Source organism: Cyprinus carpio, chromosome B11 (assembly GCF_018340385.1).
Source record: "Cyprinus carpio isolate SPL01 chromosome B11, ASM1834038v1, whole genome shotgun sequence".
Lineage (NCBI taxonomy): Eukaryota > Metazoa > Chordata > Actinopteri > Cypriniformes > Cyprinidae > Cyprinus > Cyprinus carpio.
Genome location: NC_056607.1, coordinates 17,264,826 through 17,335,885, shown reverse-complemented (window position 1 = coordinate 17,335,885; position 71,060 = coordinate 17,264,826). Strand labels below are relative to the sequence as shown.

General features: G+C 36.0%; 7 protein-coding genes across 8 annotated transcripts; 4 read left to right on the top strand and 3 right to left on the bottom strand.

Moving 5' to 3' along the window:
- Nucleotides 1-2,653: 2,653 nt before the first annotated feature.
- Nucleotides 2,654-17,450, bottom strand: LOC109069648 (transcription initiation factor TFIID subunit 4-like). 2 transcript variants are annotated; one of them, XM_019086268.2, is made up of 15 exons: nt 15,689-17,450; nt 13,996-14,135; nt 12,069-12,182; nt 11,844-11,939; nt 11,386-11,508; nt 10,555-10,644; nt 10,230-10,409; nt 9,092-9,236; nt 8,888-8,996; nt 6,410-6,579; nt 6,199-6,329; nt 5,839-5,964; nt 4,368-4,424; nt 4,156-4,275; nt 2,654-3,293 (listed from the first exon to the last, which is right to left on the bottom strand). In XM_019086268.2, the coding sequence occupies exons 1-15, from the start codon at nt 16,365-16,367 to the stop codon at nt 3,126-3,128; spliced, it is 2,448 nt and encodes an 815-aa protein (XP_018941813.2). In that variant the 5' UTR covers nt 16,368-17,450; the 3' UTR covers nt 2,654-3,125. The 2 variants fall into 2 exon arrangements, with proteins under 2 accessions (XP_018941813.2, XP_042590209.1); XM_042734275.1 differs by having other exon boundaries at nt 11,844-11,936.
- Nucleotides 17,451-19,133: 1,683 nt separating this feature from the next.
- On the bottom strand, nt 19,134-23,958 carry LOC109069641 (sodium- and chloride-dependent neutral and basic amino acid transporter B(0+)-like). Its single transcript, XM_042734271.1, has 13 exons — nt 23,711-23,958; nt 23,342-23,473; nt 22,815-22,952; nt 22,423-22,498; nt 21,437-21,569; nt 21,184-21,324; nt 20,858-21,086; nt 20,530-20,655; nt 20,333-20,451; nt 20,091-20,190; nt 19,887-19,996; nt 19,626-19,793; nt 19,134-19,468 (listed from the first exon to the last, which is right to left on the bottom strand). Exons 1-13 carry the CDS (start codon nt 23,913-23,915, stop codon nt 19,337-19,339), a joined length of 1,809 nt encoding a protein of 602 aa, XP_042590205.1. The 5' UTR covers nt 23,916-23,958; the 3' UTR covers nt 19,134-19,336.
- A 2,687-nt stretch (nt 23,959-26,645) lies between these two features.
- Nucleotides 26,646-29,739, bottom strand: LOC109069649 (fibromodulin-like). Its single transcript, XM_042734274.1, has 3 exons — nt 29,599-29,739; nt 27,872-28,767; nt 26,646-27,548 (listed from the first exon to the last, which is right to left on the bottom strand). Exons 2-3 carry the CDS (start codon nt 28,749-28,751, stop codon nt 27,397-27,399), a joined length of 1,032 nt encoding a protein of 343 aa, XP_042590208.1. The 5' UTR covers nt 28,752-28,767; nt 29,599-29,739; the 3' UTR covers nt 26,646-27,396.
- A 4,158-nt stretch (nt 29,740-33,897) lies between these two features.
- LOC109069651 (lumican-like) lies at nt 33,898-39,268 on the top strand. The gene is made up of 4 exons (XM_042734272.1): nt 33,898-34,104; nt 34,473-35,106; nt 35,399-35,716; nt 38,670-39,268. Exons 2-4 carry the CDS (start codon nt 34,485-34,487, stop codon nt 38,819-38,821), a joined length of 1,092 nt encoding a protein of 363 aa, XP_042590206.1. The 5' UTR covers nt 33,898-34,104; nt 34,473-34,484; the 3' UTR covers nt 38,822-39,268.
- A 7,156-nt stretch (nt 39,269-46,424) lies between these two features.
- LOC109069650 (prolargin-like) lies at nt 46,425-50,806 on the top strand. Its single transcript, XM_019086274.2, has 3 exons — nt 46,425-46,701; nt 49,014-49,996; nt 50,073-50,806. Exons 2-3 carry the CDS (start codon nt 49,018-49,020, stop codon nt 50,234-50,236), a joined length of 1,143 nt encoding a protein of 380 aa, XP_018941819.1. The 5' UTR covers nt 46,425-46,701; nt 49,014-49,017; the 3' UTR covers nt 50,237-50,806.
- Nucleotides 50,807-52,698: 1,892 nt separating this feature from the next.
- LOC109069643 (interleukin-20-like) lies at nt 52,699-55,886 on the top strand. Its single transcript, XM_042733442.1, has 5 exons — nt 52,699-53,257; nt 53,803-53,865; nt 54,011-54,163; nt 54,623-54,697; nt 55,609-55,886. Exons 1-5 carry the CDS (start codon nt 53,099-53,101, stop codon nt 55,690-55,692), a joined length of 534 nt encoding a protein of 177 aa, XP_042589376.1. The 5' UTR covers nt 52,699-53,098; the 3' UTR covers nt 55,693-55,886.
- Nucleotides 55,887-68,454: 12,568 nt separating this feature from the next.
- LOC109076801 (interleukin-10) lies at nt 68,455-70,616 on the top strand. Its single transcript, XM_042734270.1, has 5 exons — nt 68,455-68,769; nt 68,923-68,979; nt 69,222-69,377; nt 69,832-69,894; nt 70,021-70,616. The coding sequence occupies exons 1-5, from the start codon at nt 68,602-68,604 to the stop codon at nt 70,114-70,116; spliced, it is 540 nt and encodes a 179-aa protein (XP_042590204.1). The 5' UTR covers nt 68,455-68,601; the 3' UTR covers nt 70,117-70,616.
- Nucleotides 70,617-71,060: the final 444 nt, after the last annotated feature.

The following is a 71,060-nucleotide window of genomic DNA, read 5'->3' as shown; positions in this document are numbered from 1 at the left end:
GAAACTGTAGCAGTTGTAGAAGACTCACACCGGCTCACCAGGGTGGAAACATTCTCCGGTCCAGTAAATGTAATTTCTCCTTTGGGTCATTGCCCGACGGCAGGACTGCTGAGGTGGTACCTTCAACGCAATCTCATGCAAAAAAGCAAAAAAAAAAATTTTGATTGATTCCTCTTTATTACAGAAACCCTGTTTCATCTTGCTTTGGAGTGTTTGCTTTGGTTAAAGGGGTCATCGGATGCCCATTTTCCACAAGTTTATAAAAAACACCCTTTTTACCCTGTCAAAATCAGCTCTGTTTTCAGCATGCTGTACGAGTCCAATGCTTTAAATGCAAATGAGCTCTGCTGGCCCAGCCCCTCTCTTCAGTGGAGTGACAAGCAGACTGTTAACTGCGAAACTTGCTAACTAGCATATATTAGGAAAGGTGATTTGCAAAGATTCATAAAAACCCTTAAACTCACTTCTTCTGTAGATGAAGATGGATCACGAATGATTCTCGTGAACTTAAACGCATTTAGGCAGATTTGGGATTGGCACAATTCCTTTCATTATTACATCCAACAACAAAACATCTCAATCGCACAGGAGACATTCTTGTCTTCCCCTGCACCGGAGTCGACAACAATGGCAGACAGCTCACAGCTCACTCAGGGCGGCTCTAAGTTAAGATGGCCCTGTCAATCAACTATCGTGGGCGGGGCCTGTGCAGAACTACGTCATTCTGACAGGAATTTAGAAGAGCCTGAGACTCCCCTGAAAGGCGATTTTAAAATAGGGATTTAAAAAAAAAAAAAAAAACGGGTGGATTTTTATCATTATAGGGTGGTTGTGTACACACTTTCAACACACGTTTATGTTCAAACAACAACAAAAGTGAATTTTGCATCTGATGACCCCTTTAGAGCATTTAAAGCAGCAGAAGACAAAATGGCAACGCGCGCGTTATAATAAACAAAGCGTTAAGGCAACTTTAATATGTTCCGTAAATTATCGTTATTATCCACGTTGTTGACAAAAGTATTAGTCCAGTATCCTCTATATGCCATCACTCATCTCTCTAAAATAATAGGAGCGTTTCCTCCATAATTGAGCAAATACAGGTGAAAGCAAATACAGGCGAGAGAGAGCAGCTGTTGAGGTGGGTCTCATAAATTGAAGTTGACGTAGCTAAAATGAACACATGCACAAAGAGAATGGAACATAATCGCTCTGAGCACGTCTAACAGCGATTCCAATGCAAGCTGCTGACACAAGCAATCTTGCATCACAGCAAGATACATACAAACACAAGGCCGGACCCTGTTGCAATAAAACGATGCGGCGATGACCTCTGCGTACCAATCAATTGACAACTTCAATTTTTATGGCATTGACGAGTGTGTAGTGGCAGGCAGTGCATACTATAATATGTCGGATGAGAAGTCACAACAGGGGGTCTTTGTTACATTAAGATTTAGGCCTCCTAACAGCGCCGGGATAATAGTCGGGTTACAACTGCTCCACCCAATCAAACCCAAAGTCTGTCTGATTTTTCCTCCGCCAGCCGCTGTTTACACAGAACATTCTGTGAGATGTAGCTAGGCAACCAGTCAGCCTCTTTCTTCCTCCTGAGAGGGAGCTTATGTGGGCTTAGCTCTAGAGGTACAGTGGCCCTTTGCAGCGAAGAAGGGAATTACCATGGAAAACACTGGATTGCGCCCGCACACAAAGGCCAAAGGAGGGAGGTTGACATGGCAGAGGTATTCTCCAGTGCGGGATAGACCGACATCATTAGTCATAGTCAATTTTGTCTCGAGTTGCTAAATCTACATGATGAGGTATAAGGCGGTTCGGGATACGTACTGTAAGAGGACACTTTTTGACCTTTGACTGAACATGCAGAACTTTAGATTTCCAGAATGAGCTACTTGTAGCCTAGAAGCATTAACTCGACCCACGCTATCTTGCCTTGCCAACTGTCATGAGTTTAACTCTTAAACCTGCGTGTATCCAGGAGGGATCACTGTTACTGGATAAGTTTCAGAGCCAAAGTCCAGCGATGAAGTGTTTAATCTATCCACACTGCTCGTTTGGACAGGGAGGAAAATCGTAGTTCCACCATAAAGCTGTCAATGAGCAACCAGTAACTGGCTAAAGTCATATAGACGACGTCAGAACATGTCCTTTTAAATGCAGGAACGTCTGAATGGTAATTTATGTGTAATTATGTTTAATTTTCAGCGACAAACTAGCATTTATTTCTAACAGACCCAGAGGCAACGTCACAATGAACGCAGGTCTACAGTGCCATCTAGTGCACAACAAGAGAATAACCATGTGATATCCAATTCACGAACGAATGGTTCTTTTGAACTAGTTATTTGAATCATTCGTTTGAACCAATTCGCAAAGCGTTTGTAAATCACTCGTCTGAGGGAAGTAAAACGTTGAGGTAGAGTGGCCACGGTCATAAAATCGAGTTATAAGTGTTATCTCTAAAAAGAACATTTTCACAGCACTAAATACTGTGGGCAAGGGAACAACTGTGATTCAAACGAATCGAGAGTGATGTATTTGAATCGGTTAAAGTGAACAGTCCTATTTGTTAAAACGAATCGAGCAATTAGGGATTATTATATGCATTACCTGTTATAAAACCACACCACCAAGATTTTTATAGAAACTTTGTCCACTTTTATTTCTTAAAACATCTTTATAAAAACACAAATATAAAATGAATGGGTAGTTCCACTGTGAATTCTTTTTTTTTTACATAGGTAATTTGCACATTACAAAGCCACCTTCTATGAAAAACATGATATATAATTGCAATTTTCTTTTAACAATTTCTGAAGAGAAAAATCCAAAAGGGTCAGAAAGCTAAAAACAAGGCAAAAAAAAAAAAAAAAAAAAAGGCAAAGAAAACCTATAAAAAGTGAAAATGAGGAAAGCACTAGTCAGCTCGAGAAAGGAAAGGAAAATGCACAATGTGTCTGTGTGAGTATGTGAGACAGTGAGAAAGTGTGAAAGTGTGAAAGAGCAATAAAGAAAGACGCAAAAAGGAATGACAAAGAATGATAATAACAGCAAAAAAGAAAGAATGAGGGATAGAGCTGAAATGAGGGAAGGACATGGGCTATCTGCTATTTGAGAAGGGCTCGGTAGAGCAGTTGCGAGTGGCTGGTGCTTTTCTCGTTCTCTAGACAGAAGAGCAGATCCCTGAGGTTTACACGCGTGATGCGCTGGCGAGTGTACTGCCTCGACGCTCCTGCATTTAAGCCCCCGGATGCACTCGCGCACAAACTTGAGCCCTGTCAACACACACACACAAACTTTATTTAATTACTAATGTTGGTAGATTGATAAAATAGGTGTAATGTAATAGTGACCATTCTAAGGGAGAAAAGAAAATGAGTGAGACTTAATTTAAACACACACACACACACACACACATATATATATATATATATATATAAAATTTTCTCTGAAAAAAGTGAATGATGCTATAATGTAATATAATATTAACGTAATATATATAAATTAATATAAAATGAAAATAAATAACATATAGAATTATATTTTTTCAATATTTTCATATTGTGAAGTTCTCTAACATTTGTAAATGATAATATAATATGACAAAAATATTATATAAGAAATAAATTGCATAAAACAGAAATGTTTATTTAAAATGATAAGAATTTGCTGAAAATGCATCACAAAATTATTTCAATAATTTTTTTAATAAATATTAATTGCAATATTTTTTCTGAAAATTGATGATAATGTAATATTAATATAAAAATATGAATAAACTAAAATAAAAACAAAATTATATAGAATTATTTAAATACATTCTTAATTTTGTAAAGTTTTTCTCTGCAAAATTTGAATATAAAAAAATAAATAAATAAAAATTACCAATAAATAGCATGATACATGAATATATTATTAAAATTGTGTAAAGAATTGCTGAACAAAATGGCTGTGTGTGACTATGCCTTTAGGCTGTCCTATCTGCCATTTGTGACAATCTGAGACCACTGAAGCACAACCTGACATCTCAAATCAGCCCAACAGGTGCTAAATTATTTAAAGAGGTCACGAAGAGGGACAGAAGGAGATGAGGACAAGGGCAGCAGACTGCCACGCTGAGGGAGAGATGTTTGGTACCTCTGTGTCAGTCCCAAATGAAGGAGAATCCAGTTTTCTTTTCTTTCTGGGTCCGATAGCCGCCAACGCCGTCAAGTTGGCATCTCTCTGTTGAATCTGAGCCAGTTCCTGCTGCTGCATCTGTAGCCACAGGCGCACATATATCAGCTCTGACCCATAATCAAACACATTAGTCCTCTGACAAGATAAACATCTCAAGTATGCCATCTTACCTCTTTGGCCTTCTGTTTCAGCCGCAGCTGCTCAGGGTCCTCTTGTCGCGAGCGTGACTGCAAAACATAAATAGCAATTAGAGAGGATCGACAGTCAAAACACACAGAGACATCTGCTGGAATCAAATAAATATGAAAAAATGAAGGCTGTCAATCAATGAAAATATTTAATTGTGATTAATTTAGATGTACACTTACAATACCATTTAAAAGTTTGGACACAGTAAGATGTTGTAATGTTTTTGACAGAAGTTTCCAATTTTTCTGATCAAAAATACAGCAAAAACAGTAATGCTGTGAAATATAAGAATTGAACTGTTTCCTATTTTAAAATATTTTAAAATGTAATTTATTCCTGTGATGGGGAAGTTGAATTTTCAACAACCATTACTCCAGTCTTCAGTGTCACATGACCATTCAGAAATTATTCATATGCTGATTTGCTGCTCAAGAAACATTTACTATTTTTATTAATACTGAAGCTTTTGTGTAAACTGTGATACAATAGAAACTACAAAAGAACAGCATTTCTTTGTTTGACTTGTTCTGTAAGAGTGAAGAAGTCTTTGCTGTCCTTTCTTTTTCTTTACTGATCGTTTTAATGCACCCTAGCTGAATAAAATAATTTCAAATTTTTTAACTGTAGTGTACATGTATAAAGATAGACAGAGACAGAGTATAAACAGAGAAAGAGGTACAGAGAGAGAGCAAGAGAGAGAGAGAGGGATTTATTTTAAGTTGGACAAGGCAGGATTAAAAAAAAAAGAATCCCGAAATGTAGCAAACAACAATTAACATCATAAAATAAATCATAATAAAATCATTAAATCATAACAAATTATAAGTAATGCTAGCCTGCATTCCTCCACGCTGATGTTCACATTATTCATATAAATAGTGGCGTTTTGTTTGTACGTTACTTTACTTATGCCTAATGATACTGTGTTGATAGTGTAGCACTTTTATTATTATTTGTGTGTTCATTTACATAATTTCCTACATTTCAGTTCTTGAAAGAGTAGAGTGTCTAAATAAGCACTCAATTTGAAACTCGGTAAACTTAGAGCCATTCCCATGAGCTGTGGTACTGGACAAAAATGAAGTGAAACGAGAGATTGAAACAAATACTGCAGATTCACTCTCTCCCTGACACACTGAGTCTTGTTTTATTTTCAGTATCATATTTGGAATGAATTGTGATGCACTGAATCATAGCGTATCTTGTTTGAAAATAAAATAAAGCCATTAATCATAGTTAATGAATCGCAAGCATCAAATCCATTGTAGTGTGTGAGAGAGAAAAAAATCACTGAGAAAAAAAAAATTACCACTGAGTTTGGAAGTCTGAACCAGTTCTGAACTTAAATCAATGATCAGAACCCCTGGCCAATGGTAGTAATAGAGGTGTGTGTGTGTGTGTGTGTGAGAGAGAGAGAGGGAGAGAGAGTATGGCTGGAGGTGGTTTACTAACCTTAGCTGCCTTCATTAAAATTTCTCTCTCCTGCTCCTCTTTCTTCTGTTTCTCCAACTGGTCAAGTTGCTCAAAGAACTTCAGCTGAGAGCGAACATCCTCCACCTGCTCATACCGACTATCCTCCTGCACACACATCATTAACATTACACACAGCCTTACAGGCTCACAACAAAAGCTGACACTCAAAGGATGGAGAGCTTTTGAGACCGAAACCCACACTAGCCTCCGGATTCATAATTCCGATTCTGACATAAAGGAAGCACATCCAGGATTCAACAAAGTGTGGGAAAGAAATATAAAAATATGTTACTATCAACATACTTTAATGAGCTAGCCCAACTGGGTCACCAGACTTGCCTTGTAAGTCATGTTCTTTTGCTGGGCGATCAATGAGACCTTCTCTAGAAGGTTTTGCAGTCTCTGCTGAGTGGCATGAGAGACGATGTTCACAACCTCGGGACCCAGCTCTGTCACTCCAAATCTTCGGCCTGACCACATACAGGACAACAACTGTTAGCTCTGGTAAAACAGTACATTGTAGTAAAATTTCTGTAACTAGAAGTCTCACCTATCTCTAGTATCTTGTGCTGTAGCATGCTGGCGGAGAGGAAAGCTTCATCCTTACAAGATCGCGTGACTGCGCCAACCAGCTCCGAGTTGGTGGCCAGGATACGTGCGCTCTCCTCCGAAAGATTAACGCCTGCCATTGAGGCCACGTCATTAATGTCATCATCATCCCTGGACAGATTTAGACATACAAGAATATATGTTAGAGAGTTTGTTTTTCTAGTTTTACAAATGCTGCAAAACTATACCTACAATATATACTATAGTTTAACTCTTTTGTATAACTACTCAAATGACAATTTATCTTACTTTCAAGTATATAAAAGTATATGATATGTCTGTGTAATATATCAAATAACATTTTAAATAAATCACATTAATATTAGAACTCTTATAAGCTAATTTTTTTATAATTAATCATTTATGCTCAGTACAGTTTTGTTATTGTCAACTAAAACTAAAATTAGTTTAAATAAAAGAAAATACAAATATTAGATAAAATCTCCACAAATTTCCACTAACTGAAATAAAATCAATTGAAGTTGAATTACTAAACTTACTTAAAACTAAAACTTAAATGAAATAAAGCAGAAATACTTATAAGAAAATAATTAAGCTGACAAAAGCAAAACAAAATTACTTAAACCTAAAATGAAATAAAAACTATCAAATAAAATACAAAAATATAAAAAATAATAGCTAAAAGTATAAATACACTGGCATGGGAAAGTTTGGGAACCCCTTGCAGAATCTGTGAAAATGTAAATAATTTTGACAAAATAAGAGAATTCATACTAAATTTTTTATTTAGTACTGTCCGGAGTAAGATATTTTACATAAAAGATGTTTACATATAGTCCACAAAAAAATTGCTGAAATTATTAAAATAACCCCATTCAGGGGAAGTCGTGGCCTAGTGGTTAGAGAGTTTGACTCCTAACCCTAAGGTGTGGGTTCAAGTCTCGGGCCGGCAATACCAGGACAGAGGTGCCCTTGAGCAAGGCACCGAACCCCCAACTGCTCCCCGGGTTCTGCAGCATAAATGGCTGTACACTGCTCCGGGTGTGTGTTCACGGTGTGTGTGTGTGTGTGTGTGTGAGTGTGTGTGTGTGTGTGTGTGTTCACTGCTGTGTGTGTGCACTTTGGATGGGTTAAATGCAGAGCAGGAATTCTGAGTATGGGTCACCATACTTGGCTGTATGTCACGTCATGTCACTATACAAAAAGTTAATACTGTGTGTGGTTACCTGGATGATCCATGACTGTTTTTTTGTTTTGTGATGGTTGTTCATGAGTCCCTTATTTGTTCTGAACAGTTAAACTGGGCACTGTTCTTCAGAAAATTCCTCCAGGTCCTGCAGATTCTTCAGTTTTCCAGCAACTTTTGCATATTTGAACCCTTTCCAGCAGTGACTGTATGATTTTGAGATCCATCTTTTCACACCAAGGACAACTGAGGGACCAAACACAACTATTAAAAAATTTCAAACATTCACTGATGCTCCAGAAGGAAACACGATGCATTAAGAGCCGGGGGGTGTAAACTTTCGGAATTTGAAGATCAAGATAAATTGTACTTAATTTGTGTTCTGGGCAACATATCTTCTGTTGCTTCCAAAGGGCAGTACTAAATGGAAAAAAATGATATTTCGACAAAATAAGAAAAATTAGAAGAAAATGAATGAAGAATAAAGAAACCATCATCCTGTTCAAAAGTTTTCACCCCCGGCTCTTAATGCCTCGTGTTTCCTTATGGAGCATCAGTGAATGATAGAATGTTTATGTCCCTCAATTGTCCTCAGTGTGAAAAGATGGATCTCAAAATCATACAGTCACTGCTTGAAAGGGTTTAAATACACAAAACTGAAGAATCTGCAGGACCTGGAGGATTTTTCTGAAGAACAGTGCCCAGTTTAACTGTTCAGAACAAAAAAGGCACTCATGAACAACCATCACAAAACAAAAAAACAGTCATGGATCATCCAGGTAACCACACACAGTATTAAGAACCAATGGTTCCCAAACTTTTAAATGGGGTTATTTTAATAATTTGAACAATCTTTGTTGTCTTGTGGACTATATGTAAACATCTTTTATGTAAAACATCTTACTCAGGACAGTACTAAATAAAAAATAACATGCATTTTGTATGATCTCTATTTTGTTAAAATTATTCACATTTTCACAGATTCTGCAAGGGGTTCCCAAACTTTTGCATGTCACTGTAGTTAAATAGTAAAAATTTATATTACACCGTTATGTGACCCATGGTCAATAAAATAACACTAAAATTTATAAAACACACACAAAAAACTACTTACAACATAAAAAAAATTAACCAACCTTAAAATGCTACATATTTTCATCACAATCAGTTTAGCTAAACTTTGTGTACTACTCATGTATGTTGTGCACAATGTCTCCTGGGTAAACGTTGCTGTGCATGGCATCAGAAAAGTGAAATGAACACAACACAAACCTGAAAGTTCCTCCAGCACCATCCTTTGTTTTATTTTTCTGAGCTAACGCTACAGACACAGAGCCCGGAGCCAGTTTAGTGCTACTCACAACACCCTGCTTCACAGCGACTGAAAGAGAGAGAAAGAGAGAGAGAGAGGTTATGTTTTGTGTCATTATGTTATGAAACAAAACAGACAGTGATGGATTTGACAGACACACTAACCTGTCTGGATCTGTTTGAGCTGCACCTGAGGCTGACCCACCACTATGTGGCTGTGGGGTTGACCCCTGAGGGTCACCATGGGAGTGGTTGTCAGGGTAACCTGAGGGGGCTTCACTATTGCCCCCTGCTGTGGAGGCTGCAATACCTGAACAACAACATTGAATGCAGTTCTATAATTACAACCGATGAGAGAATTTTAGGCCAGCTGTTAGAATGGTCATTTGTTTTTAAATATTTGTTTATATATGAATTCGTATTCATTACTATTATAATAGATCATGTTTGATTCATGTTTGTTTATATCATATAATTGCATTAACTATTATTATTATTATTATTGTTATCATATACTACTAATAATATGTGGAATGGGACTCAGAATGAAATTTAACCTTTTATTAACAAAAACTTTCATCAAATATTTCCATGTTATGATAATTGCAATATGACTTATTTCAATAACAACAAAAAAGTTTTGAATCCGTATCTTTAACTACATGTTGACATACAAAGTTAACACTGATTAAAGTCTTGTGATCTTTAAGTACACATAAACCATGAAAAAATTATTCAAAACTAATCTGCTGATCTTCTTTCTGAACGGTTCATACAAAAGAACCAGCAAGAGTCATTTATTTGTGAATCAGACTGACCAGTTGCATTGCAGTGTCTATACCAGTTTGTTGATGCAGTGCAAGAAACAATTATCTGTCCACTTCAGTGAAGAATGCGGATATTCAAGAAACATTAACAAAAATATGTCATAAAAATAATTTTGCTTTATCAGTATTATCAGGCACAAATCTTTACTCTTTGTCACCGACAGTCAATATTCCACACTAATGTGTAAGAAACATCAGTTAGTTATAATTACATGCATATGATGTTTCCTATTGTAATAATTGACACAGCTCAGAGTGATGTTTTACTTTGCCACAAGGCAAATAAAGGCATTACCATTCAACAATTTAAACTATGAACTAAAGCAATTAAGCTCCAATCATTTAGCTCAGTGTAAATTAAGACTAAACACCTCATTTTACCTGCAATGTGCTGTTAGCATTAATAATCCCAACAGTGTCCTTGCACCTCACTAAAGAACACATCAAGTAAATTATGCATGTAGGTCTGTGTTTACCAGAGAGGCAGTCTGGCTGGAGTTGCTGAGGGCAGGCTGGATGAGCGTGCGGTGAGCTGTGGCGGTGGTACCAGCCGTGTTAGAGCTGGTCAGCACCACAGCAGGTGCCTGGAGGCCCTGGCTCTGCTGGATGAAGGCTGTGGAGTCAGGAGTGAGCTGTCGAAGAGCTGGAAGACTCCTCTGAAGAAACACATGGAAAATGATTTTTCTCCAATTAGTAGATACTTACTGTATAGTAATTTATTAAATGTTAATTACTATATAATTGTGTAGTTCCGAATGACATGAATTGAGTTACATTTTCATTAAATTTTAAGATCTTTACCTTAAGGAAAGGCACTAAATAAGGCTGAGGAGAGGAGTTGAGCTCTTTGTAGAGCCTGCTGGTGAACTCCTCTGCTTCAATCTTCCCTTCCTGAGGGGACAAACACCAAAAACAAAACATACATAGGGACATTTTAGCATATTTATAGGTTCATACATTTTTGCTCACAAATCAAATTACACTTTTTAATGAAATTGTTGATATTATAATTTTTTTATTGAAAAAAGGAAGAAAAAAAATGGTTCAATTGTATGAATTAAATGAAAAATCTTAAAATGTATGTAATTATTTTAAGAATAAATTATTACGTATTACACTAAACATTAATACTTTTATTCAGAAAGAACACATTAAACTGAGCAAAATTATCACGTTTGTCACCAAAAAATTAAGCAGCACAACTGTTTTCAACATTGATAATAATAAGAAATATTTCTTGAGCAAATCTATTAAATCTATTAAAATATAAACTGGTCATTTTCAGTAATATTTCATAATAATATTGCATATAGTACAACAATATTACTTTATTTGCTACATATTTAATCAAATAAATGCATCTGTGGTCAGTATGAAAGACTTCTTTAAAAATGTGTAAAAATAATAATAATAATATTTTCAAACATTAATAAAAAAAATAGAAGCATTTTTATGAATGGTCACAGACTTGGACCCCACTGCAGGGGTAGAATATGAAACAAAGTGACAAAGGTAATCTGTTCAATTCAGGTTTTCCACACATCATTTTAAAAAAGAACAACTCGCACAATTATGATAAAATGTCAACATTTTTTCACAGAGTTAGAAACATACTCAACCTCTGAAACTCACCAGCAGGTTCTTGACCAGCTCTTTAACGTTAGCGACAGTCTCTGATGACTGCTTACCACTAGTGGCCAGCTTTATCAGCGTGGACAAGAAGTTCCTACATTTCTTTACATTCTCCATTGTCTCCTATAAAAAAAAAGAAGTGATTGCATTAGCACAATGTAGTTTTACTCTGCAGCAGCTTACGGTTCTCCATACCTTGGATGCATACAAATGTTCAGGTTAAGATTTAATGGCATGAGCCTTGCATCAGTTGGGGATATCGGGGGATTCCCACTCTGAGAACAGACATTTCATTTAGGTTTGCACTTGGAAATCTCTTTAACTCCTTTTTACCATATTTAATCAGGTCAGTTTACAGACCTTTCGAGAAGCCTTTAAGCATGAAGCTAAACGCTCAGGACAGTTTCTTCGGTTGTGAACCAGTGTTGTGTGACTGCTAAGTTAGTGCAGCCTCTCACCGTTGCCGAGGAGATGGTGGTCCCTGTGGCAGCAGTCACAGTCCTCTGGGCGGTTCCTGCCTGCACTGACAACACTGCACCCACAGAGGAGGCCTGCTGACACACCAGAGAGAAGGAGTACAGAGAGAGAAGAAGATAACAGCCACCTCAGAAATACACCTTCCAGGACAAACTGATTCCTGTCCTTTCTAAAGGGACTGTTTCTACATGATCTTTCATAGCTACCTGTACAGGTGGTCTCTGGAGTGTGGTAGTGGCCGTGCTGCTGGCTGTAGGAGAGCCCTGCTTTATGATGGTGGTAGGAGTCACCTGTCGGGCCATCAGAGGAGTTCCAGGTGCCTGCAAATATCAGACAGACATCAATGAGCAAATGCTGACATGGGGAATGAATTAAAAAGAATGGATCCAACTAGTTAATAGTTAACTTGCTCAATAATACACATGGCTTGATGCCCCAGGGCCAGTGTGAGAGATTTTTATTGCTAGTTGACAAAACTTTCATATATCCCATTGGACCCATGCTGTTTCGCTACATTTTATGCTCTAAAACATAGCATTTTTGTGATCTAATGAACAATTTCAAATCAAAATAAAACAAATCAGTAACATTTTACACCATATTCCACTGCTTTCTAACAATAGTGTATTTATGAATTAATACTTGGGGTGTGCGATATTGACAAAAAATAATATCTACAATAACAATAATTAAACAATTTTTACTAAGTGCTTTAACCTTAAGGAACACCAAGGACAACCGACTACAAAAGACTCCTAAAGTTTTTGATATTCTTCATGTTGCCATTTCACACTGACAATAATCACACTGACAGAAATTCATGTTTTCCAATCAGTTTAAACTCATTTTTTGCATTTTGTGGGCATTTTTATCTTTATAAAGCCATTTTTCTAAAAGTGTCCATTATCTTTTGAGTCAAATTCTATAAGACACTTGGGCTGTTACCAAGCAAATGAAATCAGTATCAACAAAATTCATCTTTGCAATGAGAGGAAACACAGAAGTTGCATCTGAAGAGGCATTTAGATGTATTTACACACTGTTTAATGCAAGACATGAATGGTTTTAACTTTTGCAATTACAAATGCATATATTTTTAATATATAATATTATATATATATATATATATATATATTTATATTTTTTAATATATATATATATATATATATATATATAACATTGAATACTTATATTTGAAATTATTTAAATAATAAAAGAAACTTTGAATGTGAATGTATTAATAGACTGAATCATGTAGTGCTGTCAAACGATTAATCGTGATTAATTGCATCCAAAATAAAGGTTTTTGTTAACATATGTATACTGTGTATATTTATTATGTATATATAAATACACACACATGCATGTATATATTTAGGAAAATATGGTTGTTTATATATTAAATATATTTATATATAATATAAAATATAATAATTTAAATATACATGTAAATATTTTCAAAATATATACTGTATGTGTGCATATTTATATATACATAATAAATATACACAGTACACACATATATTATGTAAGCAAAAACTTTTATGTTGGATGCGATCGATCACGATTAATCGTTTGACAGCACTAGAATCATGCAATAAAAGAACACACTCTAATATACGCACACTAGTCTAGACTTCACGTAATGTATATGTGCTCTCTGAAGGGGTGTTTTGAATGGTTTTTGCAAAATACTCGATAACGTCAAATCGCACACTGTTAAAAAATTACGATATTATCGCAGACGATATATATCACACACACCCCTAATTAATACACATTTGGAGTTACACAACTATTTGAAATAACAATAAAACTGTAAAATAGTATTGCAATGCAAAATAAATATAAATAATTTTCATATATTTTTATAAAATTAATCATTTAGTTTAGAATTTTTTCTGCCTTTACAAAATTGTCACTGATCCTACCACATGTATGATAAATAGCTATTCAGCCAAACAGAAAAAATTAAAAAAATCTATTGTTAAAAGCATGCATCAGATACCCCATATTATAACTATATAAGTCTATATAATTATATAATACCATAAATATATTTATTATTCCGCAGTCATTTTGAAATATGTACTGCAAGTGTCAGTTGAGTTTGGGGTGGTCAGAGGGTATTACCTGTGCAGAGGTGATCTGCCCAGGGGTGGTGCTGGTGGGGGCAGCAGGACGGGCGGCCTGAGACTGGGCCTGCATCTGTGCCAACATCTGCTGTGGGATCATCAGTAACTGACCACTATCACTACGCACCAACACCATACCTGCACACACAAACATGACACATATAGAAGGGCTTCCTTCCTGTGTAAATTGTTACTCATTAGTGAGATTTTCCTATTGATCTGACTAGAGTCAAGTCTGGTAACCGTGTCCTGCTTAGAGGCACGAAGAATAATGCGCACAGTTGGTGGCCTATATTTGCACAGCACACTGAGAACCCTACACACTCCGTCTCCGTTACCGTGTGAACCAACGGATGTGTTCTGAACAGAAACTGTTGGTTGGAGAATCCAGATGGCCTCTTGTAGAAAAATCTGTCAAGTATTCTGTCCAGCCAAACAACAGGCTTGTCAGAATGACCAGAGCATACAGTCAAAAGAAAAATCACTAGAAAAAGAATAACTTCATGTGCATTTTCTGAAGCAAATACTAGTGCTTGTGACTGTGAGAAAGTAAGAGAATAGTGTCGAGGTCTTCACTAAAATCACCCAATAAAAGGCCGGTCACACTACACTTTTCATTCCATTGACTTTCATTCATATGTATGTGAATGCTGAAGACTGGAAAGGAAACGCAGGCTTATACAAAGAACTTTCACAGTTTTGTAGTTTGGTGAACTTTATCCTGCAAATTTGTATCTTGCCAAGACATGTGACCAATAGAAGATTATTACATCAAAGCATGACCTCTTAGTGGATTGTGGATTTTTACATTTTGGATTTTTTATAAGTCATTAGCTACAAGATGAATTTATGTTTAAAAAAATAAAAAATGCTGCTGAGTGTGACATCTGAAGACATTTTACACACTCAAAGGGAAGTGTAACTGCCCCTTAAGCAGAAGAGAGGTAGAGGAATGCGAGACAGAGAGAAGTGAAACCAGTATTAGCATTTTAAAGTTCTTATAAAATCACTGGAAGTTACATTTTAAACTTTTTAGCACTGAAATTGAATGGAAGAATCTAAACCTTCAACCTCAAGTTAAAATAATAACTAAGAATTTACAAAAAGTTTGAAAGGAATCATATTTGCAAGAACTATGGCCAAACTTCAACCCAACATTTCCCTTCAATTTCAGCTACTACTGGTAAAACACCTTAAAGTGTTGATTTTAAAATGAAAAAAAAAAAAACTCACTTGGAAGATGATATATTGATATCAACAAGCTTTCTAACTATTTATAACTTGAATGCACAGAAAAAGGTACAAAAAAGCCATAATTTACTCGTTGTGTTGTTCCAAACCTTCACGTTTTTTTAATTCTGAGCACAAAAGGAGATGTTAAGCAAAATGCATCTCCTTTTTTCCCATACAGTGAAAGTGAATGACGCTGTCTGAAGATCTCCTTTTGTGTCGTGCAGAATAAAGAAAGATATGCAGGTATGAAGGATGTACTGTTCTAAGGAAAACTATACTTTATATACATTTCAGGAACTTTAACTGCTCTGCTGTTATTGTATGCACCACTTACAGTGTGCACCACAAACTTCGCACAAGATAACAGATGGCGGTTAAAATCTCCACAACTTCCTCTATTACACAAATTCACATAATTATACACACATGCAAGGGGAGTGCTAGTGTGAGTGAGGTACCTGGAGGTAGCTGAATGTTATGGATGTTCTGGCCCGGAGTGCTCTGAGGGAGTCGGGGTGCTAACACCTGTGGCGCAATGGCCCTGATGGCAGTACTCGATCCCACTGCTGCTGCAACAGTTACCGGAGCCACAGTTCTCGCAACCCCCTGCAAAACAGCCCCCTTGGCCACTCCAGAGCCGAGAGTCATGGTGCCGGCGGGCTGGATGATAGTTTTAGTAGCCTCGGACTTGCTCGCTGAGACAGAAGCAAGAGTCTGGTTCATCAAAAGAGGGGTCGTTGTAGTAGTAGAAACGTTAGTAGTAATGGTAATTCCCGGGGTCGCTACATTGGCTACAGTCGCCGGAACGGTGTTATTGTTATTACTCCCGTTAACAGTTAAACCTGTTCCAGCAGTTTGCATAGATGGCCTGACAACTGTCACTGAGGGACCTGCACTGGATGCTGCCGCTGGAGGATTCCCGTAAGAAGACTGTATCACTGTGTTTGGGCTTGGGGCGACAGTGACACCTTTCGCTACTGCGGGCCCGTTATTAACAACTGGGACAGAAGTTGAAGCCTCGTCTGATGATGATGATGGGCCACTGGACACTGGAGTGCCGCTTTCAGTGTGCGGATCCATTGCATTGCCTCCGTTCAAAGTTTGCACCGTGGACGTCCCGGTCAAAGTAGTTACCATAGCATTAAGAAACACTGGATCGGCTTAGCTGTCTTCCATCTGTGCTTCTGGCACATCAGTTCAGGAAGTTTGGGTTTTCATCCGCTTTTCCCTGCACTTGCTTTTCGAAGGAACACCGTGAGTGAAGGGGAGTCTCGTGTCACAATGTCAATACAGATTTGACAAGCGCCCGTGTAACCTCAAGTCCACTAGCAACAATGCTCTTGGGAGAAATAATCATCTAACACACTTGAAGAGCAGCAGCTTTCATTATGTTCATATTTACAAGAGCTCGCAGAATGTCAACATCAGCTAACGTTAGTTGAATTGCCTCTTTTACCGGAGTCAGCGGGGTGATTTTCCGGCTGCCTGGGCGCTTACCTCAAACTTATTGTGACAAGATGTGGAAACTTCTAATCTAATACAACCTGAAGTATCGGTAAAAAAAAGTTTCTTTCCCACTCTTTTAATACAGAAATCCTTATACAGCAGGTCAAAGCCTGCCGCCATCTTCGATGTGAACAGTGAGGAGCTTTGGACAAAATGACATTGCGCATGCGCGCAGAAGCGGAAACGTCATTACGCTGGATTTTTGCAGCGCCCTCATTGGTTGTCCTCCTGCGTGGAGGCGGGACACAGGGAAACGTCAGTTGATTCTGGCGGAGCGCGGTCAGAGTCTGTCTGTCATCGAGAAAAGGGCCTTGTTAAGTTGATAAACAATCGTTGATTTATTCGCAGATTGCTCTTGGGCATATCTAGAGGCACTCTTAGCTGTTATGTGTTGGTTATACAGCGTGTAGCGGCTATTCGGTGAACTTCACAGCGGGCTGTCTTTCCCCAAGATGGCCCCGTGTTTTGAAGCGTCTGTGTTGAAAGCGTGAAAAGGCGCCACACCTCTGCCAGCGTGACTGGCCATAGAGGGCACGCGTGCAACTGCATCCTTAGTTCACAGGGTTCCTGTTCAACCCCATTTGACTTAACGTCACATTATCCTCACCTCTACTTCGCTCCGTTACATGCTGTATTTTTGCAGTCGCGTTTTATTCTTTGTGTTGCACTGTGTTAACTAAACTTTTAGCTAAACTTTAAAATGTCTTAACTTTGCAAGCACATTAAGCATATAATATGGCAATAAAAGCTATGAAGGGACAATCTTGAATGAACCAATAAAAAGCTTATTTTTTTGGGTGGGGGTGGGGGACACAAAGTTTATCATTTTAATAATGCATTAGCTCATTAGCAGTTAAAGTCTGTAACACATCTTAAGATAAACATTAATATTAAGTGTAGTAAAATCGTTTAACAACCTTGTTCTTTGCGGTTTTAAAATCATGTACAGTGTTGTGAACATTTATATAATATAATGCATGCAATATCTAAAATATTGAATTTGATAAACTAATTGTACAGCTGAAAATAGTTTAAGTCGTTTATGAAAAAAGCAGATATTGAGGTTCAAAAGATGGGGATGCTGATGTTGTGTGGGTTTTTTTTTTTTTCATTTCTGGTTTGAGAAGAGTATATATGTCATGAAATTAAAATAACTAGTGCTTTGGAACAGTCTGTTTTTTTGTTTGTTTGTTTGTTTGTTTTGTTTTGTTTTTTAAGAAAAAAAACAATATATACTTTCCTGCTTGGCATAGATTAAAATACAAAGATGGAGAAAAACAGTAATATGTGGTGCTATAATTGCATCCAATGACTGTGCAAAGTGATTATATTGTTGTGAAAATAAATAGTGTTAAATCTTGGTCTAGGATGATTGTTTTTTCACAATTTACAACTGACTGAAAGTGCCTATAAAAGAGGTCAAAAAAGTAAATGTTAAGTTTAAATGTTATAATATGTTACATAGTATACAATCCTTGATATTGTGCCAAAATATAATAGACTTACAACAGAAAAAGACTCAGATCATAGTTTTTACTTTAATACAAGAACTGGTATAATCACTCTCTAAGTGAATAGATGAGGCAGTTGTGGCACTTGAAAAGCAACATTTTAGACAGCAGAAAAAATTATATTGGCAGAAAAACAATACTGAAAAAAAAAACAATACTTTTATACCTAAAAGTATTTATTATTCTAATTGTTGTTGAAAATGTCTCACAAAATGATTTAATCACACCTTTTCTCTGTGTATAATTGCTCTTGATTTTCCCAACTCATTCATTCACGGTTGTGCTTTGACAAGTTATTTCTGAAAGAAATTTAAATGATTACATTTGCATCACAGGTGTGGCTCTCCTGCAGTGCTGGGTTCCAGATTCAAATTTCACATCTTCATTGTTACACTTTCAGTGCTTTGTAACATACTGGGTTGGCTACAACAACATCAAGAACTTGTAAAGCATTGTTTACCATCATTAATTATCTGTTTGAGTTTTTTTGCTCAGGCTTCTGATTTGGGGGATTCACTAGCAAATTAAGGGTCAGTAAATGTTGCTTTTAACAGTAAAATCTTGGGTACTTGCTTTGTACAAACACATTTGTACAGTAAGTGAGGTTATGGTCCTTAGATCTTTTCTTAGGTAAATCGGTTTTTCTGAAAAAGTTACAGATTCAGTGGCTGACTTTGGAGGTGTAATGGTGTGGTCAGTGGACCTGGATGATTGTCAGGGATAACAGACCTGAGGCTTAAGGACTTTAAAAGGAAAAATATATATATTTTTTTATTTCAATTAAAACAATTTGAATTTCATTCCATATTCAAAGCACCAAGAAAAGATAAGATGTAAACATACAAACCTTTTAAAAGGTTTAAAAAAAAAAAAAAAAAAAAAAAAAAAAAAAAAAAAAAAAAAAGAGTGGACAATTCAACACTCAAAAAAGGAAAAATGCAAATCAAACAAAATGGTTACAATTATACACACACACACCACTAAAATATGAAGTTACCTTCATATTCACTTAACTTACAAGTTCACTTAACTACACAGACTAGTGCTACATATGTACAAATACATTAAAACCCTATCCTTTAACAACTTTTACAACCTAGTTGTGAATTTATTAGAGATCACATTTGGATCAGTCGCTCCTCTTGTACCATAGCGCTCCCCTCTGTGACACTCCAAGTAAGGACCCCAGTCCTCTGTGGGTGAACAGGCTGCTTTGATACGCTGAATGACAAAAGCTAAAGTTTAGAATCAAATAGTGCATGACTAACGCAACACCACTGACATGCTGTGCATGTTAATATACATTAAAAATCCTTTAAAGAGAAAAAAAAAAAAAAAAAAAAAAATTCTCGGATAAAACATGAACATCCTGCTTTACCTGCCAGGGGCCTCCACTGGCTTTGTACACTTTCCAGACTGCAAGAATAGGGATCCAAATGAGGCAAAATGCAGTCATACACCAGCCCAGAGAAATGCCCCAATCTGGATATACAACTGAGCCATATGTGGGGGATGTAAAAGTATACAAGGACCATACAAGAATAATCTGGTAAAAAAAAAAAAAAAAAAAAAAAAAAAAAAAACACATCTTTAGATATAATTTTTTATAATAATTATAGTTTAAAAAGTATGTACATACAGAAAGAACAACGGGGGTGATTAAAAACCAGCAAGCTCTCCACCATAACCAGAAGAGGGCGCTCTTACTCCCAATCATCATCTCGATATCTTTGATGAACCGATTACCACCTGAAAATGTTAATGCATTTTAGAAAAGAACAGAATAATAATTTGAGACAGGCAGCACATATAACTATCACATATTGCCAATATATCCACTCACCATACAAGATGGAAAGACCCAAGACCTCCAGTAATCCAGCGACCAGGAGAATCCATCCAGCACAAAAAGTGTCAATTAAATTCACCCAATATATTCCTGCCTATCAAAACAAAGCATTTTAAATATACTGTACAGTTGGGTTCACTCTGTGCAGAATTGCATTATTCACCTTTCATGCAATGCATTTTTAATCATTGTAGAAGTATCTCAGAGTAAATCTATATTCGTAATGGTTTGCCTACCCCTGTGACACATGGCAAGCCGAGCAAAAAGAGAACAGTGCAGACTGCTGTTGTAACAATTCCTCGCTTGGACTTCAAAAGCTTGGGATAGGCATCTTGAAGGCAGGTGGCGATAACCTCTGTAGACAAATCATGCTTAAGATTAAGACATATGCGAGTACTTTTATTTTACAGGATCTAAATCTGCTTTTCTTTACCTATTCCTGCAAACTGGGAGTCCAAGCCAAGGGTAATAAGCATAACAAAGAACAGTATTGACCACAGGGGTGAAATGGGCAGCTTAGAAAGAGCATCAGGGTACGCAATAAAGGCCAATCCAAAACCTAAAACACAAACTGGGGCTTAGCTTAATAACATTAGGATTAGAGTACATCACGCTAGAATGTTTGTTTAAACTTTGTTTTGTTTTAACATTTTATTGCTTGCTTTGTTTTAAAAGAACTCTTGAACGCTCTACAAATGCACTTGTTTGATTACTGGAAAATGAAAAAAAATACTACATTTACTGTACATTTCAGATCTTACCAGCATCTGCAACTTCTGACACTGGTCTCTGATAGACATGCGCCATGTGTCCAAGGATAGAAAAGATCGCAAAGCCAGCAAAGACACTGGTGCCACAGTTTGTAATGCACACTATAATGGAGTCTTGATAGGAGTTGTTGTAAAACTTATTGTAAGAGGAGAGAGCCATCAAACCACCCCATGCAACGGAGAGAGAAAAGAAGATCTGAGTAGCTGCATCCTTCCAAACCTATGGTAAAAACAGGCTACATTAGCTGACTGATATCAGTGGATTCCTGTGATTATAAACAGGAAGGTTAGACAGTTGTATTTAGTTCTTGACAGACCTCAGAATCAGCCAGTTTGGTGAGGTTAGACTTTGAACCGATGTAGAACTCAATGCCATCTTTTGCTCCCTCCAGAGTCACACCGCGAATCAGCAGGATAAAAAGAACGACGTATGGGAAAGTAGCTGTGAAATACACCACCTAAAACGTACCATTTATTATGTTAAATTGAATGCAAAATGCTTTGTTCTCCTGCTTCCTCAACACGACTTACTGTACAGATGATTTAATGTTACCGAGGTGAAACGCTAACCTTCCCAGAGGACTTTATGCCTTTGAAGAGAGCTGCTCCGACTAGTATCCAGGCAAGCAGCAGGCAAAGGGCAAGGTGCCAAACCACCGGCCCAGTCTCATTCATGCTGCTAGTGCGCTGAAGAGCCACCTCACTGTGGACAATTCAGTCACAAAGTCAAGAGAGAGAAAAAAAAAATAAAAAAATAAAAATATTCAGATATTTAAAATATATTTTCTCTTTTGACTCACTCCCATTGACTCTCGACTAAAGACTAAAGGTTAAAATGTTGAGGTGAAGACCATTTTTAAACTTCATTCAAAACAAAATGTCTTTAGAGAGAGAGAGAGAATTATAAAGCTAACAAAAACAATCCTAGATATTGGAGACAGTTACATTACCGTTTTACAGTCTGGGGATGGAAAGATTTATTATTACTATTATTATTATTATTATTATTATTATTATTATTGTCTTGCACTTACCAGGGTTGCATTCATTTAATTAAATTTGGGGGGGGGGTGGAATGAAAGTAAGATTTAAATAAAAGAACTACGATCCTTTTTTGTGCAAAGTGATGCATTAAGATTCTTTGATTTAAAAATTTTTTTTTTAAAAAGAACTGTTATTTGAATTTTTTTTTTGTTTTGTAACAATGCACTGTAAAACTGTTTTTACTGTCACCTTTGACGACCTTTGTTACGGTCACACTAAACACTTGTGTACATTGTCTAGTTTTTTTTTTATAAATACACATTTTTCATCTTGTGTTTGTGGGTTCCATCTTTAAACCAAAGCCTTGTAAACTTCAAAAGGCAAACATCCCACCCAAGCTTCCCGTTTTAACAGAAAACACTTCAGTAAAGAAACAACGCTCTAAAAATTTGTAATGCTGTGCCGATCATCCCAAAACATAAGTCATGAATAATCCAGAAACAGAGAAAGAAAAGTGTGCCAACAAAGCTCAGTCTCACTGAGAAGCTGTGCAAACACAAATGTCAACTTACTCCCAGTATTTCTCGCTAGGGCTCTGGCCTGCTGTAGATCCATTCTGGCAGGTCTGATTCTCAGTCACATTCAGTGCTGCAGCAGTAATGTTGTAAGCCATAGAAAAACAACATATGGTATAAACATCATTTACTACAGTATTATTCTGTATCTTGATAAATACTTTAAACATATACAGTAAAATAGTTAGATCTATAAAGAAGTTAATTTTAGATAATTTTAAGATAATTAAATAATTTTAGATAATTTTCTCGACAGTATTAAGTGTTAAAGGCAAATTTCCCTTACAAGCCAGTTCATCTAGAAAAACCCAGATACATTCATTATCGGAGCATAAAGTCAAGGTATGTGTGACCATGGGCCTCTTTAGAAAAGAAACAGTCTAACAAACCTGTTGAATTGCAGTCCTTCGCGCTCCAAGGGAGGGGGTATTGAAAAGATGCAAAAAGGTAGTAGATACTATAAGCAATGATCACATTGTAGTAGATTGCCACAAAAGTGCTAACCAGCATCATTGTGATGCCAACACCTACAGAAACACACACACACACACACACACACACACATTAAAAAGATGTTTAAAGTATAAAAGTCAAACATTTGAATTAATTCAAATAAATAAGTGTGCACTTGATTTGCCCATGTTGGATTTTTTTAGTGTCCACAAACCCCCTTAAACATTAATGTAAAGGTCCTGAGGGCAAATGTAATTATGCAATCTGCATGTTAACTGTTGGAGAAGCATTTGTCCTTGTGTCTCAAGGTTGGTTTAATACATTTATGAATTAGCCTTGAGGCATTTACCACATTGGTAGACCTCAAACGGTGGCAAAAGTTCATTTAAATCCACAGTGTATTCTTAAGAAACTCCTCAGCAGCTTTTAGATCTACCAAGTTTAAGATTGAATTCAGAGTTACCTTGCAGTATAGGAACCGCTTTCCACACATTGATGGGGCCTTGGCTGCAAAACTGTCCAAAAGAGCTCTCCATGAAGAACAGAGGAAGGCCAGCAACGGCCAGCATGATAGTGTAGGGGATGAGGAAGGCCCCTAGTTGTTGAAAAGACACCGTATTCAAAATAGCGAGAGAAAAAAAATGAAAGAAAATGTTCTTTAAATATGATTTTGTGCTCATATAAATGCTAGTTTAGATGAGTTACGAAGGTTAAAAAAGTTAAATGTATTGCCCTTTTTCTGGCCTAGTTTTACCTTCATGCTCCTATATTATACAGAATGAATAGGATATTACTTCAACATACATTATATGAGAATATCATCTTACTGTACCTCCCCCATGTTTGTAAGCCAAGTAGGGAAATCTCCACACATTTCCAAGACCAACAGCGTAGCCGATCATAGACAGCATGTACTCTCTTTTGCTGCTCCAGTTTCCCCTGTCAGTGTTTTCATCTTCTTGCCCAACATGAGAATCTTGTTTGTTAGATCCATTATTATCCTGCAAAAAGTAATAATAATAATAATAAATACTCATTATTAAATCTCATCACATCACGCTTTCTTTCTTTTTTTTTGTGATGTTTTATTTACAAGGTTTGGGAAGAGCACGTCAGATACTTAGCCTAATTAACACAGGTGGAGCACACTCAAGTTAATCAACACCATGGTATAAATACAGCTGACATACCTCTAGCCATTGACTGTTTATCAGCATCCCTCCTCCACCCCATCTCCTCACTTTGAGTTCAGACTACACGGAACCCTTTCCCAGATAGCATGCCAAATATGCATTACCATACTTTAGCTAATTATATGTAATCGTGAACTCGTGAATATTATCAATGTCAAAACATGCCAATAAATAAAAATTTATGTAAACAATTGTTTGTTACCTGCTCAGCTGCAACTGAGTTTTTGAATAGTACTCCTGTAATGTTGCTCAAGTTGTATTTCCTCATTCTTCAGCACAGTCTCAAGAGCGACAGGTGAAGTGATGGACACACCTGACAGAGAGTGAACCTGAGGAAAAACTGTACACAGTACTCTTATATAGTTCATATTCACCCCTTCCCACCCCCTTACAACATGACAAAACATCACATTTGTAGTGTTCATACTGTACACCTTACAGTCACTGATCATAATCTCGGTTTACATTTACATTGACTCTGTTGAAAAATCATAAATTATAAATCAATATTTTTATTTTAGCTTGATTTATTAAAATGATGTTTTTATGTCTAATTTTAGTATGCATCTATGGTATTATACAGTGTATACAGTTTTTTTTTTTACAATAGAAAGAACTGGGTTAATTTAGTAATCACTAGTTATCTGTCATCTGATCATTACTACTAATCATTGCAAACAAAGGCCTTGATAAACTACACTATCACTCAAGAGGGGCCTTCACAGTCATTCTGTCCTAACAACATGAAAATCACTTGTTTATGAGTCAAGAAGAAAAAATAAAAATAAAACATGAGGTTCAGATATGTGTATGACTTACATATATTCATCAAGCAAGATCACTTCCGTGACATTTTATCAGTAAACATTAAGGTGAGGCAGAGCTATTTAAGGAATGTCAGACACACGATATCCAGTGAAACAAAACTGGCTTAATTATTATAAAAATGTTTTATATAAAGTTCAAATTATGATGTGGTTTTACAGAATGATAGGTATTATATAGTTCAGTTAATAAAAACACTAGTAAACTCTGGGAATGTTTTATTGTGTGGCAATCATCAAATATATTATAAGAAAATGTAGCAATAATATTTATCAAGACACAAGAAAAGATTCTGGGAATTAAATGACTCCACTTCCCTGTTTTTTGTCTCCCAAAGCATGTTCAAGTGCAGATTCCAAACCATTGTTGACATTCCACAGACCCTCAGTGACTGGACAAGAGCAAACATAAAGTTCTTTTTATCAAGCCTGACAAGAGAGCACAACCTTAAAATAATCAGGCAACTTATTAACTCAAATCAGCTTCAGCTTTTCTACTGGTTTAAAAATCTCACCACCTGCATTTAAGCCTTATAAATCACTATCATCGTGTTAAGTGCCACATTACAGTATGCTTTGCAGATACACATGAACCATTTGTCAGAAACAGGTCATGAGGTGTTAACCCCAGTCCGATGTTGTTGCCCAGAAGTGTTTTGACTGTCATTAAAGTGCTTACCAGGTAATTACAGGTAAAGGAAACAAACAGTAGCCCCTCAAAGTTTTTGTCTGTTTCAGAGGAAAGGGCATGGAACAAAAGTGAGCACCTTTAAAAAAGCTTGACAGATGTGGTATAATTTTAATTGTTCAGGCAGCCATGCGAGTTAAATCTCAGATAAAATGGTTATTTCTTGTAAACTTTTTATTGAGTTTACTATCTCTAACAAGTCATTGGGTGACAAAGTGAAACAGCGCCTTGCTGACGAGTTTCCAATGCGTAATGTCCTTGTGACTTTGGTTTAAAAAAAAAAAAGTAAGCTATGCTCTAAAAATAATCTGCATTCAGGGTGTTTGCATCCAGGGTTTTAAGAAAGTAGAATTATTACAAATGAAGACACTTATAATAGTGAGTCATCTGCATTCACCAATTTCAAACTGTTGCAGGATGAAATACTCCCTGTTACACACTTCCTAAAGTCACATGATGACATAGCCCTATTAAAATAAAAAAATAAATAAAAAAACCCCGGACCATTAAGGTCAAAACATGTTCTAAAATCTGTGTAATGTGAAAATAATTGCCAGAGACTTGCAGACTAATAACACATGACTTGCAAATTGAATTTAATATGTAACTGATTCGTGGCATTAAGCACAAAAGCCACATTTTCCCAACTGTCAGTTTTCTTTGAAGGTTACTTCCTTGATTCAGGCCTCAATCTATCTAAATCTTCTGGTTATAGAAATACTCTATCAACATTTCAAAGACGTATCTACATATAATTAAGATTTAATAGAAATGACTTGATATTAAGTAATGATTAAGAAACATCTGTCAAAATTTGATTGTTGACTTAAAGGTAACTTGAGACATTGTGTTATAATCTATGATATCAGAATCAAACAGAGTAAATTAGCTGCTTGTGTTATGTGATTCCTTTAATAGAAATATGATTTTACATGAACTAATCTCTCTTTATTTTCTACATAGGCATTAGCAAGAGCCAATTTAGATATAAAGATATGAATGTCATCACAGAGGACTAGAGAAACATGATTTGTTTGGATGTTTTAAACTCACGTAAAAGTATTTAATACATCAAAATATTAGCTTTATTGAGTTACACGAAAGGTCTACAGGCATGTTTAAACACCAGAACCTCAGTCATTTTTATAACACATGCAATACATTTGTTCTTAAAACACAACCATTCAAAGTTTTTCTTTCCCCCTTTCAGATGTGAATGGAAGATTTTCTTTCATCTTCTCGTGACGATATCATATCAAACACATTATACAAGTTAGATGGATGTAGTCAAGTAAGCGCTTTCTGTTCTCCATTCAGTTCTTCTGTCTCACATGTAGAATAAATACTCACAGCATTGCTCAAACTTCTTTCCTGAAGAGACATGAATCCACAAACCTAAAGTAAATCAAATTTGTATCAAACAAATAGCAAAACTGCAATGTTGACTTTAGCACTGCCAATAGTGTCATCCAACTGACAGACAAGCACACAAGCATAGAATAAAAGCACAGAAAGGCATATTGAAATGGCTATTTGGCTTTTGAGGAAAAAAAAAAAAAAAAAAAATTCTAGCTTCACATACCTTAACAGAGGATCTCCATTTCCTATCTAAATCTCTCAATATCCTTTCCCCCCATTTCTGAATTTGTACTTCTCTCTAAAGTCCACAGGAAATTATATTCCTCTAATACAACATCCCAAGGCACTATAAATTTCCCTACAATAAAATTGAAAATCAATGCAATGTCATGCCACACTGATATAATAATGTTGGAGGGAAACAAAAGAGCCCCCTGCTGTTTGGTCACTGCCATTACATGGCAATATCAGAAGCCAGAGGAAGGCAAAGGGCAGCTTCAGAGGGCATGTCTCCAGCACTGATCTCATTTCCTTCCAGCCTCAAGACTCGCAGCTTGGAGAAGTTCATAACATCCACCACACTGCAGAAACTGCCCAGTGTAAACTCTGAAACGAATAGAAAACAAGTTTTATATGCAATTTCAACATGTCTGGAATGGGAACAGTCATTGGATGAAAATAGTTAAGACTGTTTCACCAAATTACACTGGAAGAAATCATTTTCTTAATCATTTTTAAAATCAAAACTAAGCCTTAAAAAATCTAAAAATGTTAAATTATTCAACAAGATTCATATACAAGCAAAAGGAGTCATAAGAGAATGTCAAAATATACCATTTTAAATATTCTTCATTTTATTTGTATTGTTTGTAATCATAAAATCTCACTAAATGTTATTTAAAAATAAATAAATGTAAAAAATGCTGTACCTTTGATCTGATTGGCCTGTAGATAAAGATGTTGCAGATTAGTACTAACAACAGGAATGCTCTCCAACTTGTTGAAGGACAAATCCAGCTCCACCAGACCGCTGTTGTTAAAGGTGTTTTGAGGGATGCCTTTGTTTGTGAGCTCATTGTGAGAAATACGGACATACTGGAGGTTGGCAAACTGGCTGAGGAAGTTCTCTGGAACTGCTTCGATGGAGTTGGACTCTAGGTAGAGCTGGTGGAGCATCTCAGGGAGACCATTTGGAACCTTCTTGAGCTGGTTACCGCTCACATCCAGCAGAGTTAATGACTTCAGACCTTTCAGGCCACTGATATCCTGGAGACCGTTGTTATGGAGCAAAAGTATGGTCAAATTCTCCATGCCCTCAAAAGCGTTGGGGGGAAACTTGGTGATTTTATTGTGATTGAGACGAAGGTCACGTAGTGAATGAGGCAGGTTGGACGGCACCTCGGTTAGGTTGTTGTTGTTCAGGTACAGGCGATCCAAGTTCACCAGTTTGGCAAACGCTTGCTTGCCCACTGAGTTAATGTGATTCTCATGCAACAAAACCCACACAAGGTTGGTGGCATTTTCAAAAGCATCATCTGGGACAGAGGTGATCTGATTGTGTTGCAGGTACACATACTTCATCCGGGATGGGATGTAAGGCATTTGTTTCATGTCGCGGTTGTCACAGTACATGGCGATTGGGAAGGTTGGAGGACAGTCGCACTCCTCGGGACATTCTCCTCCAGTGTTGTCGGCCTGCAGAGAGGCGTAACCATGGCTGTGAAGGGAAGAAAGCCACTGGAAAGGATCTCTGTCCTGAGCCAGCGAGAACTTCAGGAGTCCCAACAGCAGAAGAGCGATTAGCCGCATTGTCACTGGCAAGAGACTTGACAGCAGCAGACAGAAAGAACACTTTTAAGATTTGTAGGATTAATTAAAAATGCGTAATTAGTGACTACCTTGCTGTAAAACCAACCCTGGATAGACTGTTGGTCTTAGCTGGTTTGAGCTGGTCTAGCTCCCCACCCAGCCCATATAAACTTATACCAACCAGATGCCCTAAGCTATTTTTCTTGCTTTTTCCAGCAAAATCTGGCTGCTTTTATTAGAGTTTTGGTCATTTTATGACTAGTTAAACCAGCAAACAGCCTCGCCAGGCTGGGAAACCAGGTAAAATAGTGAAGACAAACCATCTTTAACTGGTTTAAGCATTTTTTTTTTCTGGCTGGTCTGGGTGGCTAGCTGGTGTTCTAGATTGTCTAGATGACAAGTGCCCAAAATCCATCTGTAACCATAGCAAATCAGATCAGGCTGAAGAACCAAAATCAGTTTTGATTGCTTCAAAATGGTTTTGCAACCGGGAAAGGTGCAGGAACACCAAAAATGGAATTATAGATAAAAACTAAATACTGAAATTATTGCAGATCAGGCAAAAAGTTACTTGCGTGTGATACAACTGAAAAATAATGGCTATTGTATAAAAACGAACAGGTCAGGTAGGAAACCCAGGCATTTCATTTATCTATACAGTAAAAACAGCTTGAAAAAACATATTCCCACAAAATAGCAACACAACCTGTATTCAACTACTGTGAGCTTGTTCCACTTAGTACCAAATCCAAAGTCTCCATTGAGGCAGAAATGCAAAATAAGACAAAAATAAATAAATAAATAATAAATCTTCCAAGTAGCCAGTAGAAAACAGCATCACACCTACCTGATTAGCAAAGCTCTGCCTTCTCTTTGTCTCGCTGCGAGTCCTTGTAGCAAAATGAAGTGGCTTTGGCAAAGACTGCAAATACCCCTTCTCCCCTACAAGCTTTTTTGCCTCCACCCTCCGAGGCCCCCTCTCAACCACCATCCAATTACAGAAGACTTGCCTTTCTCCATCCCAAGTCCATTTTTCACCAGCGTTGAGTGACTGGTCTCGATCACTCCCAGCTGTGGAACATGTTATGGACATCTGCGTCTGCATACATCAAGCTTTTCTCATTAAGGAGAATGCGGCCCTTACTGCGAGACTGACCAAACTATCAACAGTGCATGAGGGAGCTGTATACAACTCTACAGACTTACCGTCTTACCTCTGAGCCGCCCAAGAGGCACAGCAAACATGTTCCCTTCAGATTACAAAACAGACACATATTCAGCACATTTTCTTCAGATGCAGACTGAATGACTCAAGTCATTTACCTGAAAGCAGTGGCAAATATTAAACAGTCTGTCATTCGATCTCTTGTGTGTTTCATATCTCAAGGCACTCATCCTGAGGAATGTCAGGTCCTCCATCTCCTGAGAGGCCTCTCTTTGTGGTCTTTGATGGCTGGTTGCAGCCAGCTGGTTTTTGGTAAGCAGATCTGTGGCACGCTAGAGGTGCTGGGCTTTGGACTTGACACAAGACAAAAAGCCAGACAGCTTCATGTTCTGACAGCTCCAGGACTGAATCACAAACACAGGTCTTGAGGGAGCCTCCATTTTTATTTACTGCTTGAAGGGTTGAAAGCCCATAGGTGTGGATGGGTAGTAGTGGGAATTGTGCACGCTTTGCCAACTTTGTGTAGCAGGTTTGCTTTAATGATTTAAAAAAAAAAATCATTGTCAACCTTCCAAATGGAGCTTAAAAGTAACTAATCGGTTGTGCCAATAAGGAATTACATTAATAATTAATACTAAATTGCAATTTCATCATTACAAATGTATATACACACATGCAAGTTTAATTAAAGTGTTTTAGTTTACAGTAAATTCATGTCAGTGCTTTTGAAAGATGACTTTATATTTCAAAGACTAAAATTATAAAAAAAGTTCTCATGTCAAAAAAGCAAGCCAACATTCAACTAATTGCATTTTATCTAAACATACTGTAAGCCATAATATATTTTCATTTAATTGCAATTAACATGCACTAAGTGTGCGAATAAATTACATAAGTATATTCTTTTAAAGTATATTAAGTGCTATTTTTTTCACAAGAGTAGTCAGTCTAATTATGTAAATATCTTAACTTAGCAGACTGTTGCTGCAAGTAGCCTGAGTGTCTCTAGAAAAAGCTTCAGGTCCAGAACGCACAGGGTCTGATCCCAGAGGGAGGTGAACTCAGCATCAGGAAACACTTTACATTCCTGCCATCCCTGTCCCTGCTCCTGCTGATCTCTCTCCAGCCGTGACTTAGCCTCTTTGAACTTTAGAATGATATGTGATTTGTGTTTCAGCACACAGAGGTCAGACAACAGAGGTGATCTGAATCACTGCAAGACATGCTTTCTCACGTAAATGAAGAATGAAGCTATTAGCGATGAAGTAGAGCAAGTTATTCTGCTGGAATTGTGTCCATTCTGTAGATGTTTGATTCTAATGTATGATTCTAATAGCTATATACAGCTCTAAGCCAAGAACTCTGTCATCAATTACTCACCCACATGTTGCAAAACTGCATGACTTCTTTTTCCTGTGGAAAATAAAGAAAACAGAACATAAGAAATATTTACATATAGAGAGATATTTAGATGTTAGTGCGTGTGTGTGCGTTTTCCAACTGCCTCATGATAAAAAAAAGTAATGCATACAGGTTTTAAATGACAATTTAAGAGATGGCTGAATTTTCTAGCATTACTATAATTTATATTCTAAATACTAATATTCTAAATACAAGCAACTAAATATTCTAAATACAAGCAATTAAAAATATTTCCGCACATTTCAGCATAATCTGACATGCACAAAAGATACAGCTAGACAGTAACAGCACACCATAAAATATTCTGCAAATTAATAATAATCCAGTTTTACCATCACAATAATTTACAAAATAATTGACCATCATTCATGTTTTTATTTTTAAAGTCATACAAAATGTAAAACGCTGAAATTCTGTGTTTTCAATAAAAATCAACTCCTTGGACATATAAGTGCATTCATTTGATTTGTTTCATAGTTTTGATGAATTCACTATTATTCTGGTAGCTAGAATTCATCAGATAATAAATTAACATGCCAAAGTACACTTTAGTAACCCTGTGGCATGAGTCAAACCATTATGATATTAGCCTATTTTAACTGAACTCGCACAGTAATGAAGATAGTTTGAGATATAGCGCCCCCTAGGCATCAGTTTATGGAAAAGCCAATATATGAGTCACATTAGTCACATTAACACATTAATCTCAATAAGACATAACTGATCATGTCCAATCATATAGACTGGAATTAATCAACAGGCTTCATCAAAGCTTAAAGTAACATATGCAGTATAGATGCAAACAAGGTTTTGAGAGAAAAGAAAAATATTTTTTTTTACCAGGCAACACTCTGCATTAGCTCTGAAATGTAAGGAAACTGAAATACCCTGTAAACTGACCGTCACACCCGCTCTGTAACATCTCCTCCAGTTTGTCTGCCCTGGGCCATTGGCTTGGCATGACTTTGCCACGGCAGTCTGCTAACCAAAAAATATCCACAAAGACCTCAGTTATAACATGCCAAGGGAGAAACAGCTCACACGACTAGTGCATGCTTATGAAAATGCAAACACAAACCACACTGAACACATGTAAGCAGTGTTTTGACAGGTTCTAAGTGTACACAGAATTTATACTGACTGGAAACTGTACGCAAACTTGTGAAGAAAGCATTGAGAACAGCGAGGAAGTACAAGAGACGAAGGAGAACCTGAGTAAGGAATTATGGATGCATAACCCTAAATACATAATTTAGCAACAAGTTTTGATTCCAGTGTTTCATTCTAAGCACTGCTATTTTTATTTATTTATTTATTTATTTATTTATTTATTATTTGCCGTCCAGCTGCAAAGCCGGCTGGGTTACAAAGTAAGATTCCAGCACTGGAAGGTTCTTCATTTCCTTCTGTTTAAATGGAAAAGAAATCTGGCAGCCAGTGGCAGTCTACAGTGTTTCAGGGAACAGAATAACATAAACACCCCTTCAAAAACACTCTTGCTCAAGCTCAAAGCAATACTTTCAGAGTTAAGTCAGTGTTTATCAAAAACTACCTTTCTAGCCTTCAAAGAGAGTTCAAAGGACTAAAAGAAGGGGTTTCAAATCCTCTATGTGGGTCAGTCACACACTATATTTATTTTGATTTCCTAAACAAATTTGAATATAAAACTGAATAATTTGCAAACAAAATGTAAAAATATTTAAAAATGCATACTGTATTTTACATACAGCTACATATTACTCATATATTATAACATATACTGTATAGTTGAATTACCAATGTAAAGTTATAACAAGTTACATTGTGCTTTTTTTATTTCCATACAAAAAGCTTCTTAAAAATGTACTAAACAATGTAATTATTATTATTTATTTTTTTAAAGAAGTATTTAGTATAAAATAATAGTACTGAGTATAAAAGAATACTATATCAAATAATGAGAACCTTGCTTTTGTGATTGTTATGGTTGATTTGAGTGCTAGGGGGCACTCTGACATTTCAGACCTTCATAGACCAAAACATTGTCTCATCCCTATGGAAGGGCTTTGATGGGCTAAAGCTATCTTAACCAAACTACTCTCTCTCCCTGTTTTCTTCTCTCCTGCTCTCTCGCAGACGAACAGGGTCTGTTTGGCTCCCCAGGCCCCCTCCAGCTGTCTGAGTGTAACCATTGCTCTCTGTGCTAGATGTTCCAGTGCTGACTGCTGTCCAGGGCATGTCTGCAAAGAAAAAATATATTGCCTTCAAACATACTCCCCTTACTCACAGGCTTATTGACGTGCCATTACAGTTCATCAGTCAGTGGCCTGAGGCAGTTTATGTGACAGTATATGGTTTGCATAAGCAGTAAAATATGATTCCATATCAGTTGTATATTACTCAAAATCAAGCTTTGAAGGAGAAAGTCACATTAAATCAACAACAGGATTCCTATCCACACATTATGTGATGTGTATTAAATCCAAAATATTTTAAATCACATCAGCATTGTGTGTAAAGATTGCCCTTTCTAAGCTGCCAGCACACATGTTTCTAACAAATGTTGTGCAGTGGTTAGACTCGACCCGTAGGCTTCCGAGACAGGTTGGAAAAAAAGAGAGTGAATAAGCTGTATGGAAGAAAAGGCCATTGCTGAGTGAGGAATGTTTCAGTAGCCGCATAAAACTCTCCAGGTTGCCCCGTTTAAACGTCTACAGGGATAGTCTCAACAACTCTACCGTTCAGAGGCTCTTCTAACTAAAATTGGCCGGGGAAGAGAGGTAAAAGGTATGTTCATTCCTCTGGCATATGTAGATGATGCATGTGTTTGCAATGTGATGAAAAAGAATGGAAGAAAATCACTGGAAAGTAGCATTTTTAAACCAGTTTGCCTATTTAGCGACACTGTGGCTGACAGTCAAATAGAGTTTATATAGACATGAAGTTGTATTTGGCATATTATTTTAATTGAATAAGCAAGAATGCAAAAGCTCTGCTACTGTAACTTACAAAAAAGCCATTGTTTTTATATATCTTTATCTAAGCAGTACGTGTGGAAGCTTTTATTTATTGCTATTAGAAGAAAATAAGCTTTGTGAGTAGTTTAAATTATAAATGCTTTAATCAAAGTTAAAGGCTGTTTCTGTTTCATTTAGGCAGGCGGACAAATGGATATAAGCACGATTTTCTTGTTACTCTCTGTGTGTGGGCTGACTTGGGCCTTCACGGTGGACTTGGACTACGGAGGTGTACCACTCTGGATCAACCGTTTTTTGGGAGAGCCGAGTGTGTTGACTTTGAAAGATCGGATGGATCCCGGATGGTTTCGTGCTGTTAATTCACAAAGCTGTCCTTTGGAGTGTGACTGCCCTATCCAGTGGCCAACAGCTCTTTATTGTGACCACAGGGGCCTTACCCAGCTTCCCTCTGGCCTTCCGTCCCACACACAGTATATGTTTCTCCAAGGAAATAATATAACTATCCTTGGATCCAGATCGTTCGCTAATGCCACAAACTTGCGCTGGTTGATCTTGGATCGCAATCAGCTACTGAGTGAGCAACTCGATAATATGTTGTTCTCCAATCTCACCCGCTTGGTAAATCTTTTCATAAATAATAATAACCTGACAAGGGTGCCAGTCGGACTGCCTAGTGGACTTAAGCAGCTGCGACTCGCATATAATCGCATCGAAAAGATTTCTGAAGGTGCTTTCCAAAATCTGGACAATTTAACATTACTTTTGTTACAAGGTAATCGTCTGACGACTATTGAAGAGGGCGACTTAAAAGGTATTCTTTGGTTAGATTTTTTAATTAATCTTTCAGAAGATAAATCTAGAGATGCACTGATATTAAAAATATGGTATAAAATCAATATTTATTTTAAGATTTGCTAGAAATGAAACTGATAAACACCAATAAATAAATAAATAAATAAAATGAAATATATCTGTAATATCTGATCTGATCTGATAAATGATATGGGGCCGATAGTTTGCATCTCTACATAAATTATCAGGAAGCATTAAAAAATGTATCATTTTGTAAACTCATTATCTCTATCCGTCCTTTTCTTTACCAGGTCTTGGAGTCCTCAACCTCCTGGATCTTAGTCACAACCTCCTGGAGATTTTCCCCAAACATCTGCCTCCATCTGTCCAGCAGCTTTACCTCTCCAACAACTCTCTGACTGGCCTGACTGAAAACAGCCTTCATGATTTTAATAGACTCCGTTATCTACGGCTTGGACACAACAAATTGAGGAATGAAGGGCTTGACCCTGGTGCATTTAACCTCACATCTCTGGTAGAGCTGGATCTTTCTTATAATCAGCTGACAGAAATCCCTACCATTCCCACCACGCTTCAGTACCTCTACCTTGAGGTTAACCATATCCAAGGTGAGTTGGTGTAAGGTTCTTGTTTTATGCAAACAAAGCACTGAGGTTTAGCCTTTAGCACTGCACTGACGAGAAAGCAGCACTGCTGAAGTTCAATGTGGCAGAGGAAAATTTTCAGTCCAAGGTTCATGCCAAGTTTAATGACAGAATAACTGTGACATGACACAAGACAGAGAACCCCCTTTTTTTTTTTTTTTTAATTCTCATGTTGATGTTACATTAATTGCTCCAACAGAACTTGGAGAGAACGTGACACTTAAATCTTACTGCAGGTTTTCAAGACAAGATGTTTATAGTGGATATAAAGCACTGCTGACAGACTTCAGGAAACCATGGATTGGTCTTGATCCACAAAATCACTTCAATGTGGCAAACTACACAATTTCTTTGTAATTTGGGAACTAACATTATGTGAATTTGAATTGAATTGTCTACAGTGGAATTTTGGAATTTCATATGGTTTTAAAGGAACTGTGGCAATTCAAATGAAATCAAAATTCTAGAACTGAACTGGAATTTAAGGAACATTTTAAATCCAATTCTAAATCCTGCACAAATTCGTCCCAGGCCCTGTGATAAGCAGGAAGCCTGCACATAAGCATGTCATCATAGGCAGTGACCATTTTTGCGATCCTACTCACATATCTGTTACAGTCTTAAATATCAGCCCAGAGCAGAAATTATTCTAAACACAAAACTGTAAGCTCGCCAAATGCTTGATTGAGAACTGCTTGAATGTTTGTGTCCTGATCATAAGTCAGGATGATGAAATAATCCCTGGCATGAGAGAATCAACATTCAGACCCAGATGGGCCATGGGAAAGTGATGGAAAATGTGACAGGACTTTAGAAGAGAAAAAAACAAACTTTCCTTCCTCTCTTTTCCCCCTTTCCCATTTTCTTATGTGTTTGTCCCAATGTGTTTGCAGACAGACACATCCTAGACAGACACAAGGTGACCAGAAAAAGTAGGTTAGCTGAAAGAGAAGGAGGGAGAAAAGAAAGACGGAAGGTTTGAGAACATCTGTAAATACTCCAAAAGGAATCCACATGTGCTAAAAGCACGCTCTGTTCTCCCCCTCCTTCTCAGCAGCATGCTGAGCTCAGTTATAAGAACCGTGCCTCTGGTGGACAGCAAAGACTTCAGCAGACATTCTTTTTTTTTTTTTTCAGGCAGTGGTCATGATTCACTTTCTTTGAACCACACAACAAAACCTCATGCCATCAACAGCAGTTTACCAGTTCAAAATGAAGTATAATACTCTAATTATTCACAAGCAACCACTTTTGAAAATGATAAAACAGATGACTGATATATTATAGCCTAGAAGTAGAGGTTAGGGAAAGGTTAAACAACCTGTAAGATCTACCTTCAGAAAACAAATGGAAAGAATGTCATAGAGAATGTATTGACCAGCGCCATTAAAAGGCTCCAGTCTGAAGGTGGAGACACTATAATGTTTTTTGTATAAATCTCCAGAAAATATGATAAAAATAGTATTATTATATTTAGAGTAGTGGAAACAAGCTACAAAAATAGTTACACACCTTAAGTGCTTTGTAAACACGTCTTGATTCTCTGCACTGAGAATAGTCTTAATGTCACCAGAGAAACCTCATAGTCTTTCAGTTTACAGCTCCTAAACTACAAGCTACAGATACCCACTGTAGATTTATGCTATCATCACAATTAGTACCTAAAACAAGCTGAAACAGATCTACAGGTTTCCTCTTGTGTTCTCACTGACACTGAAGGTGCCAATGGCAGCGCACCTGTAACTTCTTTGCACAGTGCTGGGAAGCAGCTCCTTCTGTTTACGAGGGCTGTCATTTGACTGTGGTGTGTGATCTAGTGAACGATTAATGTCTGCTGCAAATTCTCTGAAGCACCATCTCGCATTAATCACTAATTATGGTGACCTCATTGTCTTGCTATCTCTATCTAGTAAACAGTGGAAGCAGTGACGCAGTACCAATATTTAAAAACAGACAGAGAGCTGGGAGTAGCAGACAGCTTAAAGGGATACTCCACCCCAAAATGAAAATTTTGTCATTAATCACTTACCCCCATGTCGTTCCAAATCCGTGAAAGCTTCGTTTGTCTTTGGAACACAATTTAAGATATTTTGGATGAAAACCGAGAGGCTTGTGACTGTACCATAGGCTGCCAAGTAAATTGCACTATCAAGGTCCAGAAAAGTATGAAAGACATCATCAGAATAGTCCATACATGTAGAAAACATATCCTTGTGCCACAGCTGACACAGAAGACGTACGCTGCTTGCGTTCAGCGGTTGTTCTTCAAAATGGTGCTACGGTGATGTGGAGAGACACAGAGAAGATAAATTATTGAATAGAGTCATTATTTTTGTTTTATTCACATACAAAAAGTATTCTCGTCGCTTCATAACATTACGGTTGAACCACTGATGGCAGATGGACTATTCTGATGAAACTTTTCATACTTTTCTGGACCTTGACAGTGTAATTTACTTGGCAGTCAATGGGGCAGTCACAAGCCTCCTGCTTTTCATCCAAAATATCTTAAATTGTGTTCCAAAGATGAACAAAGCTTTTACAGGTTTGGAACGACATGGGGGTAAGTGATTAATGACAAAATCAACATTTAATAATACACTATCCCTTTATAACAATCTCAACCTGCTTGATGAGGTAGCTTACTATGAAATTCAATTGAGACAATAAAAATATGTCAAATAAATAAATACCTTTCCGGTAGTGATGATAATGATTAAAAAATGTATAACACTAATACTACCGTAAAGGTTAAATACTGGTTAATTATATTATATTATATTATATTATATTATATTATATTATATTATATTATATTATATTATATTATATATTATATTATATTATATTATATTATATTATATTATATTATAAATGGCTCTATGTTCTACTACAATTTTGCTGTTGTGTCTTCCAGAGTTCAACGTGAGCAGCTTCTGCAGGACAGTAGGACCCACATCATATTCACGTATGAAGATTCTGAGGCTGGACGGTAATAAATTGGAGTATCACAAGCTGCCTCCTGATTGGGTGTTCTGTCTACGTGTCCTTCATAACATTTATATTTGATCTAATAGAAGCATCAATGTCTTAAGCATCTCTACATTTTTAGGTTTTCTGAAAACTTTGAAATACAAGCATGCAAAGATATATTATAACATATATGCATATTTAGACTACATTAGAAGCATAAAAGCAGAATAAGCTGCTCAAGGTGCTGATGTTTTGAATAGGATGCTGTCAATAGTTTTATACTGTTTTAATTAAACAATATTTAATAATACTGTTTTCACTCTTGATGTACTGTATATGGGCAGTCATATTTTTATTTTGATGCAAAGTCCAAGTCTTGACTTCACATGTTCTAAGTATAATCAGAATTAATCTAACTGTTTACACTACATGGTGCTTTCTTTGAAAGAAATTAATATTGAGCATTTAGTACCAAGGTTTTTACAAAAAACATTAAGCAACACAACTGTTTTCAATTCTTTTAATAATAAGAAATGGTTCTTGAGCACCAAATCGTATGCAAATGATTTCTAAAGGATCATGTGACACAGAAGACTGGAGTAATGGCTGCTGAAAATTCAGCTTTCCTACCACAGCAATAAATTACATTTTAAAATATTTTAATATGGAAACCGTATAATTCACAATAATACTGTCTTTACTGCATTTTTAACAAATGCAGCCTTGGTGAGCATAAGAGACTTTTTTCAAAAACATTACAAAATCTTACCAACCCCAATCTTATGAATGGTACTTTTGATGGTAACTTTTTGAAGATAAGGCTCTGTTACATATAGTCTGGAAAATGTTATTATTCCATCACTGTGGCATCTCTTGTAAGATTACAATGTATTTCCCCCCAAACGCTTAAAAAATTGAATTCCAAGATAAAACCCTTTTGTAACAAAAAATATATACAACTTAAATAAATTCACATATCATATAAAATATCACAGATAATTTACAGTTTCCTCTGTCTGTTTTAACTAGATTTTTAACAGAAATCAATTTTCATATCATATAATAATTCACAGCTCTGCTGCATGTTCTGGTCTAGCAGTTTTGTAATGAAAGAAAATCGGTATTCACAACATCCCTCTTAGAGCACTGCAATACTATCTGTGCACTGCTTCTGCTAAGGCTGAAAACACTACAAAAATGATTACATCCTCTTTATGAATTAATCAAAGAGCATAATCTTTAATCTACCGATCTTTGGACAGAAACATTCCATTGTGTGACATAAAGAACAATCACATTTCCCTCAGTGAGTATCCATGAGCAAAATTAGTTTAGCCAAAACAAAAAATGACCTCCAAAAGAAATGTTGCAATGATAGAGAATCACATGCCTTGGTTTCTTTTGTTTCTTGTACAATGTTTCTCATTCAGTACAATGGATATACTAACAGTATCATATTTGGCTGCCTCAGGATCCTGTTAACTCTGGTTAACACAGTGTCCTAACCAAACACAGGGCAACAAGGAATAAATCTCTTCCATGTTAATCAATGACCCTAGTTTCTGTCTTAACAGTGACAATCAACACTATTTTATCGGTACTAGAAAATTCATTCGACCAAAATCCTGACCATAAGATACTGAATAATGACAAATCGCTAAAATTCCACATGGATAACCACAAAAAGGATGCTGTCTGGGGAAGCATAGCAGTAATATAAGTTAAGTGTTTTGTGAGTGCAAGAATGTGCAAACAAAAACACTTTTATGTTTTGCATTTGAGGCTGAATTTTGGCTTTCAGTGAGTACAGACAAAGTACTTACGGACCAGTAGACACAGAAGAGAGTGAAGTCAACCACTTCAGCACAAGAGCTCATTCTCACCAGTTCAGTGGAATTAAACACAAATATGTAGTATTTATAAACAAAAAGTAACACAAATCATGCTCAAACTAAACTCTCATTTTGTCCTACAAGTCCTACCTCTGCTGGATCAAAAAAACTTTTCCCCAAAACCTAATATTTGATCTATTGATCCAAAGAATGACTCCTCCATATCTAAAAGATTGTGAGTTAATGGGCCATGTGTTCAAGATGCCATAACTCACTCTGGGATCTCCACTAAGATTTTTATTTTTTTCTAGTGCAGAACAGCAGTCACAGATCGGCCTGGTGTGGACTTCACATTCCACATTAGCAGAGCCATGACAGCACAAAGAACTTGAAAATTTTGGGTTCACTTCTTGAACCTTAAAGAAACATTAGATGACTGAACCAGGAGGTCTATAATTACATAATGTTTGTTCATCTCAAAGCAAAGCTATCATTCATATGTTATATACATACACCATGGGAAATGAAATAATACACAGCTGTGTTGTGGTAAAGTCATTAGTTAGCCAAAAGACAGATTCATATTACCTATGAAAGAAGAGGTGGTCCCTCAACAGACCTCAGAAATAAGGGTCCAGCTGGAGCATATTGTAGCTGTGGTTGTTAGAACTGCCTATGAGGGCATTCAGGCCCATTAAAAACAAGCTTTCTTTAGCTATCCAAATAACTATAAATAACTATACTAAATAACTATAAATCATACTAAATGATGCTGTTCAAATATATAAATCAATCACAATGCATTTAAAGAAATTTCAACGGAGTCTTAAAGTTTAAAAGGCTATAATATTTGTGCCACAAGCATCCATCAAGCCAAGTTCATTTGGACCAAAGAATATCATGGAAGAAGGTACATCAACAAAATCAGTCCAAAGTAAATATTCAGTTAACACAAGAAACAATCAAACACGTGTTTCAAATAAGCTATTCAAAATGTTTGGATGTGTTTGTTTGTTAGGTAGTTGTGACAAGGCCATTCATAGGCAATGCAGTAGCTTTATACAAAAGGGAATAAGTCACAGGACCAAACAGGCAGATGAGATAACTAGAGATGTTGCCTCCGGTTACCCATCTCACAGTGTAAAACTGTTTCGTTTTGTTTGGTCTTTGTTCTTGATCTAAACATTTATTTTGTTTGACTGACTGATATACTATTCCGACCAGCAGCACAATTTGCAAGTGCGATGTAGTTTTTATATTTTGTGCAAGTAAATATAGAGTAACTTACATTTTAGCCACTCTGTTTAGTCAGTTTTTGCTCTGCCAATGAAAATAGTTTCAACAAAGCCACAGAAGACTGAAACTCTGCATGTTTCAGAGCATGGCGATGTTCTTAAATGAAAGTGTTTTTGATTGAAATAGCTGAGTGACTGATTCAGTGACTCTATCATGTTTCATTCATGAATAAATCAGCATGTTTAAACAAATCGGTTGAGTGAATGATTCAGTGATTCACTCATAAATACAGTGTTTTTGTCGCCACCCAGTGGAGCAATGATGTAACCCACAGAAATGGTCACTCAACAGAGTTACAGAGAAAAAAAATATTAATATTATTATAAAAGTGCCAGACTTTTTGCCTTAAAGTGGCACAGAATATTTATGCCAGTCGGCTACAATACTAACAACACAATAATTGCTGCATTGTTTTGTTGCCACCTGATGGAGCAATGTTTGTTAGGTAGTTGTGACAAGGCCATTCATAGGCAATGCAGTAGCTTTATACAAAAGGGAATAAGTCACAGGACCAAACAGGCAGATGAGATAACTAGAGATGTTGCCTCCGGTTACCCATCTCACAGTGTAAAACTGTTTCGTTTTGTTTGGTCTTTGTTCTTGATCTAAACATTTATTTTGTTTGACTGACTGATATACTATTCCGACCAGCAGCACAATTTGCAAGTGCGATGTAGTTTTTATATTTTGTGCAAGTAAATATAGAGTAACTTACATTTTAGCCACTCTGTTTAGTCAGTTTTTGCCCTGCCAATGAAAATAGTTTCAACAAAGCCACAGAAGACTGAAACTCTGCATGTTTCAGAGCATGGCGATGTTCTTAAATGACAGTGTTTTTGATTGAAATAGCTGAGTGACTGATTCAGTGACTCTATCATGTTTCATTCATGAATAAATCAGCATGTTTAAACAAATCGGTTGAGTGAATGATTCAGTGATTCACTCATAAATACAGTGTTTTGTCGCCACCCAGTGGAGAAATGATGTAACCCACAGAAATAGTCACTGAACAGAGATACACAGAAAAAAATATTAATATTATTATAAAAGTGCCAGACTTTTTGCCTTAAAGTGGCACAGAATATTTATGCCAGTCGGCTACAATACTAACAACACAATAATTGCTGCATTGTTTTGTATAAACCGAGTTTGGTGTTTTTTAAAAATATATATTAAATTTTTCAATATGACTGATATTATCAAAAACAACAACAACAGGGGCTACTTCCAGAAACACAAAACTGATATTGCCAGACTTTTTGCCTTAAAGCGGCAGGGCATATTTATGCCAGTCGGCTACAATATTAATTACACAATAATTGCTGCATAATTATCTATAAATTCAATTTACCCTTTCTAACATATGCCAAATCTACATGCACTGAGCCTGCTGCGTTTTCACACATTCCGTTATGAATGGATCAGGTAATGAGCTCTAGCTTTATTTACTTGGCCGACTTCCCAGAAAAACACAGTCTGATTAACTCTTCAGGTGCAATTACTTACAGTAGGAGACCGCTCTGATATTTTGCTGAGTTCACATACTCTACCCTAGGGGGTTTGGCAAATGTGGTGGTTATTGGTGTCAGGACCTCCAGGTGGAGAAAGAGCTTGGTAAGCAAAGATCCCAATGAACTTCAGTCTGATAACATCAACCAGACCACCACCATAGACATCATCATACTGCTTGTGGTGGCCACAACTGCATTACCAGAGGAAAAGATGGGTGGTGAAGCTGTTTGTGACAGCAACTGCTTCGGATCCAAAATTTTGCTCTGGGTGGCAAAATTACAAGGTGTAATGCTTGCTTTGTTAAGCATGATGTAATATAATTAAATACAAATTATATGCAATTTTTGTCAATACAGAAAGCAAAGTCTGCGCCCCAATAATTGCATTGTTCACATATACTGTGCATCTGAGCCTGCGCATCTGTCAATCATGTGTGTATGTCTGCGAATGTGTGTAAGCACTCACAATAAAATCAACCCAGATGGCAAGACTGCACACATCAGACACACACAATCATCTGTCAAGCACATGCCAAAAGAAATCCTTCTTACCTTAGCAAAATTAGAAGTACAATATGAGTGAATCTGCTTCAGATACACACGGTTAAGTTTAACACCATACGTATGACTAACAATGGTTGTTTTCACTTGTGCCAAACCATTAAGCTATCAGCAATAAATCTTAAAGCATGCAATTAAGCTTGATTTACAAATAAATTTAAGTTGTATGAGGAAGGAAAGACATTTCCTTGCCAAAAGGGTACTTCAGTTACACCCTTTCCAGCCTTTTACTTTTTAATTAACAACAAACTCTGGGTTTGCCCCAGATGACAGTGATACTGGCTTAATAATATAGTCTTGGCAGAGATACAGTATATTGCTGTGCCATACACAAAATCTGACCTAAATTATCTCATAAAGATATCACATTAAATATCACAATGACTCATGTAAGTACTCAGTAAAAGCCATTACGACATGCAAAAACTCACCTATTGTAATGCTGATATAATGATGTTTGATAGAGGCCAGCCTGTGCCTGAATATTGAGATCTAAACATTATTCATAATGTCAAAGACTCAGTTTGAGTGAATAAGTTTTAAGACTGAAATGAAAGGGGCAACTCCCTAACATCACTAAGATCTCACAGCATACGAAAGTGATCTTCCTATAAACAGAACTGGACCGGCACCAGAGACACTTCTTCTTGTTCTTGTTCATTTAGAAAACATGGAACTGGAACACTATGATTTCAGTAGAAGTGTCCTGTTTCTTGACAATCACATCACATTAAATAGTTTATATATATATATATATATATATATATATATATATATATATAAATTATGTCATTTAAAAACGTTGCCTTTACCGTTGGAAAAATATCTCACAAGTGTGACTTAAATTTTTTTTCATCAAAATGAGACTTTCACAATCGACCTTTTCCTCATAACTGCAATTTTATATTGTGTGATTTTTATTGTAATTGTGACTAATCATCTTAGAATTTGACTTTTATAGCTTAAAATCATAATGATTAAATAATGATAAAATCATAATCAAATGATTTTTTCGTGTCATATTTTTGACTTTATCTTATAATGGGCCTTTATACAGTATATCACGATTGTGCTTTTTTTGTCATCATAACTTCATAATTATCTTATAATGTGACTTTATACCTCACAACTGCCTTTTTTTATCATCGCAACTTTATATTGCACATTGTGATCTTTCATCATAATTGTGATTTAATGTCTTATTATAATGACTTTATATCTCACAGATGTGACATTTTACCATAATTGCCATTTCATTTCTTGTGTTTCTTTGTATCACGAAACTGCAAAGTTTTTCATAACTGTGACAAATTATTTCTCATAATCGTATGTTAACTTTTTATAATATTGATTATAACTTTTTATTATGTGCGTGTGATAGCTAATTATTTGCGTTGGGTTGAAATGGGGCTGTATAGGTCTCTGGGCTGGGCTGTTTTAGAGCTCCAATCAATCCCTGAATGAAGCTGACCACAATTACAGCCCACAAATGTATGATTCTCATTTAGCACAGATGTGCAAATCTGGGACACTGCCAGCAATCTCAGAGGAAGACAACACTAAACAGTCAGTTTAAAACCTGCAACTGACAGAGTGTTGCAGCTCTTAAGACTTACAATTCTAAAACAACATAAATCTGTCACACCCCAGAACTGTCTTGTTGTGTTTTCATCCCCCATGTGCTCAGTGTGACCTTAATTTCTCCTCGTGTCTGATTGTGTCATTCTGTTCACCTGGTTTCTATGAATTATCCTCATTCATGTTTGTATTTAAAGTCAAGCTTGTTCAGTTCTAGTTGGTCGGTTATTATCGATGTTACACTGTGCGTGCATGTTTGTGTGTGCGCGTGTGCCCCTACCCTATTTGCATTTACCTGTTGTGGATTTATTAAACTATAATTGTATTCTTCATCATGCCTGATCTCTAGCACACCATGGTGACAATATCACAGATGTTGCTTCTCCAGATGTTGAAGTCCTTTTGGGTTTAAAATATAAGCACAAGTATGGCATCACAGTGTGAATGTGCAATTGTGAGCAAGGGAGATAAATAGGTTTCATTGGGAATAAAAACCATGTTTTTCACATCTCGTTACCAATGGTCTGCAGCTGCAGCTCTCTGCACAAGGCCCAAAAGCACAAGAAAATGAGAAAAAGTAACTGTGAGAGAGGTTACCTAAAACCTAAATCACAGTCAGACAATCCCAAATAAGGGAGATCATGTGATAAGATTTTTTTTTAACTACAGAGAAACTCAGGCATACACCACCCAAGTATGCAAAAAGCAAAAAAAAAATAGGAAGCTATCCAGTACTCTGTGGTTCTAAAATAAATAAAAAGCACATGATTTTGATAAAGTATCCCGAGGATCAACGTGATTGTGCAGAGGATGGTGCTGGAAAGAATTCTGACCCCACGCTTCCTGCACTGATGTCCCACCGGCCCTGTAGTCCTCGATACACACCCATTTACATGCATCAGTGTGTACAGCAGAGGAGAACAGATCCCGGTGTTAAGGAATGGACGTTTCGATTCAATTTGAGGCACTTTCCCTGAAGGCGGGGCAGGGAGACAGAATTGTTGACCTTCAAAAGGAAAAGAGGGAACAACCCAATAGGCAGCCTGCTTAGCAGAGGAGAACAGGGGAAGTACGGAGGAAAGAGGGGGAAAGAAACAGAGTAAGAGAGGAGGAGAAAGCAAGGTGGGAGAGCAGTACTCTGTGAGAGCAAAGTGACAGTAAGAGGATTCATCAAAACGAGGGCAGGAACCAGCAACAGGTAAGAAACCCTTTGTTTCTTCAAAACAGCCATAAATCAGTTTCAAAGGAGACAAGCAACATAAATACATACATAATAATCAGGAAATCTGTGGATGCTGGCAAGAAATGGCACATGAATTTAGCCATTACCACAAGTAAAAAATTTAGTTTAGCTTATAAAAAAGCTTATAAAAATATTGGCATGATTACTTTGGCTGTTCACTCAGTATTTTCTGGTACTCTTGCACCTACTTCTTAGGGCTCAATTAATGTTCAGATTTTTCACATTAACACCTCAGATTGTAGAAAAACGAAATAATTAAACAACTAATTATTAAAAATAGTTTAAAAGAAAATAATTTGTAAACGATAATATAAAATATACATGTAATAAATAAGTATAATAATAAAAACAAAGGTAATTTAACAAAACAATCATAAATTATGCATTGTTCATCTGTCTTTTGACCTGTCCAGGTCTATCCTCCTGTCTGATCTATCAAAGTGTGTACATTTTAAGACATGAGAAACCAGCTGAAAACAATATGATGAAAATAACCTGTAATGTTTCTGGTCTGATCCATTTCTAAGCAAAACCATTATTCTCTTGGTTTAGAATTAATATATCCCACAGACCTCTTTTGTCTTTTTCAACATCTTTTCGACCAAATCTAAAACTCAACAGTTCCCGCCTATTTTGAGTTTTGCCAGCACTGACTCATAACATGTTTTTGTTATTATGCATTTGTCTTATGCCCAGTAATGACCTAAATCTCCTTATATGGTCACAAAATTAATTTAGCTTTGTCAATCAGCATTTCTGAATAAATCAGCTTTCCTCAAAGACCAGACAGGACCACACTCTCATTTGCACCCCACCTTAAGCAGGCATGCAGAATAGAACTAAACAAATCAACACTTTCCCAGGTTTCCTTTCTCTCAAGGCCTGAGCGCTGCTGCCTGCTTTCCATGACCATGCAGCTGACACCCAGCCAGGCACTTTCAGCCAAACATCTGATTGTGATCATGCAGTAGACCCGATGCACTGCTCCTTGTTTTGTGCCTGGGTGTGAGTCTCTACATAGGCTGCATAAAATATCTAATTTCTCCAGTGCAATGATTTATCTAGGCTAAATAATGGAGTTTAACAGGGATGTTTTTAGGGTCTGACCAATCTAATCAAATCAAATCTAATATTAGACCATCGTAACCCTGTGTAAACAAGCCTCACAGTGTTTACATCTGTAGACATAACCCTAGGTTTATTGACCCAAATAAATAAACCCTGCTTAATATCATTTCACTTATTTTTACCATCAAGTTTCCAGCACAAAGTTTTTCAAAAGTGCAGTATAAAAGAGTGATCAAAGGAAATTCCTGAGCTCAGGGCAGAAAAAAAGATGTTACAAAACCATTTTCCACTGAACCATAGTAAGAACAATAACCTTCAACATGAGATCACTTCCCAGCAGTCAACCTGCCAAAATATTTCTAAGAGTGGTTTAAAATCACTTATGAAATTATGAGAACCTTGAAAAAAGCCATGAATTCTGCTTTGTATCAGAACATTCCTAAGGAGAACATCTGGGCACTTCTCTGAAAATGGAAGCTGAAGCACGGTTAGGTAATCAAGACAATGATCCAAAAGACATGTGACTCCAAAATAGAAAAGCCAAAAGACATTATTAACACAACAAGTTTTTGAAATATGAGTTATGTGAATACATATTAATAAAAAAGAGTTCGTATTGTCTAAAGAAGAAAAAAAAGCAACATGGCTCGTCTTTATACTTTTTACTGCCTGCAAACTAACTTAATTATAAACTAATGACAAACATCCAAAAACATTTCTGGCTTAGTGGGTTGGCTACTCTGTTTGATCTAGATTTATTATTATTAATCCTCTGAGTAATTATGTAATGTATTTTTTGTTCCAGCAATTAAACTGTGGTATTTGTTAAGCAAAGCTGACACACAGAGGTACAGTAATGCTGCAACTGTTCCAGCCATTGGTTTCCTCTAAGCTCCCCTGTGTGTTTAGCCTGTTTCCCTCATTAGGACTCACTCTTTCCTAGGTCTTACATTGCACAATAGAGTCTTTATCAGAGTCCTGTGCAGAGAAACCTTTAAATCTTTTCCCAGCATCTGTAGAAGTCATAATAATCCTGCCAAACTGGAAGAATACACGACTGCATGCTTTGACAAAGTTGACAGCAAAAATCGAAAGTCTGTAACTCTGTCATGCAAAAAGAAACAGAATCGCAGAAACATGAACTGATCAGCACAGGATAAAGCAAAATGACAATGTTCTCTTGCTGCTTCCCTGTTCAGGACCATGAAAGCTGGGCTTACATACTGCTCTCTTCTTGTCCTTCTTCTGATCACGGATGTCTGTGGCCAGCGAAGACCAAAACCAAAGCCTGTCCGTCCATCTACCACCAGGAAACCTCCTGCTCACAAGAAACCATCTCCTCCTGCCCCAAAACCTGAGCATGAACCCCAGGAACCCACAGACTTCCCCCCTCCGATCCTAGGCCCCCCCTCTGAATTCCCAGACTGCCCCAGAGAGTGTTTCTGCCCACCATCTTACCCAAATGCCCTGTACTGTGAAAACCGCAACCTCCGGAAGGTCCCGGTCATCCCGTTCCGCACCCACTACCTATACCTACAGAACAACTACATTGACCAAGTAACTGCAGACCCCTTCAAAAACTGCACTGAGCTTAAGTGGATAAATCTCGAAAATAACCGCATCCGTTTGGTGGAGAAGCAAGTGTTTGAGAAGCTTCCAAACCTCCTTTACCTTTATATGGAGAGGAACCAGCTAAAGGAGGTGCCTAGCGACTTGCCGTCCGGTCTGGAGCAGCTTAGACTCAGCCGCAACCAAATATCAAAGATCCCTCCAGGAGCATTCAGCAAGATGGAACATCTCGCACTTCTGGATCTGCATCACAACAGGATCGGCGACAGCAGCTTGGGCAAGAACATCTTCAAAGATCTGAAGAATTTGATTCAGCTCAACCTGGCACACAACATCCTCAGGAAGATGCCTGCGAATATACCGAAGAGCCTCTTCCAACTGTTCTTGGACAAAAATAACATCGAGGAGATTCCACAGGATTACTTTAAGGATTTCACACACCTGGCCTTTGTGAGACTTAACCACAACCATCTTAGTGACAAAGGTCTCCCAAAGTTGGTATTCAACGTGAGCTCGATGATGGATTTGCATTTGTCCCATAACAGGCTGAGCACTATTCCCCAGTTCAACTCTGAGCTGGAGCAACTTCACCTCAACCACAATGACATTGAGAGTATGTACTCCATTTCAATTTGATACTGTGCCACAGAACATTTTCTCCAAAATAACACCTTTGCTTATCTTTGCAGGTTTAAACGGCACTGAGATCTGTCCTTCTAACTCTTTCAACATGCATGATGAGGACGGAGCACCCAAACTGAGATACCTGCGTCTGGATGGCAATCACTTGAGTCCTCCCATCCCCTCAGATGTCATCATGTGCTTCAGACACCTTTATGCTATAGTAATGTAAGCTGGTTTGAGTGATGAACAGATTCATAAATGCCTGTGCACACCCAGGCCTTCCTGTCTACTTGACAGTACTGATTGAATCAAACAGTACCGGAGATACAAGTAAAGAATGCATTTTTAAACAATGCAATTTTTTCCCTTTATGTTCAGGAATGTTTCATTGTGTAACCTAAAATCCTTCAATGCATCATATTTATTGAATTTCTTGCCTTGAATACAACTGAGCATGAGTATTCTGCATTACACGTTTCTATGTGATTATACAAAACAGAAGCAGCAGCTATGGCTGAGTGGAATTAATTTAACCCTAAAAATAAAGGTACATTAATGGACGTATTTTGTGACAGAAAACAAGAGTAGTTACAATTGAGGATTATATTGGTCTGTATGGGGTAGACTAAAATACATTGAAACAAAATGATAAATGGGGGAATAACGTAACTACTGTGTAGTTGAAAATGTCCTTAATGTGCCTGTGTTTTTAAGGTACTGTGTGTAGTCCTGCCTTTATCTTGTGTCAGTATTCTTTATAAATAAATATGTATATAATAAAATGTTCCATTTCAACATACTTTGAAAAAGCCACTCGTAGAATATGTAGAATTTGCCTGCTATATTCCACACATAACATAAAACAGAATACAACAATAAAATTAGACAACAAGCAGATTTAGTGTATAATTTACTACACAGTCTTAAAAACAAAGGTTCCAAAAGTGGGTTTTCGCAAAGATGCCATAGAAAAAACATATTTCAGTCTTAAAAGAACCCCTTTTTTACTTACTTTTACAAAGATAAATTTACTTGGCACATCATTCTTTTATGTTTATAGTGACACCTTGTGGGAACATTTTACATTACATTGAGTAATGGAAATTATATTGAGTTCTCCAAATGATTTATGCTATAAACAAAATAACCAATATATACACAAAAGAATTGTAAAACAAAACTTTTTTTTTTTGATAAATTATGAAAATTGTAAATAGAAACGTGGAACTTTCAGGATAGGTATCACAAAGTGAACCACTTAAATCATTTAACAATGCAACAGTACAAGCAGGAACTTTTTATCTGGTAATATCTATTCAGTGATAAATTATTAGTTGTTTTATTAGTGTATTCTCTTCCTGCTCACTGACTGCAAGTGTTTCAACATCTTTAACATTTTAAACCATTAATCAAACAAGTATTTCATTTAATTTGTTTCCTTGCTGGGTAAGAAGTCTTTCCAAACACAGCTACCTGTACTGCTGCATTACTGGTTTGACTGGCAAGCATTCAGAGCAACCGTTGTTAGGAAGCACAAAAAGAAAACAAACTGCCTGCAGCATCAGGAAACAGAGCAGGAAAGTTCTGAACTTATTTCCTGTCAATGGAGCCCAACAGTAGCAGAAATGGCATTCTACTGGACCATGTACTTTTTAAGCAAGCAATGCTGGTCATTTAATTAATTATGAAATAACCAGTAAACAAACAATAACATAAAGAAAAAAGTTGTCCCGTTTAGAAATATATATATATATATATATACAAATAAACTAAACGTCAAATATGAAAATGATTTTTGGACACTAAAGGATTTTTTTTTTACGCAACTGTTCATGTGAGCTGTGCTGAAAGGTAAAAGAAAGACTCATGATTGAAAAGGAAACTCCGACTTTTCAGTTAGTCTTTATCAGATGCAATGGTCTACACACATGTATTGAGTTAGAGATGCTGGTAAAGCTAACGCTAGTACTAAATGTCCTAGGTTTAAATTTCAGAAGCGATATGACGAATGCTTATCACTTGATCAAGTCCCTTATCCCCAAGAAGGCCCCTGGGGGACTGTCCCTGTGGTAAGTGTATACAGAAATGTGCCTTGAAAATGAAGGCTGTTACATAAAAAACAACCAAATGATGAAATGATGAGTAAAAGCAGTGTGCTGTTTTTCTTCCTCATTATTATTTAGAAAAGTTACTGTTTATAATTTTTAAATTCCCAAGTTATTAATTAGTTATTAATTCCCGGCAAAATAATATCAAAAGTAAAATTTATTTTGAAAGAGATTAATGTTTATTCAGAGAGGATGCTTTAACATTTTCCAAAAGTAATTGTAAAGACTTTTACATTGTTACAAAAACAACAACAACAACAAAAACTTTACATTCCTCAAAGAATCCTGAAGAAGAGAAAAAAAAAGCTTTCCACAAAAATATTAAATGGAACTGTTTGATGATAATTAGAAATATCGAGCATCAAATCAGCATTTTAGAATGATTTCTAACAGATTATATGACACTGAAGACTGGAGTAATGGCTTCTTAAAAATTAGCTTTGCCATCACAGAAATACTTCAAAATATTACTGTATTTTTGATCGAATAAATGCAGCCTTGGTACGCATAAGAAACATCTTTCAAAATTTTTTAATAAACTTACCCCCAAATTTTTAATGGTTTATAAAATATATAATTGCACAACTACACAGTATAACATGCCACTAAAGGTGTAGTAAGATTATGTAAGTCAGTAATTGTTTGAACGGAAGTCCTTCATCCCTTCACGCCAATTCCCATAGTGATGAATTAATAATCTTGCAAAGACATGTACTTCCTTTTACTGTAATGGGAGGTAGATGAGAATCAAGGAATACCTGTAGAAATTCCCCTCCTGTCCCACTATAAGAGCACCTGCCATCACCATGCAGAGGTGCACATCATTCTATAAAGAAAAACACCTGGACCTCAGACCTCACCAGGTAATAGCACATTTATTTTATCATATACAAGACGCATAAATTATTACATTTATGTAGCACATATATGCTTATGTTTGACTGACTTTTGTTTTTATCCCAGACTGAACCATCGGTAGCCTAATGAAGGACTTGTTCATCATATATAGCATGTTTGTATGCACCATGCTGTGTGGTCTATGGGACACAGCCCAGGGTCGGAAACTTCACTTGGGTAGTTGTAAAGTGAACATACACACGCATGAACTCAGGCAACACTTCCAGAACATCCGGCAAAGCATGGTGAGCACATTTACAGTCTAGCCTTAGTCGTGCATTAGTTTTAGCATTTCCTTCTGTTAAAATATCTGCTAGTGGTTTGATGCATGCTAAACATGTATAAATGCGCCAAGTCAATTTCCAACCATAACAATGACGTCATTGGTGATGACGTCAATAGGATTTCTTGACAGGTTTGACATGTAAACCAACAGGTTATTGATTTATTTTAAGTTCTTCTAGAACTCTGCATGCCTAAAGCAAAAGAACAGCATGTGGCAAGACATTAATTTTCATGTTTCGATTTTGGGTTAAATATACCAATGACTTTTAAGCATGACAAAACAAAAAAGAGCAAAAGGAATACTTTAGTCAACCCGTGGAAACTCCTTCCAATGTCTTCAGCTCTTTGTCAAGTTGATGAATCATGTCTCTGGAAAAACGGAGCAGAAAATTCACATGTAAACAAAGCCATTTTTGAGGTGGCCTCATTTTATTGCATCTGTGGTTTGAGGTTATGTAGTAAGTACAACGTTAATGCAATCTGATAATATCTTGTGTTTTGACAGATTTCAGGAGATGATCACAAGGGAATCAGATTACTTAGAAAAGATATGATGCACAGTTTACAGGTAACAGAATTGTTTTTTGTTTGTTTGTTTTTGCATGGCCTGTAGCTTCAAAACATTTGTAGAATCTGCTGATCAATTAAAAATTACCATATATTACATAAGACTATCAAAAAATCTGTGATTTATGTGTCTTCCCCATTATTAGGCTACAGAAAGCTGCTGTTTCCTCAGGCAACTCCTTCACTTCTACATGGATAAAGTTTTTATCGACTACACCAGCAGTCATTCCGTACATCGCAGAACCACCAGCGTTCTGGCCAACTCCTTCCTCAGTATCACCAAGGACCTGCGAGTGTGTGTATGTAACACTACTAGTTAAAGAATGTTTTAATTGTAAGACTGGAAAAAATTGGAAAAGTCCCACACACTGTTGTAACTCGCAAATCTTTTTACAAAGGTCAAGGTCAAAGACCTTCCTTTGGCATTTGAATAGCATCAGAAATCCCTGCAGAGGGTCTTTGACTAAAACACTGCTGAGTCATAAAAATTTGTAAGCTACAATATTTGGGACTTTTCTAATTGTTTCTATTTTACTGACTCTGACCTGCATACCTGTCTGTGAATAAATGGGCCTGCAAGTTTGATTATCTATATATCAATAAGCAACTGTAAATGAAATTGAACTATGTGTATGTTGGAATATTTGTGAAGGATTGGGGCAGGTGTAAGCACAGGAATAGAGATAGAGAGATGTAGCTAGTTGTAAAGCTTTTAGCAGACTAATCTAATCATGCCACTGTTTCTGTCTATCCAAAAGCATGCTAATGCACAATGTGAATGCGGGGAAGATGCTAAACTAAAACTCACAGGCATTCAAACCACGTATGACAAGGTAAGAGACCTAATTGACTGACAGGACACACAATAACTAGGCCTGCCAACACAGACTGTAAAAAGCTACACAGATTTCCTCAGACTTTTAGCACCCTTAATTCATGAAATTTTTATCTTCTGTTTTAGGTTATTATATATTTTATTTAATTATACTCTCAGCCAGTGTTGGGTGTAATTAGTTACTGTAATTTAAGTAAGGGATTAATCTTATGTTTTCTGTAATTTAATTACAGTTACTTCATATGTAATTAAACTTAATACTGTGTACAACATTTATACACAATACAACAGTGAATTTAACATCAAATTTTTAAGTCTAACCTTAAAATGCATGCTATTTTATGTACCCTTCTCACTTTAAATACTTTGGTGAGTTAATAAGAATACTGGTAACAGTTTAGTGTCCAATTCTAACTATTCACTAGCTGGTTATTAACATGAACATTACTAGATAATTGCAGTTTATTATTACTTGAAAAAACACATATTAATGACTTGTTCTGCAAGACCTTATTCCTACCCAAATCTTAAACTAAACAACTAGTTTCCTAAGTATTAATAAGCAGTAAGTAGGAGTATTTTGAGGCAAAAGTCATAGTTAATAGTTAGTTAATAGTGAGAATTTGACCCTAATCTAAAGTGTGATCAGAAAAATTTATGTAGTTATCTATTATTTATTTGAAAGAATTAAAATAACTTGTATCATTAACTTGTCAAGGTTGATATAGGATTGAGAAAGTAATTAGTAATAAGTCATTAAATACTTTTTGAAGAGAGTAATTTGTACCGTAATCTAATTATACAGTTGAAGATGTAATTAGTAACTAGTAATTAATTACTTTTACCCAACACTGCTCTCAGAACAAATGAGAAAATGATGGAAAAAAAAAAATTATTTTTGTCTTTCAGCTTGATCAGGCATCAGGAGCAGTGAAAGCTATCGGAGAGCTGGATTCACTACTTGAATGGATAGAAAGTTTCCAGCACCACTGATAATACACCAAGACCAAGCCAGATATTTATTACAGTTCTAAAACAGGGACAGCCGCATAGATTCAAGAATAAAGAATCTTTACTGCTTGACTCTAAAAACAGTTTTAAAACGTTTCCGCTTCTTTAGAGTTTATGTGAGAATAATTTATTTATAATGAACTATTTTAGACAATATTTCTTAGCATTTTTGCATGATGTTTAAATGTCATGCTGTAAAGTAGACCTTTGCGGTCAGTTTGTGATTTCTATTGTATTGTTGTCTTTATAAAAATATGTAATTTATAAAATAAATATATATTTCAACTGTTATGAGTCACCTGTTTTACCACAAAATCGATTCAGATTACTTGAAAGCCATTATAGGAAATCACTCAATAACTTTGCTTCATATGAAGAGTTTTGCATCATTACAGTAAACCGTATGTGTTTGTCATGTTTATGATAACGGAAACGCCCCTATGTTAACAGCTGACGCATAGTGTTTCTGCAGGTTATCACTCTGTGTTTTCTGACAGACCTTTTTAATCAGGTGGCTACAGAAACATAAACCGCACTGACTTTCAATTTAGGTAACAAGTTTACGACTCTTCATTTCACACAAGAAGATATTGAGGCACTAATGCGTCACACCACGTCAAATTCTGACTTAATTATTAATTGAAAGAAACAGCAAAACAGTGGTAAGAAACAGAAAGAAAATTAATGACACAACACTTCTGTTAAATGTTGCTGTACAACTGAATTAGGAATACCACTTGACTATACTAGGAAACAGCAGAAGAATATAGTGTGAACAGTATTCATCTATGCATCAATTTTCCAAACCACTTAACCCATGTGGGTTCATGGCAATGCTGGAGCCTAAGTAAGAGTAGTATGCTATTCCTAATTCAGCAGCACCTTACATACTTTCAACAAGCATCGTTACTGACATCTTGTGGCCAGTAGTGGTGTAAAACTTTGCAAAAAAACAGATTTGCTAGTGGGATATGATATATTTAGAATACTAAATATTACTGAGAGGATGAAAGTAAGGTAAAGTCAGTTTAATGTTACATTTATATATTTACTTTTACAAACTGCATACCAGTGGAAATAATAAAACATTCCACCTAATTGCAGTGGTGTAATTAACGATGTAATAATACTTCATAACAGTACTTAAGTATTTTTTGGGAGTATTATACTTGAGTTTTTATATTTCAGCGAACTTTTACTTTTACTCCACTACATTTTCTAATTAAAATATGTACATTTAATCCGATACATTTCCCCGGAGCATATTCGTTACTTACTACAAAATAGTCAGAAGTCAAAAGAACACGGACTGCAGGAAAACGGGTTTGCAGAATCAGTCTTCAATCAATCTTCTGCGATAATATGGTACGTTTTGTTTTAATGATGTGCAATCTGACATTATCGAGTAGGCTATATCACCAAATCACACACAGAGTGCATGCGTGTGATTTATTGGTCTATTAAAACTCAAAATTCCAGGTATTCTAAATTGTAATTGTAATGCTTCTGTAATGCTTTTTATATGTATATAATTTAATATAGTTAACTTAATATATATCACACACAGAGTACAATTTTTCTGCAGATATCAACGTGATAACACATTTAATAACCATTAAATATAACAAAAATAGTTTCGAGCAATGGACCATGTTTACTTATTGAATGAATCAGCTTTTTGAACGAATCGGTTGAATAAATGATTCAGTGATTCACTCATTAAAGGGATTATATGACGTTGCTAAAAAGAACATTATTTTGTGTATTTGGTGTAATGAAATGTTTTTATGCAGTTTAAGGTTTAAAAAAAAAAAACATTATTTTCCACATAATGTACATTATTGTTTCTTCTCTATGCCCCGTCTTCTGAAATGCATCGAATTTTACAAAACTCATCGGTCTGAAAAGCGAGGTGTGCTCTGATTGGCTAATTATCCAGTGCGTTGTGATTGGCCAAATGTTTCAAGCATCTGATGGAAATGTTACGCCCCTCAACATATACTGTTATGGAGTGTCCCTATCAGCACACCAGCATGACAGGACAAAAACAATAAAACCCATTACAAATGAGGCAGTTATGTGCAGTCACCCAGTGGAGACATAATTATGGATTATAATGACTTATACTGTCTTTTTACGCGTTGCATTGCATATCAAGCTTCGTAAACATAAAACCATGTCTGCATTTGTGATCGGAGAAACGACAAACAACAAGTGCTACTCTACACTGCTCAAAATTCGCATTTGAATCATCAGTGGCAAATCCTTTTCATATGTAAACCTACTTACATACCGTGAGTCAGAAGCGCCAGACTGTCCTTGCAAAGAGTGAGGAATGGCCAGCAGCTTGAGTGAGGAACAGCCGGGGGCTTGAGTAAAGAACTCCGCTTCATCCACGGTGAAAGCCGATCCGGCAATGCACAGTGCAAAGTTGATTTATTTCCTCAGCGACCAGCACAGATCAGCCCCAGGCATGATGAAGCGGATATCGTGCTCTTTTGGAAGGCCAGACAAAGTAGTTTCACTTTCACAACAGCTTCTCTATGAAATGCGGTGGAGGCAACAGCGAGAATAAATGGTACGCCTTCTTTCTTTGCATGAACATTTGGGCAGCGTTATGCAAATCTTCCCACAAAGTGACGTAGAGATGTGGGGGCGTGTTAGAATGAGCCGTTTTAGGGGGCTCATGAATGAGTCTTTGAGATTCAACCGATTCATTCAAATAGCTGATTCATTCAGAAACAAAGCATTTGACTGTGTTAAAGGGGTCATATGATGCAATTTCAATTTTTCCTTTCTCTTTGGAGTGTTACAAGCTCTTGGTGCATAAAGAAGATCTGTGAAGTTGCAAAGACTAAAGTCTCAAATCCAAAGAGATATTCTTTATAAAAGTTAATGCCTATTTATGCATCTGGAACTGCAGGTTAAATGCATCCATGTGCCCTCTGACCTCCATTGAACTGTAGGTGAAATGCCATTTCAGATGCAGATTCTAGAAATGATTTCTTATGTTGGAATGAAAGACACTAAGTACAGGATGAAGTGCTTCTTATTCTTACCCAAAAATACAAAACATGGAAGAAAGAGTTAAAACTGAACACAATCTTGCTGCTCAAGCTGTGTATGTTTTATATATATTTATTTGCTTCTTTTCCATTTTGCATTTACTTGTACTTTTACTTTCAATACTTAAAAAAAGTTAGTATAAAAATAAGTATAAAAAAATATATTTTCGTACTTAAGTACAATAAGTACAATAAGTAATATTCTAAACGGTGACTTCAACGTCTACCAAAGTCATTTTCTGTTAAAATATCTGTACTTTTATTTGAGTATGGCTTTCAGGTACTTTATACACCACTGCCTAATTGTGAAGCGACCAATCATAAGGAAAAAAAATCTGCTTTAAAAAAGTGCTAAAGCTTAAATACAAATAGACGATGAATAAATTTAATATTTAAATTAATCTGACATGATAACTCCAAGCTAACAGGAAGTGCCAATAGGTCTGTAGACTTCCTTGTGGAATTCATATATTGCATACAGTTGTTTTTGTTGCTGTAACACTGACAATCTGTGCTGTACTATAATTTGCTAGATTTACCATTCATTGAACAACATTAAAGATAAATAACCTGTGGATGTTGATACTGTAATCTCATATGCCCGCGTAAAATACAGTTTTGTGCCAAATTAAAAGATGTGAAAGTGTAAGATGAAACCAAGATAATTTACTTTGCGCTGTAGGAGAGGGGACATCTTAAGGTCATGGAGACATTTATACATGTACAACATTTAAATATTTTAAAGTTTTCCAGTGACAGTGAATTATTCCATTCGAAATAGCTGATGACGGTACTAAAAAAACTTGCACTGCATAGCTGACTTGGCTTGAATTTTATTAATCACTTTCATAACAGCTTTAAAAAAAAAAAAAAAGAAAAAAAAAACTTTAGTGAATTCACTGAAACCAGCTCAGCATAACAGGAAATTTCCTGTGTTTTAGATCTTGCTGATCAGTTAACACATAAAATATACCAAAAATAACAGCAAGCAAAGCACACTAAGCAAAGCACTAGATATAGTATTGAATTGCATGCTATTTACAGTAAGAATACTGCCAGGCGGAAATTGCAGGGAGGTCAGGACCCCCCCCCCCCCCCCCCATTAGCCTAATAAAGTAGTCAAAAAAGATGATTAACCAACATATTTTTCTACGAGTCCTTTATGCTAGCAATAAAAATCATTGAGAACATTTGAATTAATCACCAAAACACAACAGTATGATCTTCTTTCAATTTAGTACCTTTAACAATCAGTTCATTCAAGAGCAAACGATTCAAGATTCATGTTTCAAATCACTGAAATATTTACAGTAATACAGGCAATAACTGTCATGTTAGAAAATACACTTACATTACCTAACTTGCATATCTCACATAAAATCAATAATGTTTTGTAAAAGTATTTATCCAGTGTTTTTATCAAAAGGTGGGATGAAGGTATGACATGGCCATAAGGTTTGTGCTAGAACAGAGTTTACTGACAATGCAGTAAATGTCCTCACTGTGCCATATGACTGAATCTATATTCTAGCCGAATTTTTCAGATGAAGGGTGAGTTATAGTTATATGCAATCTTCACCATGGTAATGATTCAATATACAGTATCACATGGCATAATGTAATGTAAAATGCTGTATTTGATGCCATCTGTCTCCGTTCTTCTTATACATCTATGATCAATCTCTAATCAGTTCCTCTCTCTTGTGTCCTGCTGTATGTTCACAAATAGCAAAACACACGGTTTTACAAATGAGGATGTCCTCAAAGGGAGGTTTTAGGTGATTTTGTCAATTTTCTCACACCTCTGTACAAAAATTTCCCCACAAAATGGTTACAGTAACAATAAACACACACACACACACACACACACACACACACACACACAGGTTTTTCTATCATTATGGTGAAATTACATAGGAGTTTTGGGTTTTATACTGTCTCCCCTTACACTAACCCTACTCCTAAATATGCTTACGATATTTTTTTTTCTTCTTATTGGACCCCAAAAAGGACAATGATTTCAGATATTGCCATCTTTGTGGGGACATTTTGTCCCCATAAAATAGGGTTTACCTGAACCACACACACACACACCCTTACAAAATAGTGGTTATCCCTAAATTGTAATCACGTTCTATATATATCTATTGAATCTATATCTATAGATGCACCAAATGATTCACTGATTAACAATTAAGATGAGTTAGATTCAATAAAAGATAAACAAATGTATTAAACTGAATGAGAAGTCATGAATGAAAATGAAAAGTTTGATAGTTTTATGAAAGGCAGTTACTGTAAATGAAACATTAATATAGAAGAATAAACACTTATTTTGTGTTGATGATATTTTGTGATTGTGTGTATTGTACTAACACAATTGAAAATATGCTGAAATGATTGTTGTGATATAAGAGTTTTGAAAAATAACCAATTGCTTGTGAAAACACACACACATATATATATATATATATATATATATATATATATATATATATATATATATATGTAACATATGTATTTTCTTTCGTTTATTTTTACTTTATTTTACACTAAATGACTGTGTTTACGACAATACTTGCAGAGAAGGGCATTATGAAGCATACAGTATATGCATTTGTATTTAACTGTTCAACTGTTCAACTATTGAACAGACAAGAACATAAAATAACTTTTCAGTGCACCAAAATGCCAAGTAAGTACAAAAAGTCTCCATATTAAGGTCATTTGGCCTTAATTAAAGAAAAACTTCTTTGTGCTCCCTTCAAAAAATATGTCCTTGAGAAATTTTACGTTTATTGTCCCCCTCAGCTGTTAGATGAAATTGACACCCATGCTGCCAGGATCACCCAAAACACAAACTGTAATAAAAATATGCAACATGGTTAAAATTTCTACAGTTTCAAAACAGCTGTTTTGCATGGTCAAAACCAAATGTACAGTCCAGTAGGTCACTCTTAACCAAATGGGAAAGAACCTACACAGCACACTTAATACACTTCCTCTAAAACTTCCCAGGACTATGAGCAAAGTTGCATACTAAGCACCTGAGGTAGCTCACAACTGCATGGCAGCACTGACTCTAATGACCTTTCAAACCCAGAATAGTCTCTACTATACTATTTGTCAATAGGACCTGTGTCATGTTTCATGACACAACATGGCATGACATTATACCAGCATTCATAACTGTCCACATGATATGGCACATGTCTCTTGAGACCGCTTCCTCAAATCAAACCTATTATGGGTAGCTGTCATGGAAAACTGTTTAACATATTAATTTATACATATTTACATATGTACAGGCTGTTTACAATCTCTTGCAAAACCCGCGTAATTCGCTGACACCTCTCCACCCAACCGTGCACCATTCACAACACAAGGTCTGTTTTAACACAAAACACATAAATTTATACATATTTACATATGTACAGGGTACACAATTGTGTTGTTGAAGACCAAATATGATGTTTTCACTACAAGGTCTGTTTTAACACCAGCTCCAGATTTTACACTAGACTGCAACGCAACAGTGCCAAAAACAAAATAAAATTCAAAAAAGTGCAAAACTATTGAGTTTAGCTTTTAAATGCCTCTATTTTGATGGTTTCATGCTTTCAGAAACCAATAACTGACGTCCGATCATCGGCATCATTCAGATGCCTCTATTTTGATGGAGCTTAACACCTCTGTGCTGAACTTCAGAGAAACATGAACAAACGGCCCTGTTGCAGACATTCACATTGACTCCATTGTCATCCAATAAGAGGTTGGTGCGCCACTTCCTTCGCCAGCTGAGGAAGTTGAACCTTGGCCACAGTCAGCTGCTGAAAGCATTTCTGACGTCAGTCCCCTTAGGCTGCAGAGAGAAATCATCGTACAACCCTCCCGTCCTATTCCACAAGAAATCATTTGAAAAACTGGTGACCACTCATGGACGTGTTTCAAGAACAGACAAACAGTTTCAGAGCTGGCTGCCAATGACAATTATGTGGACCTCGCTGGGAGGGAGGATATTTAATGTAGTTTAGGTCTATTATCTCCCTTTCCATTATGATGACCAAGCAACTGATGAATTTGTGCCAAAATATAATTTACAGTAAGTGCGTTTTTTATTTTTTTAAGAAATTAATACTTAAAAAAAAAGAAATTAATCTAAAGTAACAGAAAATACATTTAATGTTAGAAAAGATTTTAATTTCAAATGTTCTATTGAATTGTTTGCTGCTGTTTAATGAGCGCTAAATCAGCATATTAGAATGATTTCTTCTTTCATATGAAACTGAAAACTGGAGAAATGTCTGCTAAAATTCAGTTTTGCCATCACAGGAATACATAAAAATGTATTTTAAAACAATTGTTATTTTAAAGTGTAATAATATTTCTCAACAATACTGCATTGTTTAAACGTTTGAATGCAATGTTTATGACTAGATATATTTTAATATTTGCATTTAACATGCATTGTTTTGTAAAAAATAAGAACAAACTTGCAACTCAACATACTAAGATTTAAGATTTCTTGATTGTTGGCCCTTGATTAAGATTCATGCACATTGTGTTCCAGAGATAGGAAGGGAGGAGCTTTTATACAGCAAAACATCCATACATACGCTTCAGCAGACGCATGTTGTTTTGTTTTGGAACGCAACCTCAGTCATGTGGGTACCAGTGCCCGCAAAGGCACGAGCCATAGCTTCATCCTATGTGCCAGTCGACAAGCTGCCTCGTAGCAAGTGCTCTCAAATGCGTCACTACGGAACACTCATAAGAACAGTGGCTTTGACAGTTAAACTAAAGAAAAAAATTGCAAAACTGAAACTGCTGCAGAATGTGTTGATCAATTTCCTTTAAAAACATTTAAAGTCTTAGTGAAACAAGGGTCTGGCAGTGACCCTCACGAACAAAAAGCAAATTTATTTGCATCAAAATGTTGTATTTGCAACAATTCAGATCAGTTTCAAAAATCAAATAAAACTTGGTCTAAAGTATATATATATATGTATTATAAAAATCACCAGAAACAGAAATTATGAATCTTTTCATGGTGCAAGATGACTGATTAATAAGGGAGTGTTATCAGTTCAACACAATCTTATGATCAATAAAATCATTTGGATAAATATAACATTGACAGCTTTTGTAACTTCCCAATATTACAAGGTAATGATTAATCGATGACAGTGTGGTTTGGCATGATTTTAGATGCATGTTTTAGCCGAAACTGCCTATTGCTTAACAGAAACTATAACAGAAACTTTCTTAGCCATGAAATGTGGGACTTCACATCAAACAGGAATGCATTTAACTTAATGTACAACTTATGCAACTAATGTGAAATATATGCAGAAATGAAAGTAAAGTTTTAATATCATGGTGCTTATACATTAAAAAGCTTCAGATTTCAGAAAATCAGAGTATAATGATTCCTGTTAGTAATGTTGAGATCAGATATTGAGAATAACAGATGTTCAAATTTAGCTCAGGACTCTAGATACTACATTAGGAACAGGGATGGGCAGTATAACATGTATTTAAAATACTAAATACTATTTTGTATTTAAATACATTTAATCTTATTATTTTTGTAGTTTCAAGATACATCAAATACTTTTTGCCAAACAACCTCTTTATTAGACTGCTGATTTCCTTATCAACAAGTATACAAAAATACTAAATACAAAAATACTAATAATGGATGTATTTAAATACAAAATACATTTGACCTTTTCCAAAGGTATTTACATAAAAAATAGTATCCCTGCAGGAAATCAACAGTCTAATAAAGAGGTTGATACCTTATGTATTTTGAAAATTCTAAAATACTCAGATTAAATGTTTAAATGCAAAATACATTACATTTTTTTCAAAGGTATTTAAATACAAAATAGTATTTTGTATTTCAAATACATGTATTTGAAATACTGCCCATCCCTGATTATGAAGACCTTTAAATCGGTGATTTATAACTAAGAAGCTGATATTCATTAGACAGTTTCATATCTTAATGCAGCACGGTTTCATATTTAATGTCTCAGCAAATGAATCTTTCAATATGCAAATACATTCAACTGTCATAAAGGAAAAGGAAGAAAAGACATCTGTATGAATAACATATGTTTTCAGTATGGGGCGTTTCAGTATGTTTACCTCATAAATCCCTTTTTAGCTTTTTTCCTTAAAGCTCCTGACCTCTGCCCCCAATGCATCACCGATTCAAACCTCGTCATGGGGTGATGGGTAGGGTGTGTGTACTCATGACATGTAAGTGTCATTCATCTACTTTGACACATAAATAACAAAAGCATTATCTGCTGTGATTGTTATCAGTCTACTACAAGAGGATTCATTAAGCTGTTAATATGCTCAAAGGAATGGTCTTCCCAAAAATGAAAATTCTGTCATCATTTACTCACTCTCAAGTTGTTCCAAACCAGTATGAGAAAACAGTTGACGGTAGCCATTGACTTCCTTAGTATGGGGAAAAAAATACTACAGAACACAAAAACAAAAAAAAACCATACAATTACACAAACGTTATCCAGGTTTAGAACAGTTGGAGGGTGAGTAAATGATGACAGAGTTTGGAACAATATGGGTGAATAAATAATGACAAAATTGTCATTTTTTTGGGTGAACCATGAATAATGAGTCTTCTTATATTTATATAAATTAGGGCTGTCAAATGATTAATCACGATTAATCACATCCAAAATAAAAGTTTTGTTTACATAATATATGTGTGTATACTGTGTATATTTATTATGTATATATAAATACACACACATGCATGTATATATTTAAGAAGAATATGTTATGTTTATATATTAAATATATTTATATATAATATAAAATATAAGAATATAAATATATAAATGTATATACATGTAAATATTTTCTAAATATATAATTTATGTGTGTGTATTTATATATACATAATAAATATACCCTGTACACATACATATATTATGTAAACAAAACTTTTATTTTGGATGTGATTAATCGTGATTAATCATTTGACAGCCCTAATATAAATACATTTATATATATATATATATATATACATTTATACTTTTTTTTTTGTATTAGAGCTGTATTTAGCCAGATTAAAAAAAAAAGCAAATTTAGCTGAAGCATAAACCAGTTACAGACAATAATCAAAACAGGCCAGCTCTATAGCTGTATATACTGATCATCTGGATAAGTCATAATATGCTTTCTCTGAGCTGTGATATTCTAGATACAGGAGTGGTACAGTAATGAATCACTATAGGCAAAAATTCTGTTGGTAAATGGTCAGTTGACTTACAATACCTTTATCAGTCAAAATCTCTCTCTCATACACACACACACACACACACACACACACAAACAATCAATATTGATAGGAGGAAGATGATCAAATCTCTCTCGGTTTCAGACTTTCCGTAGGATGAATGTTTTGCTGCTCAAATGTGTTCAGGGAGCACACTGTAAATTCTTTTGTGCTTTTATCCAAAGTCCCTCCATTACGTGCTAACCGTCAATAATAGGTGCCTGTCAGTGAGTCTTGCGTAGATCTTTCATCTTAGCCACTCTAGAGAGAAGAAAACCACCAGTTTTGCATCATGGGTTTGGCTTACCCCGCTAGTCTTCACACTAAAAACAGCCAGAAATGCGTAGTATAATAGTAAGTAATGGAACAGGTTAGCTCATTCATGATTACATTACTCAGTTAATGACAGCTAATGAAATTCCATAACACTAACTTATTTCTTGTAATAACCTGCACCATTGCAGCATTGCATTAACTGTAGTGTAGCCTAAGTAAAATAAGAAATGGCTTTCCATAGGCTCAGTTCACTGCAATGCTTAAACTGGCTTTAACTGCAACAAAGACGGACAAATGTATAATGATTATCACAGATTTATAATCAATAAACATGCCAAAAACTACAATATCAATGTCTACATACTTGGTTAAGATGAATTGAGTCAACTGTCTGCAATGTATAGTGGCATGTCAAAAAACAATCCCAAAAAACGGCTGAAACTTATATTTGGCCTTGAGATGTCATATAGCCTATTTGGGTTGAATAAAATATGTATGTATCTTTATATCTGGTTGATTTTCAATCCATTATATAACACTTCTCAATGGGAATTAATTCGCTAAATGTAGTTTCGCTGGTTGTGCAATATTTAGTTTCACTGACTGTGTGTGTTTGCGACATTTTTAACTTAATATGGCCAGTCTGTGGTGAACTGTAGAATATGCAGAAGCAGAAAAAGTGAGTTGTCGTTTGGTGACATAAGTCTATGTGCTTTAAGTGGCACTTAATTTCATGAAATCATCAGGAAAGAAGAAGCTTGACCTAAATATAGAATTAAATTGTTATTTTAAACATTTTAAACAAGACAGCTTGATTTAGATTGAAAACATACAATATCTCAGCAAACATATTTACATTGTCTCTCTCAGACAGAGACGGTTTGTTCACAGTTGGTTTTTTACATCACATTTAAAAAGTGCCATAATGTGACATTTTTACACGCCTACATCCAATAAATTGGCTTGACAGGAAGAAGAGAGTACAGAGCTAGCAAGAAAAAAAAGTTTTTTACAGCTTTCTTAAGTAATTAATGAGTGCTTTCTTAAATCAGATAATCTGGGTAACTCACACCAGCACTACTTACATGTGTCTTGTATCGCGCTGCTCTCTTTTGTTTGATACAAACAAAAAACTGTAGTAAGAATGACATCAGAGGACTTCAGTATTAATATTACTGTAAGATTGTTGTTGCAGTGTTTGTCTTGATGCTAGCCCGATGGTTTAGTACACTGTAATGGACTGTTTCTTCTTAGTGGAAGCTTAGATAATATACAAGTAAATTAACATAATTTCAAATTAAATGTAACTATATTTATTTTTTATTTTATTTATTTATTTATTTATTTATTTTTGCGTAGCTGTGTAACAGGAATAATACTGTACCCAAGAGGAGTGTTTCTTTTCACAGTAGTTGTAGTAGTTGAGGCCAAAAATTAAAATTGAGTTTCAGGAGTCTGGCGTGCATTATTTTAGAAACAATGAACCAGGGGAAATGTGAAAGGTCTCTGTGGTTTAAAATACCTAGGAGTTAATTGTAACCCAGTAACCACACTGGACCCCTTACAGTCATCTCTGTATGTGTGAGTTTACGCTTGCCTGGCTTGATGCACATACAGGGCTTCCACCATTTACGTAAAAAGAAATGTCAGAGATGAGACGTCCATTCAGTTCACTGCTTCTGTCTGAGAAACTTATATAAGATTCCCGCAACTGCCAAAAAAAGGGCTAAGGGTAAATCATACAAGGACAATTAATTTTTTTTGTTTTTTTAATCCAAAAGTCATTTACACAGATGAAGATAGATAGATAGATAGATAGATAGATAGATAGATAGATAGATAGATAGATAGATAGATAGATAGATAGATAGATAGATAGATAGATAGATAGATAGATAGATAGATAGATAGATAGAACAGCTTCTAGAAAAGAAACACAGTTTATTGCTGACATTAGCTTGATTTAACTATACTAATTCAGTTTTCCTATATAACGTCTTTATTCCAAAAACAGAAAAAAAAAAAAAAATGGTTTGTGCACAAGGTGATGACACAGTGTAAGACAAATTGCCAGTAAGTCAACACCCGCCCACCCACCAACCCCAGCAAGCTAGGATTTCTCTGGGGTATAAAATAAAGGCACCCCAAAGCTTTTCTTTACATCTTCTCTTTTGAGGGCTGAATATCGAGAAAATAAAAAAAATTCTAGAAGAAACGAAAGAGGATTGAAGAATGGTTTTCAGTGGAGTCATCCTTTCTGCTCTGGTTATGTTTCTGCTTTCTGACAGTGCGCAGTGCAGAAGAGTCGACTGCAAGACTGACTGTTGCTCATTTGTGGAGGGCTTTCCAGTGAGACTCAAGGAGCTCCGTTCTGCATACAGAGAAATACAGAACTTTTATGTAAGTATATTTAGACTGCTTTCTAGCTCAGATACACCGAGTTAAGTCTTAGCCTTGCAGATCCCAATCTGCAAGGTATTTCTGCTTTTTTCATGCTATATTGAGGTTTGAGGTTCTCTCTAACAGGATTTTGTTTACATTTGTTCTACTCAGGAGTCCAATGATGACATGGAACCATTACTGGACGAAAACGTGGAACAGAATATCAATGTAAGTACCAAACTCATTCATTTACTCCTACAGTAGTAAAGCAGCAACTATTTAAATTTAAAATGAGAAGTATCAGAAGTAATCATACTGAAACTGAAGGTTTTGTGCAAGACGTGTACAAACCAAGCTAAAATCCTGCTTAACATCTTGCATCTGCACATTGCTACAGCGGTGGCAAAGTGTGATAACCGTGGGTGTCTGAAACTGCTCATAACAGGATAAATCTCATATATGATCCACAGAGTCCTTATGGCTGTCACGTCATGAACGAGATCCTGCGCTTTTACTTGGACACCATTCTGCCAACAGCTGTCCAGAAGGACCACTTGCACTCAAAAACACCAATCAACTCTATTGGAAATATATTTCAGGATCTCAAGCGGGATATACTGAAATGTGTAAGTCTGTTTTTTAATTGTTAACATATAAGTTTAAAGGATGATACATTACTTTTACAATCAGAGTAAACTATTCTGTATTGGTGTCAAAAACATCTTAAACCAGCCACTTACATGCCCAACCAGGCTAGGAGAGCAGCAAACCAGTTTAGGCTAGTGTTTTTTTTTTTTTTTTTTTTTTTTTTGAAGCAGGGAACTGATTAAAATTATGTTGCTAAAGTTAGGATGTGTAATGTTATGATGGTGACCGTTATTTTTTGAAAAACGTACTTCAGGCATCTTTAGGATGTCGAAATAGTGCACATATGTAGAAAGCTTATGTGGCTTTTTATTGGCAAGAGCTATTGCAAATCAACCAAAATACCTAGTGCTTGTTGTGCAATATGGTGAGGCAAAGAAGGTGTCTTTAACATTGCAAACTACATGAAATAACACACATCTCTCTATGTTACAGAGGAATTACTTTTTTTGCCAAAATCCCTTTGAGTTCGCCAGCATAAAGAACTCATATGAAAAGGTAAGTCTTATACAGCAACTTAATGCTAATAAGAGTAATGTGTTACGCCATCAAAACTATCTTCTACTCTTATTCAATTATGTCTGAAAGTTATTCCAAATGTTGACAACATCTTTTTCTCTTTAGATGAAGGAAAAAGGTGTTTATAAAGCCATGGGAGAGCTTGATATGCTCTTTAAGTACATTGAGCAGTATTTGGCATCAAAGAGAGGCAAGCACTAATAGGATATCACTGTGGTTTAGATGGTGGCCAATCATGACTTGAGTCAAGTCTGAATAATCTGAAAAGGAACAATGGACAGATCAAGCACATACTGTAGGATATGGCACAAATGGACTTCATTCTTTAACTTATTTTGCTTGCACATCACCATTCCATCACACTACTTTATGATGCACTGGAATGCCTTCCCCTTCCCCTTCAGTTTCTGGCCATGTCACAATGGCAATGTTTTAGGTTGAACTAAAACCATAAGATGTTGTTTAAGTCACATTGACTTAAATGAGGCCTTTTTTAAACATTTGTTGCATTTTGCCAACTTGCTGAAATAACTTGAAACTATTGTGTAAATACTGCTATTTATGTCTTGTGAACTCTATTTATTTTTGTTACTTCATGTATTTCACTGTGTTGTTCACCTATTTCTGATGCTTGTATTTAATTTGTTACAGAAATTTGTCATCAATAAATTATTGCATCTCAATAATGCAACAGACATTTCCTTTCGGGGTTAATGTGGTTATTTGTCTTCCTCATGTTGACATGAGTTCGTACTGGTCTTCTGTTAACTTCCTACACTACATGTCAAGCCTTGAGCATAAATGTAGCCAAATCTACATTCTAAAATGACAAATCATCAAAACAGTGCTCCCTTATCATTTAACACTATCATTTAGAGGGTGTGTCAAAGTGAGCTAGTAAGGGTTAAAACATGACTGTGCTAACCTCAAAACTGACCTAAATAGAGCAGTTACCAGCATCTTAGCAATCATCCCTTTACTGTAATTGCAGCAATGCATGTCTCACCCTAATGAGATTTACAATGTAACAGCTAACATAGGCTGTCGCACTTTAAACCTGCAGCCGTGGTGTGAGCTACTGAGTAAGCAAAACAGTATGGGAACAAGACATAGTTTCACTTGTCATAGAACACTAAGCAAGGCCT

What these genes read in the sequence shown, in the direction of transcription:
- LOC109069648 (XM_019086268.2), bottom strand. Translation starts at nt 16,367, where the DNA reads ATGGTAACTACTTTGACCGGGACGTCCACGGTGCAAACTTTGAACGGA. An exon ending in GGTGCTGGAGGAACTTTCAG is followed by an intron (nt 6,580 to 8,887) that starts GTTTGTGTTGTG and finishes AAATCTGTCCAG; the next exon opens with GGATGATGATGACATTAATG. An exon ending in AAAAGAACATGACTTACAAG is followed by an intron (nt 5,965 to 6,198) that starts GCAAGTCTGGTG and finishes ATGTGTGTGCAG; the next exon opens with GAGGATAGTCGGTATGAGCA.
- LOC109069641 (XM_042734271.1), bottom strand. Translation starts at nt 23,915, where the DNA reads ATGAGTATTTATTATTATTATTATTACTTTTTGCAGGATAATAATGGA. An exon ending in AGCGGTTCCTATACTGCAAG is followed by an intron (nt 22,953 to 23,341) that starts GTAACTCTGAAT and finishes GTGTTTCTGTAG; the next exon opens with GTGTTGGCATCACAATGATG. An exon ending in CCTAGCGAGAAATACTGGGA is followed by an intron (nt 21,570 to 22,422) that starts GTAAGTTGACAT and finishes AATTGTCCACAG; the next exon opens with TGAGGTGGCTCTTCAGCGCA.
- LOC109069649 (XM_042734274.1), bottom strand. Translation starts at nt 28,751, where the DNA reads ATGCGGCTAATCGCTCTTCTGCTGTTGGGACTCCTGAAGTTCTCGCTG. An exon ending in ACAGGCCAATCAGATCAAAG is followed by an intron (nt 27,549 to 27,871) that starts GTACAGCATTTT and finishes TATTCGTTTCAG; the next exon opens with AGTTTACACTGGGCAGTTTC.
- LOC109069651 (XM_042734272.1), top strand. Translation starts at nt 34,485, where the DNA reads ATGGATATAAGCACGATTTTCTTGTTACTCTCTGTGTGTGGGCTGACT. An exon ending in TGAAGAGGGCGACTTAAAAG is followed by an intron (nt 35,107 to 35,398) that starts GTATTCTTTGGT and finishes TTTCTTTACCAG; the next exon opens with GTCTTGGAGTCCTCAACCTC. An exon ending in TGAGGTTAACCATATCCAAG is followed by an intron (nt 35,717 to 38,669) that starts GTGAGTTGGTGT and finishes TGTGTCTTCCAG; the next exon opens with AGTTCAACGTGAGCAGCTTC.
- LOC109069650 (XM_019086274.2), top strand. Translation starts at nt 49,018, where the DNA reads ATGAAAGCTGGGCTTACATACTGCTCTCTTCTTGTCCTTCTTCTGATC. An exon ending in CAACCACAATGACATTGAGA is followed by an intron (nt 49,997 to 50,072) that starts GTATGTACTCCA and finishes TTATCTTTGCAG; the next exon opens with GTTTAAACGGCACTGAGATC.
- LOC109069643 (XM_042733442.1), top strand. Translation starts at nt 53,099, where the DNA reads ATGAAGGACTTGTTCATCATATATAGCATGTTTGTATGCACCATGCTG. An exon ending in ATATGATGCACAGTTTACAG is followed by an intron (nt 53,866 to 54,010) that starts GTAACAGAATTG and finishes CCCCATTATTAG; the next exon opens with GCTACAGAAAGCTGCTGTTT. An exon ending in CCAAGGACCTGCGAGTGTGT is followed by an intron (nt 54,164 to 54,622) that starts GTATGTAACACT and finishes TCTATCCAAAAG; the next exon opens with CATGCTAATGCACAATGTGA.
- LOC109076801 (XM_042734270.1), top strand. Translation starts at nt 68,602, where the DNA reads ATGGTTTTCAGTGGAGTCATCCTTTCTGCTCTGGTTATGTTTCTGCTT. An exon ending in GAGAAATACAGAACTTTTAT is followed by an intron (nt 68,770 to 68,922) that starts GTAAGTATATTT and finishes TGTTCTACTCAG; the next exon opens with GAGTCCAATGATGACATGGA. An exon ending in ACGTGGAACAGAATATCAAT is followed by an intron (nt 68,980 to 69,221) that starts GTAAGTACCAAA and finishes TATGATCCACAG; the next exon opens with AGTCCTTATGGCTGTCACGT.